This window comes from Macaca nemestrina, chromosome 1, assembly GCF_043159975.1.
Source record: "Macaca nemestrina isolate mMacNem1 chromosome 1, mMacNem.hap1, whole genome shotgun sequence".
NCBI classification, from domain to species: Eukaryota; Metazoa; Chordata; class Mammalia; order Primates; family Cercopithecidae; genus Macaca; species Macaca nemestrina.
In genome coordinates this window covers 68,009,788-68,081,876 of record NC_092125.1, presented here as the reverse complement: position 1 = coordinate 68,081,876, position 72,089 = coordinate 68,009,788, and the positions used below count along the sequence as shown (strand labels likewise).

The following is a 72,089-nucleotide window of genomic DNA, read 5'->3' as shown; positions in this document are numbered from 1 at the left end:
ATAATCCCAGCACTTCGGGAGGCCAAGGTGGGAGGGTCGCTTGAACCCAGGAGTTCGAGACCAACCTGACCAACATGGTGCAACCGGTTTCCATTTCTACTAAAAATACAAAAATTAGCTGGGCAGTAGTGGTGCATGCCCGTAATCCCAGCTACTTTGGAGGCTGAAGCAGGAGAATCGCTTGAGCCTAGGAGGTGGAGGTTGCAGTAAGCTGAGATCACACTACTGCACTTCAGCCTGGATGACAGAGTTAGACCCTGTCTCAAAAAACAAACAAACAAACAACAACAACAACAACAAACCTTGCTTGTAATCCATCAAGGAGGTCAGGTCTTAAGTGTAAGCTGCCAGATTCTCCTTGCTTGGGGCCCTACAGATAAACATCCTCCTTTCTTTTGCTGCAAAACCCCAGGGTGGTTGTTTAGCTTTACTGCACAGCATGAGCAGATCCATGTTAGGTTCAGTAAGTGAAGAGGGGAGCATCTTCCTTTGAGGCAGAAAGGGAAAAGTGAAGGATTAGTGATAAAGCACAGTGAGTCCAGGGAAGCTGAGAGAGTTCATACGACTCTCAGGAAAGAGGGGAATGTCAGGGGAGGAACATAAGGTTTCATCTTTCGGAGAGCACTTTGTTTTGAAACTGGCATTGTGGGGAATTTTAATGGTGAGCTGAATTCAGTACCAATTGTGATTTTTATCCAGCAAGAACTGTGACCTTAACAATTCCTTCTAGAGGCATCTGTTTTGAATAAAAAGTGGAAGAAGGAAAAGTGCATTGCTGTGGGACCAGAGGTGATCGCCGATGGCTTCTCTGCATACCTCATGAAAATGCCTCTTTGTTTCTCTTGATCTCTTTTCCCCCTTAAACTACTCTGTGAGAACTGAGATCTGTATTCAACATTCATTAATTCGATTCATAATTATAGAGTAACGAATATGTACATTATTCAAGGTGCTGGGGTTAAAGCAATGAGCAAATCACATTAGGGAACAAATTCTACTCTCATGGAACTTATATTCTATTTAGGGAAACAAACAATAGAGAGGTAAATAATAATAATTCTAGACATTGATTAGTACTATAGAGAAGGTAGGCTAGATGCAGTGGCTCACGCCTGTAGTCCCAGCACTTTAGGAGGCCGAGGGAGGTGGATTGCTTGAGCTCTGGAGTTCAAGACCAGCCTGGCCAATGTGGCGAAACCCCGTTTCTACTAAAAACACAAAAATTATCCAGGCATGGTGGCACATGCCTATAGTCCCAGCTACTCAGGAGACTGAGGCATGAAAATCACTTGAACCCAGGAAGCCGGAAGGGGAGGTTGCAGTGAGTTGAGATTGTGCCACTGCACTCCAGCCTGGGCGACAAAGTGGGACCTTGTCTCAAAAAAATCTTAAAAAAAAAAAAGCAAATCAGAGCAATGGAACAGATGTGGATGAGGCACCATTCAAGCCTGTGGTCAGGGAAGACTTTTCTGAGAAGACAACAACTGAGCTGAGATCAGAGACAAGAAGCTCCAGGGTGTAAAAACCCAAGGCAAGGTCCTTTTAGCTTTTGGGCAGAGGGAACAAGTGTAATGGTTCTGAAGTGGCAACAAACTTAGAGCATTAGCATTTGAGGAACGGCAAGAGAACCAGTGTGGCAGTAAGCAACGTGGGAGCAGGCAGGAGATGAGTTTGCAGATGCAGGAAGCAGGAAGATGTGGTAGCCAGAGTGCTGGCTGAGGCAGTGGAAGATAGCCTTCTCCTGCAAAGATTTCCCCTGTGACCCAAGGACACTCATCCTGGGTCTCAGCTTCTTGTTACAAGATGAGAGGCCTGGGGCAAGATGATAGGGACTCTAACCTGCCACAAGAAAGAGAAGTACTTAATGCTGCTTGTTTAAAAGATGAATCTTTAAGGCTTTTGCAGCCTATGTTCTATGCTTATCAGGGCTCTCTGCAACCTAGCCTCCAGGTTCCCTAACAGCATGCTTCTCTACCCCTGGGATTCTTTAGTTGGGCTGTTCTTTTCCCTGTTCCCAGAATACAACAGACCCATGGAAGGGTTGATATTGCAGTTTTGAGTCTGAAAGAAATCTGAAGGCAGAATTTCTTCTTCCTCAGGGGACCTCAGTCTTTTCTCTCTTTTTTTTTTTTTTTAATTTATTTTTTGAGACAGTGTCTCGCTCTGTCACCCAGGCTGGAGTGCAGTGGTGCAATCTTGGCTCATTGCAACCTCTGCCTCCTGGATTCAAGTGATTCTCCTGCCTCACCCTTCTGAGTAGCTGGGACGACAGACATGTGCCACCACACCCAGCTAATTTTTGTTTTTGTTTTTATTTAGTAGAGACAGGGTTTTGCCATGTTGGCCAGGCTGTTCTCAAACTCCTGACCTCAAGTGATCCACCCGCTTGGAGTCTTTTCTCTTAAAATCTTCAACTGATTGGATGAGGCCCACCCACATTATGGAGGGCAATCTGCTTAACTCAAACTTTACTGGGCTAAACGTTATCACATCTAAAAAATACCTTCACAGCAACATACAGACTAGTGTTTGACCAAACAACTGGGTACCATAGCCTAGCTGAAGTGACACATAAAATCAACCATCACAATGAATCTTCCTTCACTATACTCAGCACAAGTCCACTGTGTGCAGGAAGCACTTGATAAAGAGTTAACTAAAGGGCTCTAATTAGTGCTATACATCCATTCATTCAGCAAACACTATATTTAATGAGCACCTACTTTGAGTCAGGCTCTGTTCCAAGAGCTGGGCAAATGGTGGTTAACAAGATTGATAATGATTAAGTCTATTTTTTATTCATGTGCTTTGGCATCTTATAGATCCAGTGTGAACAGTTTTTGTTGTCTGTTTTGGTTATTTTGTTTTGTTGGCTGCTGTAGAAAAGTTATCATAAGCATAATCCCTTCATAGGTCTATTCATCAAAGCTCTCAGAGTAGAATTCCAAAAAAAAAAAAAAAAAAAAGGTTAGATAATTTGCTCAATTGCATTAAAGTACAGTTGACCCTCCATATCCATGAGTTCTGTATCCATGGATTCAATCAACCACAGCTAGAAAATTAGAAAATAATTTGGAAAAAGATATTGCATCTGTACTGAACATGTACGGACCTTTATTCTTTGCCATTATTCCCTAAAAACTACTACTTACATAGCATTTACATTGTATTAAGTATTATAAATAACCTGGAGTTGATTTAAAGTATACAGGAGAATGTGCATAGATTTTAAGCAAATACTAGACCATTTTTTACCAGGGACTTGAGCATCTGTGGCTTTTGCTATTTGCGGAGGTCCTGAAACCAATCGCCCATGAATACCAAGGGACAACTGTGTATGACAGATAGATAGAATTATGAAAATGGCCCCTCAAGATGCTTGTCCCTGGTTATTCAGTCAAACACTAATCTTCTTCATGCTGAGAAGGTATTTTGCAGATATAATTAAAGTCCCGAATCAGTTAACCTTGAGTTACAGAGATTATCTGGGTGGGCCTGACCCAGTAGATGAACCTTTTAAGAGCAGAGAGTTTTCTTTAGCTAGCTGCAGAAGAGGAGTCAGAGATTCAAAGCACAAAGGGGATTCTATGAACCATTTCTGGCTCGAAGAAGGAAGAGGTCATCTGCCAGGGAATGTGAGTGACCTTAGGGACCAAAGAGCAGTCCCCCACCAAAAGCCGGCAAGGAGATGGGACTTCAGTCCTACAACCACAGGAATAGAATTCTGTCAACAACCTGAATGACTTTGAAAGCAGATTCTTCTCAGATCCTCCAGGGAAGAGGCAGTAGGCAAATACCTTGATTTTGGCCCTGTTTGATCCTGTGTAGAGAATCCAGCAGAACCCACACTCTGACCTACAGAGCTGTGAGCTAAGAAATGGATGTTGCTCTAAGTTTGTGATAATGTATTATGCAGCCACGGAAAACTAACACAGAGTATACAGCTAAATAATGATAGGCTTCTTTTAAAATTTTTTTTTTAAAATAGCTGAGAAGGTAAAATTCTTTCCCATTTTGATAATCTTTGACACACATTTGCATAAAAAGAAGAATGCTTTCTTAATGTGGTCAGTGGTATTTACTCATGAAAATACTGCAAATCTGAGACACACCAGTCCTGTTTTGGGTAAAAAGAAGTCTCCTGCAAAGTATTAAGCCATTATGCTAAAATCAAAATAAATTAATGAGGATTCATAAGTTATATCCACTGTCATATGTTTACAATATTTAGTATCATCTTTATCATGTGATATGAGGATGAGTCATAATATGGTCAAACTCCTGGTGTTAAATACCCCAAGGACTAAAGAGCTTATGAAGGAAATGAATAATTTGTTAATGCTTTAGAAATGAAGGCTTCAGGCAAGCAGAGTCGTGCTTCCTGTTCTTAATAAATGTAGATGGATGTGTTTCATGATAATTTAATATTCCTGGAATAAACTCCCACTTTGCATCTGGCAAGTTTCTCCCTTTATGTTCATTAAATTTTCCTCTAGATCCACTCCTCTTCCCAAACCCCTCAGAGCCACAAGAATACACCCTGAAGGCAACATAGGCTCAAATGCTAACTTCTGAGTATTAAGAGGACAGAAGAGCAGGAGGGTTGTCAGTGATGGTCTGAATCAAAACACCCATTGTTCTAGACGAGGAAATGGAGGCCCAGGAATAGGCCTTATCCAAGTCACAGAACAACTGGCAGTGAGGCTGGAACTCCAACTTTATTTTTAAGATGTTAAGTAGAAATACAAGTAATCTCACCTAGATTGACTTTTGTCAGAATTAACTTGCTAACATGTATGAGTTATTTGTAACAAAATTAGACTGTAGAGTTTTTAGTTTTGAATTCTAGGCCCCCAAACAAATATTACTGAATGTATCTCCATCCTCCTACACTGGTAACTGTAAAATGAATAAATTTCTAGTGGCAGGCCATCTTTGAGTGTTGTTAGATATTTGTGTATATGGCTTTAAAAATCACTGAAAGGGCCTACGAGTTCACTGATCTGTGAAAACAAGGTTAGCCTTGATATAGAACAGACTAAGATGGAGAAAGCTCCTAACCCAGCAACAGAGCCAGCAGTTCTGGATGTAAAACCACCTTCTTTTCCTCTCTGGATTCTGACTGTTAGATAATACACATAAGCACCGCTAGCCAAAAAAAGACAAAAATATCAGCTTTATCAACAGTTTGGCAAGTGCCCAATTATCTCTACAATATGAGGATCTGTAGTACAACTTGGGATAGAGAAAAGCTGCTTGAAACTGGTGCCAAACTGGGGGCTTCTTACCTCTGCACTGGAATCTGGACCTTGGGACAGGCACGAGCCTCCAAGGTGAGGAATGTGTAGAGTGCAGAGACTCTGAGTTTGCAGGAAATCCAGTAAGGCAAACTGCCACAAGCTTTGTCACACACACTGTCACAAGCAAGATAGACCCAGTTCTCTCTATTGCATGGGCAAGGACGATGCAATGGGCTCTCTTCACCTAAAAGAAAGATGTGGAAACCTGGACCAGATGACCTGCTAGGCCTGGTTCCTGTTTTCGAAGCCAATAGCCCTGCTAACTATAAAAAGAAAAGAATTAATCTTTTTTTTTTTTCTACCTGGGGAGGAACCAGTAGAGAGTGGAGATTTGAATAGTTAGTGAAGTTACCTCCTGTATAGGAATAAGTGGGAATGTAAGAAGAGTAATATGATGTCTCCTTCCAAGTAAAAATGTTATCTTTTTAGACAGAATTGGAAACCAACTTTGTTTCAATATTTCCAAGAACTCTGAACCCAGGAGAATTATTGATAGAAACTTCTGGGAAGTTGATCGAGCAAATAATTGTTCCTCACCTTGAGCTGGCATGTAGGATGCCTCTCCCGCAGAACAGCAGACAGTATGGGATTTGAAAGAGGATTCCACCATTTACAGGTTATGTGGAAAAGACTAGCAAATACTATCCTCTGGGTCTCTTTCTTCACCCATAAAACGGAGACCAGCTAATCTACCTTGAAGAGTTGTTGAAAGGCTCATAGCACATAATAGACACCAGATAAATGGTATTCTTGACGTCTGATTTTTTTCCCATGAGTATGGATACTAAGAATGAAGCAGGAAAAGCATATTCAAGCTAACTGGAGAAGAAAAACTTTTGGCTAAAGAATACTGTGTTTCCCTTTGTCCAAATTTTAAAATAAAGACCCCTACTTGGTACTGTAGCTCTCTCTATTTTTGTGTACATGGATGTGTAACAGAGTAGCTGCTCTCATATTATTCGAATTGCTCTAATGCTAAATACTAAACATTACAAATATTCAGTATATACCAGGTCCTCTGGTAAATATACCATGTACATTATTTTGTTTCTACCCGGTACCGGGCACATAGTGAAAACTCAGTAAATTCTTGTTGATGACATAAATAAATGATTCATAATAACATTATAAAGTATGTATTGTTATCTCTTTTTTGCAAATGAGGAAATGAAGTTAGGTATGCGGACTATCTGGTCCAAAATCCACATAGCTATCAAGTTTTACAGCTAGGATTAGAAACCAGTTCTATATGATTTCAGAACACTGCATTACACTACAACACACACATGCACACACACACATACACATACACCTCAGGCTGCTCTTATGACCCAAGTCAGTAGGGACTCTCCTCATGCTGCTATCATATGCTAGTTTTTTTCTCTTATTATTACTGTTAATGGATACATATCTATGGGTACAGTGTGATATTTTGATACCTGTGTACAATGCGTAATGATCAAATCAGGATAATGAGTATACCTGTTACCTCGAGCATGTATCATTGCTTTGTGTTGGGAATAAAAATCTACTCTTCAATTTGAAAATATGTAGTAAATTGTTGTTAATGATAGTCACCCTACAGTATTATAGAACACTGTAACTTGTTCCTCCTCTCTAGGTGGGCCTATTCCTTTGTTTATTGAGTCTCTGTCCTGCATCGCTTTTTTTTTTTTTTTTTTTAAACAGAGTCTCGCTCTGTCACCCAGGCTGGAGTGCAGTGGCATGATCTCGGCTCACTGCAACCTCCACCTCTCTGGTTCAAGCAATTCTCCTGCCTCAGCCTCCCAAGTAGCTGGGATTACAGGTATGCACCACCACGCCTGGCTAGTTTCTTTGTATTTTCAGTAGAGATGGGATTTCACCATGTTGGCTAGGCTGGTCTTGAAGAGGTCATCTGCTTGAACCTCAGGCAATCTGCCCTTCTCGGCCTCCCAAAGTGCTGGGATTACAGGTGTGAGCCACCCGCCTGGCCCCTGCATCACTTTTATATCCATTAACCAATCTTTGGCTATCTCTCCCTCCTCCCTGTTTCTTTTTTAAACCATTATAAAGTTTAGTTAGATAAGTAATAGATAGGAATTCCGTGGAGGATAAAAAAGTATGACAGCTAATGTTATTTATATGGCTTATATATACTAGGTAAATGTTTATTGTACTAGGTCCCACAGAAGATATGAAAATCAGTCTGTACATATTGGGTCTTCAAGGAGCCCGTTGTTCAGTGGGAGATAAGAGATAAACACATAGATATTTATGATACAAGATGGAAAAACATAAATGCTATATAATAGACCCAGAGAAAGTGCTATGAGAGTCCAGAGATGAGAGAGACTGAATATAGTCAGCCCTCTACAGTCCATGGGTTCTGCATATGGGAATTCAATCAACCAAAGATCAAAATTATTTGAGAAAGACACCAATAAAAAATAATACAAATTTAAAATATATAGTATAACAACTATTTACATAGAATTTACATTGTATGAGGTATTATAAGTAATCTAGAGATAATTTAAAGTATGTGGGAGGATGTGCATAGGTTATATGCAAATACTACATTATTTTATATAAAAGATTTGGGCATCCATGGATTTTGGTATCTGTAGGGTCCTGGAACCAGTCTGCTGATGATAGCAAGGGACAACTGTACATGTCCAGGAAGAGGAGGTTAGGTTTCATGAAGGAAGTTAACAAGTGAAATAGGCCTTGAGGGATGGGGATAGACTGTGGGGATTTAGGAAGGGAATCCCAGGAAGATGAGGAAAACACAGGGTGTGTATAAGAAACTGCCTTTTTAGTTTGATAAGAGATGGGAAGTACAGGCCAGGCGCGAGGGCTCATGCCTGTAATCTCAGCTCTTTGGGAGGCTGAGTAGGGCAGATGACCTGAGGTCAGGAGTTTGAAACCAGCCTGGCCAACATGGTGAAACCCCATCTCTACCAAAAGTACAAAATTAGCTGGGTGTGGTAGTGCATGCCTGTAATCCCAGCTACTCGGGAGGCTGAGGCAGGAGAATCACTTGAACCCAGGAAGCAGAGGTTGCAGTGAGCCGAGATCATACCATTGCACTCCAGCCTGGACAACGAGAGCGAAACTCTGTCTAAAAAAAAAGAGAGAGAGATGGGTAGCACAATGGAGAATTAAGGTTAGGAAGCTAGGTTGGAGCCAGACAGTGGGAAGTAGGGAGAGAGGATGGCTTTTAATGGTAGGCAAAGAAGTTTAGATTTTATGCTGGGGAGCCAGTGAACAGTTTTTAAAAAAATTAGAGTAACTTGATCCCAGTGCTGTTTTAGGACATGAATCTGGATTGTCGTGGGGAGAACCCAGAGTCAGGAAGTCTAACTAGGAGGCTCCCACAGGACATTAGCTGTGCAGTGTTGAGGGCTGGCCATGGATTGGAGCAGTGGGAAGAGGAATGGAATAGTGGCGTCAAATGGATAGAAACACTGGGTGCTAGTAGGGACAGGACCTCTGTCCGGGAGGCAGTGCTGTGAGGGAGGAAGAGTGCCAGACCCTAGCCGTTAACTGACAGGCATGAGACAAGGAGGAGGGAAAAGGATGAGCAAGAGCACACTGTGATAGGTTAGCTCCATGCCAGCTCACACAGTCCATTAAGGCACGTGGTGTTATCTTCATTTTACAATCAAGGAAACTAGACTCAGAAGAATCTGCCCAAGGTCACACCTTAGACCGCCATGGACTTCAGTTTCCTTCCTTGTCTACAACCTGCTGAGTTCAGTTTTGAACATGTTGAGTGGGAGGTGCTGGGAGGACCTGCAGGTGTAGATGCACTCATGGGCGATCACACAAACTCACACACCTGTTTGTTCGTTCCTTTGTGTTTTGAGTGTCTGCCCCAGTTCATCTCTTTGCGCTCTGCATTCTCTCTCTCCCTTATCCCTCCCCTATTCCCTTCTCTCTTTTCTCCTTCTGATCTATTTCATCTTTTTCCTCTTTTTCTTTTTCCCAACTGAGTTAAAACATGCAGAAGCCCTTTTACACTGAAAAGCTATGAAAACATAAGAGACTATTATTAATATTCTCTTTTCTCTATATCAGTGGTTCTCAACTGGGGGCAATTTTGCCTCCCAGGGGACGTTTTGCAATGACTGAAGACATTTTTGGTTGTCACAGCTGGAAGGGGATAATACTGGCATCTAGTGGGTAGAGACCAGGAATGCTGCTATCATATAATGCACACAGTAACCACCCCCTCCCCAAGAAAAAGAATTATCCAGCCCCAAACATTGCTCTATACCTGAGGTCTGGCAGTGACCACTGCAGCACTGCTGAGTTTTACCAGGGGCTCTAAGTTTAAGGCAAGGAGGATAGGCTTGTTTAATTAGAAGTCAAACATGACTTCTGATTAAAGATTATAGATGGAAGCATTTAAGGAATCTGAAATTTTTGCAATGGGTGGTTTTTCATATGCAAATACAGCAGCACATATAAACTACTTACTATGTACCAGGCATTTAAAGAAAAATACTTTACATATACAACTCAGTTAATCCTCCCAACCATCCTTTCAGATAGGAACTAACAACTTCACATGGCAAGTAGGTGACCAAGCAAGAAAACTAATCCTGGAAGTCTAGCCCTCAAGCCACAGTCTTAAACACTTCATCCTGTTGCCCAATATAGCAACGATGACACCCCCAAAATGTCACCAGTATGGCCTATGCCTTTCCTGGTTTTTCCACAGAAGCCTGGATAATAAAACTCTATTCATACTTTCTCATTAAGGCTTGTTTTTCTTAATGCTACTCTTAATTTTTCAGTGACTAGTTGGGGTACTCTTCTATGACCATGAAATAGATATTTTTCTCTTTGCAAAATTAAATGTCTGGCCTCAGTAGCAAGATAACTGTTTTGTGCCTCAGTTTCCTCATCTGTAGAATGAAAATATTAATGACGTCATGAACTTTTAGGAGGGTTTAAACGAGTTAATACAGTGCTCTTCAACAGAGTCCGTAGACTTGCACCAGTTGGTGAAGGTTTGTTACTAGTCTACGGGGAGTTATGTATAGTAACTAAGAGTAAGGATTTAGAAACTTTTGTAGGATTTTGACAATTGGATGTCTCTTACATCTAATAGTTAAAAAAGCAAAAAATTGAGCTTGAATTTTGCATGTTTTAAATTTTTTTCACTTTTGTAGTAATTTATTTTTATTGAATTCCACAAAAGCATTTGTCCATGACACATTGGAAATTTAAAAAACAAATACTGGTTCATTATCACAGCACAAGAAGCATTAAGTTAACATATGTAAAACACTTGAAGCAGCTCCTGGCACTTAGTCAGTGCTTAATAAATGTTAGCTAATAACAATAATAACACTATATTCTAACAGAATGAGCTATCTGTCCCAAAGATGTATGTTCCTGAGATTTATCTTCTATGTCATTCTAAGTCCATCTTCAATTCTATTAAATCTCTTTCCTATAGTGTGAGCCATTAAAAGAAGTGCTACTCTACTCCTTACCCATTAATCATACATTATCAGACACTAAATATTTTAACAGCCAGTGTCTGCCATTGGTCTCAAGGGGAGTATAACCAGCATAACACATAGCGATTGTGGTTGTTCTTTTGCCACAGAAGGTGACCTAGTCTTACACAGTGCCCCGGCTGCTAAGGAATCAGTCTCCCTGACTCACCCTCACGCGGGGAGCCTGCTTACTCTCCCTAGCCTCACTGCCCCTCCTCCCAGGAGGAGGTCCAGAGTCCTTTTCTAAAGAAACTACGCTGTTTAACAGTCCAGGAATTCTTGGATCACCCAGGTTAGTCCTCAGTTTCCTTTAGTCAGGCATTGGAGGCTCATATTGCAAATAAAGCAAATTCCTGGGTAACAGAAATATTAGTTTCAAAATGGCTATATTTCTCCTGATATTATTGACTGCCTATAAGTGTTCATGTAGTGGATCAGTGAAAGGGGTGGGAGAAGCAAAAAGAACAACCCAATTCATGCAAGACGGTCTAGTGCATCAGAGCAGACTTCTCACTGACTTCCTTGGACTGCACATTATTCCCCCTCCCTCGAACTCCCTCTATGCAGCCAATTTTTCTTTCCTCCTTTAAACTAACAACATTAGACTCATAGCAGTTTCTCTTCTGAAACTTCAGCGGTTCTACAAGATCATAGGCAGGCAGGTCCTGAATCTAGCTGGCTTCATTGTTCCTTCAGATTAATGTTGCCACTATACCCTTTAACTTAAGAATCTCTTGAGAATGTCACAATGTCCTTTAGGATAACCAAAAGCACAAAGGATTGGAATCACAACGCAAAGGTCTAACGCGGCTTTTCTGAAGACTCACTTGGCTCATCAAGCCACTTACTAAACTAAAACTTCCTCTTGAACAGTATTATTTGGGTCCTTTCTCCAAGATATTTTCATCTTGACTGGGAGTTAGAGCTCCTTGGAGAGGCAGAACACGGGGCTCACACATTTCCTCTTTATTGGAGCTCCAAGGGAGGGCCTCTTACCTGCTTAACCATTCACATGATAATAAAATCTCTTTGCCCCAGAGGAACACGACTGGATTTGTTTTGTTAAAATCTCATTAAAGACTGCTTCAGCCTGTAATAATTTGTTAATAGATGGCAGTGCTATTTGGCTGCGATTGGGTTTTCTTTCATTTCTTCTCAGGCAGGTCTCATAATTGTTGTCTTATCTCCAAGGCATTTTGGTTGTCACTGAAGTGTAACAGATGCTATAGCCACTGCAAACCACTGGGTGAGCATCCCACAGTATCTGGGAGGAAAGAGATGCCTCATTAGTTTCCTTCCTTTCATTTTTTTCCCTTTTAAGCTCCTTCCTAGTCAGCTAAAAAAGCTGGCTCTTTTTCTTAAACCAGGCCAGATTCCCACATATTTTCCTGCTCAGTGATTTGAGTTAAACCTATCTGCCAAGGGCCTGTCTCTCTTTCTCTCTCTGGTTGCATTTTACACAAAACCACTAAAGCAAGCAGTTTAGATTTTTTTTTTTTTAAGTATTTTCTGAGTGTCCATCCACGTGGCAACAACTAAAACATTTTCAGAGGCATGTGACAGAGTCTGTCTGAGGATGGAGAGGTCTAAAATCTCATTGGTCACTCTGGGAATCACATGAAATCATGGAGATAGAAGTGTTTTATAAACTGTAGCCTACAGAGATGGAGGATCGCAAAGTGGTTTGGCGTACCCCGGGTTCTGGCTGAATTGTGGAAGACTCCAGTGTCCTCAAGCTTCAATAGAGGCAGGAAGTACTTTTACTCAACCCCATATCTACTAGGCTGTGAATTCCCTTTATAAAATATAAAACAGTGTGGGGGAGGGAGGAATGGGTTGTATGTCTTTGTTTTCCTACTGCACCTGTCAATCTGCCACCAATCAGAATGCCAGCCTGACTGCCGAATCCCATGGTCATCTCTCCAACAGTTTCAAGGGTAAAATCTCCTTCTGATTATTTGATAGAAAAGAAATGGAATTCTATAAATACCATTAATAATGATAACATCAATAGCTAACATTTACCAAACACCTTTTGCCAGGCCCCATTTCAATATTTCCATTTCTCTCAACCTTACGAGACAGGTATTATTATTTCCACTTTTAAAATTTGCTGCCAGCAATTTCATGTGAATACCAATGTTTCTATTTTTCAAATGAGGAAACTAAGGTTTAATTGATGAGGTAGAATTTGAACCTAAGAATTCTGACTCCAGAGGCTGCTTCTTTATCTATTTAAGCACTTTAAATGAGCTATGCTAAGCTGTATTCTGTTTATATTAGACATAGAGGGTCAGCCCACCTTCATTATGCCACACCACCATAATGGTCCTTAGATTGGGAAGGCAGTTGAATGGCCCTGAGTTTTTGGCCATCTGTTTCACAGTTATTGTTCTACCCCAAATCTAACTTCAGACCTACTTGCCAAGGAGAGTGACTCTCTTGAAAAAAATGACTTAGTGACATTGAGATCAGTGGGTAGCATGGAGGTAGGGAGTGTGGTTGGCCTAGATCATGGCAAGGGGGCAGTGGCGTGAGGCACGTGGGCAGCTTCACCAGAGATAAGGTCAGAGGGTTCAGCAGAGACATTTCGTGGGCTACCTCCTAGGACATTCAAAGAAGCTCAGATTATATGCCAAGGGCAAGGAGGAGTCCGCTGTCGGGTTTTAATCAGGAGGATAACAAAAATCATATCTGCCTTATGGGAGCCATTCTTTGGCAGGATTACAAAAGAATTATTAGGGACAGGCAAGCCCAGAGGGTAGCTTACTACCGAAGCAGAGCAAGAGACAAGGAGGGCCTACATTGGATTAGGGAAAGAGTACTGCATTGAGAAGAAGGAAGGGGTCAGGAACAGAGGTGTTAAAAAGACATGATTTTGTAAGTAGATATGAGGGTCTGGAGAGGAAAAAGTTGTCTGGGAAGGTTTCCAGGTGTAGGGTTTAATTGATTAGGTGGATGCTTGAAGTCAATATAAATAATTCAGGTGGAAGAGCAGACTGTAGGGGAAGTCATAATGAACTCTGTGGACGTGCTGAGTTGGAGAACACTAAAGTTAGACTGTTGACCCTGCAGCTGGATATGGAGGTTTCATGTTCAGAGAAACAGTCGAGACCAGAAACAGAGACTTGGAAGAATTCAGCCTAAAGATGACAAACAAAGTCATGTGATTGTCATGTGATTGTTCAGATGCAGCTTGAGAAGAAAAGAGGGCCAAGGACTGAGCAATAGTCAAGGGATAAGCTGGCATCTGTGGTGTGAGACAGTGACCAGAAGAAATGAGTAAAATGTTGGAACCTCTGTGTTCACCTTATGATTGTAACTTCTTTGAAACATGGCTGTTTCTTCCTGGTGGCAGGTGGTTAAAACAAAGAAAAGGGTACCCCTGTGTTTGTTTTCAGAGATAGCAAGGAAGAGCATAGCTGATGAGCCAGTAGTCTATTCAGAAGTCGGTCTTGAGGAAAAAAAGGCCCAAGAAGTTGAGTCGGTGTGAGGGACATCTGTGAAGGGCAGAGAACGCAACCTGATCTCCAGAGAGGCATCTGGGAACTAGCGAAAGTGGAGCCAGGGCCACGGGGGCTGGGTTGGGAGATATGCTTGCCTGACAGGAGCCCCCGGTGTTCTCTGACCTGGTGGTCTGAGCTGAAGGAATTGCCCTCCTGTCTTCCAAGGAACATGGACACTTTCACTAGATCACAAAATGCTGACGGCTGCAATTGCCAAGTTGGTGCCAAGGGTGTGCCTTCCATGGGAGACATGCTTGACAGACCCATGGAGGAGCACAGCATCATCCAACACCTCCACTGCTACGACTGCGTGAGGCCCTCTGTGTGGGAAAACAGGAGATGGGTTTGCCTCACCTCAGAATATTCACCTTCGTGTCTGCCTTTTCCTTCCCACCTGGAAGAAGGCGTACCACCAAGACATTTCCACTGTCCCTTTGGCTTCATGGAAGGCAGTTGTCTAGGCTGCATGGGATGTACCTTAGAAGGCATTCCACATTTGTAAACTCCCAAATGACAACGATTGGGACTCCTATTTATTAAGTTTTCCTTTGCAAGACTGTGAAATAGGCAAAATTTTAGGTCTCTGTTTCTGGTCTTGACTCTTTTTCTCTCTTTTCTTCCCTCCCTCCCTCCCTCCCTCCCTCCCTTCCTTCTTTCCTTCCATCTGTCTCACTATGTTGACCAGGCTGGCCATGAACTCCTGGGCTCAGGCAACTCTCTTGCCTCAGCCTTCTGAGTAGCAGAGACTACAGGCATGCCAAATCCACTTCTTCCTACCTTTTTGGAACTACTAGTCACCCCCTCTCTGCCTTGTCTATATTCTCTTTCCCCTCCACCAGATCCCAGAGCCCTCCAATTTTCACCTTCTCTCCCATCAAAACTCATTCATAAGAAAGAGTTTCAAATTACTAAGTCTGTGGGGGCTGGCACTGTACAATTCTAAGAGGCTTCATGTGTGGCGCTTCCTAGTGACATCTTTCACTGGGCAAAGGTAAATCTCAAGCCAAGGGATGAATCTGAGATGGTGGGAGTTTAGTCCTGGTTGAGCTGATGAGAGGTTTCTGAGGAGGACTAAGAGAATCTGCTCCCAGCCCCTGAAATCAAGTAGACAGCTGCTTCTCCTGATGACTTAGAAGCCTGTTCTTGTTCGCAGCGTAACCTCCTAGGCAATTAAAGTCAATCTCATGTTGCCATTAAAAAAAGCCAATTGACGTTATGTTGAAAGACAGCATGTGTCAGCCATTTCCCCTGGGTTGCCCTCTCTGTAGACCTCCAGCTTTTCTCCTCCACTAAGGTTAACTTTCCCACAGGGATTTTACATAAGGCAGAGTCATTTGTGCTCATTAAGCTTGTAGGATTTTTCTACTTCACAAGTAAATACTTTTGGTGAAATAGGTCCAGCTCTTAGGAATACAAATCCTTAGCTTGAGGTTGCTTGAGTGGAAATTTTTAACAAGCAGTTCCCTCAGCTACAGAGCCATGCGAAATGTGATTTTTCTTAATATGTGTGTGTTCCCACAGAAACTAATAAATGGACATTACTCTGGTATGGACACATCCTATTACTCAGCTTGATCCTAATATCACTGGCAAAAAACCTATTTGCTGCACTAGCAAACAGCTGAATTCATTATGTCCAGCTACATGAATAATACCCAGGCGGATTCTTGTTGACACAGACAAAACGCCAGTCTCTGAGGTGCGACAGGGCTGCCAGGCAGAGCAGCCGGTGCTGCCACGCTCCCTCCCTCTGCTCCCATGGTATTCCACTAATCAGAAGTCACCACTGGCTGCCGATAGGGCGATGTATGGCAGACTCATGACACCTCGTTATTTCTGAGACAAAGGGAAAAAAAGGACACTAGGAAGAAATAATCTGTTGGTGTAAGTGGGGAAAGGAGAAGATGTACAGCACAGGGGGAAGACTGTCGAGTTAACCACACCTGCCATCACTCAAGGAGCTGGAAAATAGGTCAGATTTTGCAACGAGTCTACGCGGTAATTATGGATTCTCAGGCTGAAGGGGCTCATTGAAGGACATTTTCTCTCCTCCCCGCCTTGGGGCAGAATCATCCCCACACCCACACAATACTGGATTGGAAGGTCTTCCCTGCAAACAGACTGCGTAGTCACTTGTCACTCACTCCGGATAGGAACAACCCTGTAGAACAAATCTGGAGAGGGTTCTGGATTTAAGGAGTGACAACTCTTGAGAAACAGAGCACCGGAAGCCTTCAGTGAGAGGCTCTGCCCTGTGGAGCATGCAGTGATTCTGCAGGAACACCAGGCGGTTCCCTGGGCAATCCCTTCTTAGCCTGAAGCTATCTCCATTTTCCTGACAATTCCCAGATTGCTCAGAAGGGAAGTAAAATCATCCCACCAGGCATATTCTGTACAATCAGAATATGCACACAATCTGATTGTACATTCCATTGTGCTCAAGAAATAGTTCATTGTTAGAATGTTCACTTTTTGGAAGTGTTATTACTCCAACTGGGTAATGTTCCCTACTGGTTCTCAGTGGTTATTTTCTTCCTTGTTGTCCTTGAGGTCCAGGCAGACAGTCCACTAGCTCTTCATTGAAAACCCTTCTCCATGAAGTTCCTTCTAAACCAGGTTGTAGAAAGTGTTCTTCAACCTGATGCAATTTCTCCCTCGTTTGCACTCCTTTAGCAGTTTGTATCCTTTGTATCCAACTGTCACTTTGTTCATCCATTCATTTATTCATCAAGTACCTCTTGAGCACCTACTACATGTATACCAGGCATAGTTCTAGGTAGTGAGGACACAATTATGAACAAGACAGATCATATCTTAACCTAATGGAGCTTACAGTCTAGTGAAGAAGACAGTAAAAAAGTTCCACCTCTTCCTGCTGAGAGTAGAGTCAAAAATTTTGACAGCTGGAGAAATTAAAATCATAATCCCTCCAAATTCTCTCACTCAGCCTTGGCTCACATTAAAACTATAGGTCACAGAGGTGTTTGGCAAGCCTTGGGTAAAAAGAATATCTATCTTTATTTTTTTTGTATTGATTTCATTTTATTTTTTATTTACTTGTTTGTTTATTTTTTATTTGTTGAGATGGAGTCTCACTCTGTGGCCCAAGCTGGAGTGCAATGGTGCGATCTCAGTTCACTGTAACCTCCACCTCCCAGGTTCAAGCAATCCTTTCACCTCAGCCTCCCGAGTTACTGGGATTACAGGCACCTGTCATCATGCCTGGCTAATTTTTATATTTTTATAGAGACAGGGTTTCACCATTTGGCCAGGCTGGTCTTGAACTCCTGAACTCAGATGATCCACCCGCCTTGGCCTCCCAAAGTGCTGGGATTATAGGTGTGAGCCACTGTGCACGGCCTGATTTCATTTTAAAACAAGAATCTCTATCTTAATGAACAGTGTTCTTATCCTCTTCCAATGGCTTTCCCTGAGGCTGCCAACCTCCAAAAATTGTTTTATAGTTCCAAATTTCCTACTTCTCCTTCCCCAATCAGAATCTTTATTCTTACAAGGCAAGCTGTTTAGGTATGAGAGGGAAAGCAATCTTATTAAATTAATTCACACTAATGTGTAAATGACTAACTAAGCCAGACTCCTCAAGAAGATTTTGACTTTTTGTAAGAGAATATTTACTAACCCTAAATAGTATCTAGATTTTCAGCCTTCACTATACATTGGGGGGAAAAGGCAATATAGGAAAGATTTCTACTAAATTATAAGCATGAGTTCCTTAAGAACAAAGACCATCTCATTTTGGGGGTACTGAGTTGCCTAGTCCAATCAATTGAGTACCTAATCAATATTTATTGAATTGAAAAGAATGTGGAAAGACAGAGCAGATAGGAGAAGGAAGAGTATAGGAAAGCAAGGGAAGTGAGGGGAAAGAAAACACAGGGAGGAAAAAGAGAAGAAAGGAAGGAGCAAGGAAGGAGACAGCAAGGAAATCTAGGAGAGGGAAAGAGAACTAAACACAACCCAAATTACGCTACAGTTCCTGGTTTCTTTTGCAGTGAGGGCCCTCAGAGAAACTGTAGCAAAAAAGAATTTATTTGCAGTTAAAAAAAAAAATTGTTTTAACTGCTGCTGTTTCATAGTGCCAACAAGAGAATGGAGCCAAGAGATGCTGAGCCCTAAGGAAAGATATTGATCAAAGCCATAAGTTTCTATTTTCTAGCACGATAGCAATGACTCATGACAGATGACTGGCCACTGTCAATGAGCCTCCCTGAGGGGCCCTTGTACCCAGCAGAATGGGTCCATTGGGTCCATGATCATCTAACAGTCACAGGAACTCAGGGACTAACCCTGTTAGGGTTATGAAAACAGATCTCTGTAGATTCAATATAATTAGAGAGTGCTTTCATCCATAGAAGTCCACAGTGGAATTTTCCACAGAAGCCAAACTAAAGTGGAAACTTGAGAAAGAAGTGGAGGTCAGAAGGCAAGAGCCAGGACCACCAGTTTTCTTTGGGGTCTCAGGAAATAAGGGAAAAAATCTTTTTGAGCTGCTAAAGAAGAAAAGTGAAGCAGCAGACTGGCTACAGGGAACCCAGGAGACCAAATGTTCTTCAGAAGCTAGAGAGAAACAGGCTCAGGGGCTCTGAGCAACAGAATCCTCAAACAAGATCAGCCCAAGAACCAAAGGGATTGGGACCATTTTTGCCAAGATATACATCAGGGAACATAATCTGTGCACTACGTGATTGGCCTGCTCTAGACAGAAATATCAGAAATGGTCCTGCTTAGTTCACAGCCAATAAGATCACATGCATTTAAGTGCTTGCTTCCATCTGTACCAACAGTGAAATCACGGTGCCTGGATTTAGAGCCAAACGGAGTCTTGACCCTCCCACTCAGGGTTTTATGACCTTGGTTAAGCTACTTAATCACTGTAATCCTCCATTTCCTCATCTGTAAAGTGGGGGAAAACACTTTTGCTACCATTTAATAAGTATTTCTTATTGCCAGACACTATGCACTCTACAAATATTACCTTCTTTACTCTTTACCACCATTCCAAGAGGCAGGTGTTATGACTGTCCTGACAGATGAGGAAAACGAGGCTTAGATTACCATGCATGCTCAAGGTGTCACAGCTGGTAAGCATTAGGACTGGAACTGACACTTGGTCTAACTTCAGGGTCCACAGCCTCAGACTGTGCAACACTGCCTATCCAGCTGCCCTAAAACCACGGAGTCGAATGCAGATGGGAATTTTCCATGCTTTGGTTCAAATACAGCTGAAGAAGCACCCTCTTCCTCTATCACAGCAGTATCTACAAAAGGGAAGTCCTCCCCTGTTTATTTTTCAGCAAACAAAAGACACAGGGTCTTTTTCTGTGTATTTGTTTTATCTTGTTGGCATCCTAAACCTACAGACTAGAAAACATCATTCTCAGCCCCCCAGGTCTCCAGTGAGCAGAACTATTATAAGGAACTGCCATTTGTCAGCTTTCCTCGGTACCCTCGACAGGGCAAGGGCATTGCCAAAATATGGTCCCTATTTCTGTGGGCTGTCAGCGGCTGCAACCTTGGAATTCAACCTCTCCAGCTTATTAACACAACAAATTACCCACCACGAGAACTGCGGAGTGCATTCGCTTGGAAAATGGTCTCTTTTTTATGAAGTGATTTAATTAGGAGCAATTTTCCCATCAGCTCGCTTGTCAGAGCATGGCTGAGGCAGCCATTGAGATGAGCGTTTGGCCTGTGCCTTCCTGCTCCCTCCTTTCTGATGCCACCTTTTGGAGAAGGAGGAAAGTGAAACCACTTTAGGAAAACACAGTTCAAGCTGGGAAAGGAGACAGATCAGGCCTGAAGGCTGTTTTGTAAGGTCTTCAGAGAGTCCACTGTTTCAGGATGTGATTTGCCCATTTGTAGCAAGATTCTCCCTATGGAGATTTTTAAAGACTTGAGCATCTTGTGCGTCTCCCTTCCGCTCCTTGCCTTTATCCTGGATCTCCTGCAGGCGTGGTGGTTAAGAAAACAAAATGAATGTCAAAGCATTCCTTGCTGGAAGTGTGTGACTCTGAGAGATGTTTGGGAAGGAGGACTAGGGCGTGGTTGAATCCAGTTGAGTCCGTGGTATCCACAGGCTGCAAAGTTTCTAAAATTGCATTAGAAATCTGATTTTTTTTTTTTTTTAATGAGATAGGTCTGGCTTTGTCACCCAGGCTGGAGCACTGTGTCGTGATCACAGCTCTCTGCAGCTTTGACTTCCCAGGCTCAAGTGATCCCCTCGCCTCAGCCCGTCCCAAGTAGCTGGGACTACAGGTACGTGCCACCATGCTCAACAAATTTTTGTGTTTTGGATAGAGACAGGGTAACACCATGCTGCCCAGGCTGGTCTTGAACACCTGAGCTCAAGCAATCCGCCCACCTCCCAAGTGCTGGGATCATTGGTATGAGCCACTGTGCCCAGACTGATTTTTTTTTAAGCCAAATTTCCATCCTGGACCATTTGATTTTGACCTTTTGTTGCATTCCTATAATATTTTCAGCTCTCAGATATATAGTATTTGACATGTATGAATGCCTGTCATTCTGTGTCATGCATGTGAGCCTTCTACCATACCTCCCAGATTTGGGAATAAGCAGGTAAGAGTCCCCTGATGCCAATGGAAATTTTGTGTGTGAGTGCAATTTTTCTTAATTTTTCTAGAAAAAGGGAGTAACGTTGAAGTTTAGGATCAGTGACTAAATGTTTTGCAAAAAGGTACATCAGTGTTGAGAAGATCGGAGAGTTCAATGAGTCTAGTGTGGAAAGAGTTCAGGGAAACGGTGAGTTTTTGAACACAGTTTGAAAATACTTGACAGATTTGTGGCTCCCTTTATGCATATTTAATCTTTTTTCCCTAAGAAAACCAAATAGTCACAAATTCTTTCCACTCACTCACAAAAAGAGACAATAGAAATCTAATCTTTCCAAGGGAAATATTTTTTCACTGTTGTATGAAAGCATCATTTGGTATATGGTTAGGATGGCATATTAGCAATTCTGTGATCCACAGCAGTATTTACAAATGCTAGCTGAGACGTCGTAGTGAGTTTGTGGACTGTGACCAGCACTTTTTAAAAGGAAATAATCAAATAGAAAAGGACAGAATAAAAACCACCAGTTTTATCATTATAGGTGTAATCTTGCACACACACTGTGTACCAGCATCAAAGGTAGTTCTTACCAGTGGTTCATGGAGCTTTAAATGTGGCATCAGAAGATAGGTTCTAGTTTTGGTTCTTCCATTAACTAACTATGTGACCTTGGGCCAAGTACTTAATTTCTCTTCTTTAAGCTTCTCTTTCACCATCTGTGCAATGAAGGCTGAGCTAACTATTTAAGCTTCTATTAGGCTATGAAATATAAGAAATATAAATCTATTCCTGCAAAACTGTACTACATCCCAGAGTCAACTAAGTATGAGTTGAGGGTGTTTTGAATTACCTGCACTGTTGCTTCTCCAGTGATATCTGGGTGGCTACTCAAGATTCAACAGAGATAAGCCCTTTGATCCATCTAGCCATATTGTCAAAGGACTTTATTGCAGTCTTTATGAAAAGGATATTTCAAGTCATAATGAATTTCAGAAATAAGTACGTCAAAGACAAAATCATGGCACAATAACTTGCTGTGGTCCATGCATCTCTCTCTACCACCAGCCCCTCGTCTCCCTGAAAAAGGAAATACAACAAGAAATACAACGCTTTGTGCAGCTGGGGATCGTGTCTTGTGAGAGTGAAAGCATGGCTCTCTCTGATGTTTCTCTTTCAAATGGAATGTCATGTGCCGCCTTCCAGAACAAAAAGTTCTCTTCACATGTTCTGTATCATAACTACACCTTACTTCTTTGCAACTGAACAAAGGTCTGACTTTTACCACAGATGGCCACTCTTTTGGTCTCAAGTGCAATCTGGCACAGCCTTGCTCTGTGGACCAGTCCTATTCTAAGTCAAGACTTCCCTGAAAACTCACACCCTCAATTTTCACAGGAATGCATTTCAGATGGTCCACCAATTTTCTGCATATGCTACATACATTATATTGCAATGTCCTTGAACTTGGTCTACTCTAGCATCTGAAATTTGGATGTAGTAAAGTTTAAGTACGTCTTGATAATGGATAATAGCATGATTTTAGCAATTACTGTAATACTTTATAATTATGCCTTTATGTGTATGTCTCTTTCATTACATTGTGAACACTTTGAGGTCTAGGATTTAGTCATGTATATTGTCAAATTCCTCAGTGAGAGCATCACCTGACCTGTTATTCTAACCTCTAAATAAAGTCTGTTGAGATTTGATTTATCACTAAAGGAGAGAAGAAAAGATGTTATCCAAAACAACAAAAAAACAGTTGGAGTTATTATATTGGGGATCTTACATTTAAATGAATTGTATGTGTAGTATCAAAAAAATCCAATTCTCACCTAAAGGAATTATGGTTATTTAAAAAGATGCTGAAGATCATCTACACCTAGGGTTGGCAAAATATGGCCTGTGGGTCAAACCCAGCCCACTGCCTGTTTTTGTAAATAAAGTTTTATTGGAACACGGCCACATTTTGTCTTTGGCTGCTTTTGTACTGCAACTGCAGAATTGGGTAGTTGTGACAGAAACTGTATTACCCATAAAGCCTATGCATTTACCATCTGGCCTTTTACTCAGAAAGTTTGCTGACCCCCAGTTTAGAGTACTACTCTCATTTGACATAAAAGGAAATTGAAGCTAGGGGGAGGAAATGACTTTCTTAGACTCATTAACGGTACAACTGAGACTGTACTCTAGGTCTCAGATTCCATTTTCTCTTTTTGAATGTTCCTGTTTCTTTCCTGGAATAACAAACTTTTGTGTTGAAGATTTGATTCAGAGGGAGCTAGGAAACTGTCCCCATGTTTCTCTGCTTAGCTAAGGAAATATCTGTGAACTTCCTTTCAGAGCTGGTGGGTGATGTTCTATTGTCCCATCTATGCCCATTTTAAAGAGTGACAGTGTCTCAACTTGAACCTCAACTTTATTTACTTTGGATCCAGACACCCCCCTGAGCATATTTGGAGAATCATGGCCAAATGGGCCAGGGGGCCCTCTAAAAGGACTTTCTCATAAGTCCCCTGGGAGAGTTCACCTGGAGGAGCAAAGGGTAGAGTTGCACAAATCTGGGTCCATGTGAGAGGAGCAGAGAAATCCAGATGGTGCTAAGGGCACCTGCCTGAGTCCTAGGCAGAAAGGGCTACCAGAAGGAAAGAATTAAGTGAGCCATTCCATAGACTCTGGCAGGGGCATGGAGGGCATCAGACAGCACAGGGCACTTGTGGCCCTGGTTCCAGTGGCTTTGGCATCATGAGTGGTGGTGTCTGTGCTCTGGTGGTGTCCAGGTAGCTGCACAAGAGTATGCGATCTCTGGAATGAAACTCAGCACAGGAATTCAGGGCAGAACTAAAGAGGAATGACGGTTACTGGCATTACACACCAGAGGACTGTGCTATGTACCCATGTGGAGTGCTCCTTGGGGTGCCCCAGAACCAGCAGGGGAGAAAAGGCAGGAGCTGGGAGGGTTCATAGCAGCAAATGGGGCCAAACCAGATACTCTCTTTTTAAAAAAAATCCTGGATACAAAAAATTGGGGCACGCCCAAGATGGCCGAATAGGAACAGCTCCAGCCTCCAGCTCCCAGCATGAGCGACACTGAAGATGGGTGATTTCTGCATTTTCAACTGAGGTACCATGTTCATCTCACTGGGGTGTGTCGGACAGTTGGCGCTGGTCCGCGAGTGCAGCCCGACCAGCAAGAGCTGAAGCAGGGCGAGGCATTGCCTCACCTGGGAAGTGCAAAGGGGAAGGGAATTCCTTTTCCTAGCCAAAGGAAAGTGAGACACACAACACCTGGAAAATCGGGTAACTCCCACCCTAATACTGCACTTTACTAAGGGTCTTAGCAAACGGCACACCAGGAGATTATATCCCACACCTGGCCCAGAGGGTCCCACACCCACGAAGCATCCCTCATTGCTAGCACAGCAGTCTGAGATCTAACTGCAAGGTGGCAGCGAGGCTGGGGGAGGGGTGCCCGCCATTGCTGAGGCTTAAGTAGGTAAACAAAGCTGCTGGGAAGCTCGAATTGGGTGGAGCCCACCACAGCTCAAGGAGGCCGGCCTGCCTCTGTAGACTCCTCCTCTGGGGACAGGGCATAGCTGAACAAAAAGCAGCAGAAACCTTGGCAGAGGTAAATGCCCCTGTCTGACAGCTTTGAAGAGAGCAGTGGATCTCCCAGCATGGAGGTTGAGATCTGAGAACGGACAGACTGCCTGCTCAAGTGTGTCCCTGACCCCTGAGTAACCTAAGTGGGAGACATCCCCCACTAGGTGCAGACCAACCCGTCACACCTCACACGGCGGGGTACACCCCTGAGACAAAGCTTCCAGAGCAAGAATCAGACAGCAACACTCGCTGTTCAGCAATATTCTATCTTCTGCAGCCTCTGCTGCTGATACCCAGGCAAACAGGGTCTGGAGTGGACCTCAAGCAAACTCCAACAGACCTACAGCTGAGGGTCCTGACTGTTAGAAGGAAAACTAACAAACAGAAAGGACACCCACACCAAAACCCCATCAGTACGTCACCATCATCAAAGACCAAAGGCAGATACAACCACAAAGATGGGGAAAAAGCAGTGCAGAAAAGCTGGAAATTCAAAAACTCAGAGCACATCTCCCCCTCCAAAGGAACGCAGCTCATCGCCAGCAATGGAACAAAGCTGGATGGAGAATGACTTTGACGAGTTGAGAGAAGAAGGCTTCAGTCGATCAAACATCTCAGAGCTAAAGGAGGAGCTACGTAACCAGCGCAAAGAAACTAAAACCCTTGAAAAAAGAATGGATGAATGGATAACTAGAATAATCAATGCAGAGAAGACCTTAAAAGAACTGATAGAGATGAAAACCATAACACGAGAACTACGTGACAAATGCACAAGCTTCAGTAACCGACTCGATCAACTGGAAGAAAGAGTATCAGCGATTGAAGATCAAATGAATGAAATGAAGCAAGAAGAGAAGTGTAGAGAAAGCTACCAATGACTTTCTTCACAGAATTGGAAAAAACTGCTTTAAAGTTCATATGGAACCAAAAAAGAGCCCGCATTGCCAAGACAATCCTAAGTCAAAAGAACAAAGCTGGAGGCATCACGCTACCAGACTTCAAACTATACTACAAGGCTACAGTAACCAAAACAGCATGATACTGGTACCAAAACAGAGATATAGACCAACGAAACAGAACAGAGCCCTCAGAAATAATACCACACATCTATAGCCATGTGATCTTTGACAAACCTGACAAAAACAAGAAATGGGGAAAGGATTCCCTATTTAATATATGGTGCTGGGAAAATTGGTTAGCCATAAGTAGAAAGCTGAAACTGGATCCTTTCCTTACTCCTTATATGAAAATTAATTCGAGATGGATTAAAGACTTAACTGTTAGACCCAAAACCACAAAAACCCTGGAAGAAAACCTAGGTAATACCATTCAGGACATAGGCATGGGCAAGGACTTCATGTCTAAAACACCAAAAGCAATGGCAACAAAAGCCAAAATTGACAAATGGGATCTAATTAAACTAAAGAGCTTCTGCACAGCAAAATAAACTACCATCAGAGTGAACAGGCAACCTACAGAATGGGAGAAAATTTTTGCAATCTACTCATCGGACAAAGGGCTAATATCCAGAACCTATAAGGAACTCAATCAAATTTACAAGAAAAAAACAAACAACCCCATCAAAAAGTGGGCAAAGGATATGAACAGACACGTCTCAAAAGAAGACATTCATACAGCCAACAGACACATGAAAAAATGCTCATCATCACTTGCCATCAGAGAAATGCAAATCAAAACCACAATGAGATACCATCTCACACCAGTTAGAATGGCAATAATTAAAAAATCAGGAAACAACAGGTGCTGGAGAGGATGTGGAGAAATAGGAACACTTACACTGTTGGTGGGACTGTAAACTAGTTCAACCATTGTGGAAAACAGTGTGGTGATTCGTCAAGGATCTAGACCTAGAAATACCATTTGACCCAGCCATCCCATTACTGGGTATATACCCAAAGGATTATAAGTCATGCTGCTATAAAGATGCATGCACACGTATGTTTACTGCGGCACTATTCACAATAGCAAAGACTTGGAATTAACCCAAATGTCCATCAATGACAGACTGGATTAAGAAAATGCGGCATACATACACCATGGAATACTATGCAGCCATAAAAAAGGATGAGTTCATGTCCTTTGTAGGGACATGGATGCAGCTGGAAACCATCATTCTCAACAAACTATCGCAAGAACAGAAAACCAAATACCGCATGTTCTCACTCATAGGTGGGAATTGAACAATGAGATCACTTGGACACAGGAAGGGGATCATCACACACCAGGTCTTATTGTGGGGAGGGGGTAGGGAGGAGGGATAGCATTAGGAGATACACCTAACGTAAATGACGAGTTAATGGGTGCAGCACACCAACATGGCACATGTATACATATGTAACAAACCTGCAGGTTGTGCACATGTACCCTAGAACTTAAAGTATATTAAAAAAAAAAAATCCTGGGCTAGTACTGCAGGTGACAGTAACAGTTACAAGTGTTAATCCTCTCATTTGCCTCTGCCAGTTTTAGAATGTCATAGAGGTGAATTTGAGTTCTTCCAAGCCATATCCCCTGAGGTGGACAGTAAAGCCTGCAAATCTCCATTGCTGAGTTTATTAATCCTGGTTCAACAGGGCGGGGAGATCCTCCAAGTCATTCAACAAGCAATTCCCTTACTGTCAGATACCACTTGTCTATAGATACAGCCTATGCAGTTGATGCTATTGGCACAGCCACCTAAACTTGAGTGGGATCCAGGGAAATGACTCCTGGCCTGTGAAGGAAAAAGCAAAAGAAAACAAACACCTGTTTAACAACGATTTAATTCCCTTCCTAATAGGAAAGACTGGCTTATAAATCTAGGACTTAAACTGTCAGACAAGGAGAGGTAAGTCTGTTCACCTCAGGTAGGTGGTTATTTCCATCTTCCACCTAAAGAATGTGGATGGAAATGTCAGGGGAGGAAAAGAAGCCAGGGTTTGCAGGTTGGATTAGATCACTCTGAAAACCATTTTCTGGGTTAATGGGTGATCATGCATTGTGGTTTTATTTATAGGCAAGTGGTATCTTACCAAGAGTGACGCTAGGCACATTGCATACCCTGCCTACTTTTCCTTCCCTGACTTTTCCATCTAAACTCGCAGAGGCCTTTGAGAGGATTAACACTTGTAACTGCTACTGTCACCTGGTATACCAGCCCAGGATTTTTTTTTTAAGACAGAGAGAGCGAGAGCGAGAGAGCCGAGAGCATTCTTCTGGTTCCAATTACTCATGATTAGGGGCCAGACTCTGTAAAATCAGATGCTAACTTGAGAAGATTGCTATATTGCAAATGACTCTTGTTCAGTAGAAAGGCAAATGAATTCTGTCAAATAGAAAACACAACCCCAAAGGGTCTGATCTTACTGCTATGTAGGACATTAAGCAGTTTTGCCTAGCTTTGCAGACCCACACCTACATCCTTACTTTCAATGATCATAGAAAACAGCCTCTTGCATTCTCCTTTGATTTGGATTTGTCTTCCTACTGGTTCCCTCACTAATGAGTTAGATCAATCTTCGACTATATCTGTATGAGAATCATGTTTTTAAAATTGAATAGCAACCCCCTTCTCCAAACTTCTCCGTGGGCTTCTCTGTTTATAATTATCCATCTTATTCTCTATGCATCATAATGAATTGGACTCATCTGGCTTTCATTTCTTAGCTGGCAGATTAGACAAAGTCTCTTTGTTTTACTTTTTTTAAAAAAAGAAAGTTCCTTTCATGTCTACTTTAAGCCTATTCCCTTCAGCAAGTCGCTTAGTGATCTTTTGGGCCCAGCATTGTGCTGGTTACTCCATAAATCATAGAAGAAAGGTCTTAGCCCCTGTCCTTGAATATCTTACAGACCAAATGGAGAGATGCATCATGTCATCTTTCTGTAATTTTTTAATAATAGTCATCTGTTTTGAGACATTGCCATGGCATGTGCAGAGCAGTTAACTACCTTGAGCGCTAAGGCTAATCTGATTTTATTCCAGGATCTAGAAAAAAAAAAGTAGCAAGAAGGATGGCTGTAGCTGTAACAAGTTTCAGCCTCTGTTGGCTCCCACCCAAACTAATCGGCCTGGGAGATTGATTTCCCCTCCAGCCAGCATCTTGTTCAGCATTTCTGCTCATCATGCTTCTGGCATTGCTTCCTCAGAGGACTGTCCATCATTCCTAAACGATCTCTGGTCCTCTTGATAAATCAGCAGACAGATGCTGGGGATGCAGAATGGAAATTCAAAAATATACCTGATTTGCAGACTCATTCCCTCCTTCTTGTTACCCTGGCTTCTCTCACCAGAGAGAACCATCAGGCAGTCTGGCAGTGAATTGGGAAGGGTGTGTGTGTGTGGTGTTGAGGGTGGGAGTGGGAGTAAAAGGGAGAAGATTCCTGGGATGAGTTTGAGGGGAGAAAGCTTCTAAGCAGGGGTTCTCTAAACTCTCTGAATTCCTATAGGCCCATCTTTGAGGGATATTTTGGAGAATGATGTTGATTTTACTGCCTTTTCAAGGTCAGAAACAAAGGCCAGTGTGTTCAGTGTTTATACAAAGATAGAAGGAGGAAAGAGTAGGCTTTGGTGCCCACATGTTCATTTGGATACAAGGCTAAGAACTTGGGAGTGGGAGTGGACTGGGGAGGGGATGGCCATACTTGTGCTAAAGTACTTTATAAATGAAACCCAGCTGAGGGTCTCCCAGGCCCTTCAGATCCAGATAAGGTTTCTTTGAACTGTCTGGACTGTAGAAAAGCTACAGCCCTCTCCCGTATTTCTGTGAATTATTAAGGGATCTATATGATCTTATTAGCTCTGGCTCCAACTTTCTGCCCCAGCTGAGTTCTTGGTCCCTGCCCTATTGCTTGTGGCTGTTCCTTTATTTTCACTCTGGCTTTAACCCAAACATTAAAGAACTTGGCCCTCTTTCCTTGCTTTCCACAAAATAACCATTCACACATGGAAATGAAGGAGATTTCTATGCAGCAACATAAGCTATTTTAAATGGCACAGCAGATATTCCTCTTCTTAAAAGTCCTTTGGCCGCCCTGCCTTCTTGCTCTGCCATCCCCCAGATCTTCTTGTTCTTTTGTGCAAAGGCAGTGTGTTCTAACAGGAGCATGAAGGTTGCCTGCTAGAGTTCCTATCCTAGTCTAACCCTCACTCGCTGTATACCTTAGGTAAGCCACTTCACCTCTCCATGCCTCATTCTTCTCATCTGTAAAATGGATTTAATTGTCCACCTATCTCATAAAGTAGTTGTGAGAATAAAAGGAGATAGATATTGCCAATAAGCTAATTGAAAGATGCTTGCCACCATTAGTTAACAGGGAAACAGAAATCAAAATCATAGTGAGATACCACCACCACGAAGATGGCCAGAATAAAAAATTCAGATAATAACAAGTGTTGGTGAGAATGTGAAGAAATCAGAACCCTTATATGTGGTTGATGGAAATGTAAAATGGTGCAGCTGCTTTGAAAAGCAGCTTGGCAAGTTCTCAAATAGTTCAACACAGAGTTACTATAGAACTCAGCGATTCCACTCTTAGTTGTATACCAAAGAGAAATGAAAACAATGTCCACAAAAACGTGTGCCTGAATGTTTAGAGCAGCATTATTCATTATAGCCAAAAGGTGGAAACAACCCAATGTCCATCAACTGACAAATGGATAAATAAAATGTGTTAAATTCATACAGTGGAATATTGTTCAACTACAAAAAAGACCAAAGTGCTGACATAAGCTGTAACAACATGGAAGAATCCTGAAAACATTGTGCTATGTAAAAGAAGTAACAGACCACATACTATATCACAGTCATAACAGACCACATACTGTATCATTCTATTCATGTGAAAAAGAAAGAGAGAAATCTACAGAAAGTAGATGAGCGGTTGCTCAGGACTGAGGGGTGGGGTGTGGGGAAGAGGAGGGTAGTAGCTAAGGGACAGGGGGTTTCCTTTTGAGGTGATGAAAATGTTCTAAAATTAACTGTGGTATTGTTTGTATATATCTGCAAATACTCTGAAAGCCATTGATTGTACCCTTTACATGGGTACATTGTATGATATGTGAATTATATCTCAACAAACTGCTTTTTTAAAAGAGGAAATGTATATTTATATTGATATTGATATTGATAACAGTACCTAGCACATAGAAAAGCTCAGGGACCTGAGAGGAAACAGATGGCACATTGACATGAGTTATTAAGGAGAGATTATGAAGTATCTATTCACAGAGGTGTGGGCAGGGTCAGGGGAAACTAGCAGGAGATGCTGGAGTGTCCCAGGGCAAGGGGAGGAATCTGGAGGCTGGGCGGTAGTAGAGCAGGTGACCCAGCAGGAGCTGTGGCTTTCATAGAGACAGCAGCCACCACCCACCTGCAGCCCAGCAGGGAGAGCCAGGGGAACCAAGGCCTCCACATGATCAGACATCATTTGGTGGGGCTCCTCTTGGCTGGACCTATCTGAGAGTTTGAAGAGCCATTGAGGAGCCCACAGATGTCTCCTGGGGCGGAAGCTGTTATTATTATGTGCACCAGCTTAGCCTTCACTTGATTTGTCACATCTTAACAGCTCCACCTTAGGGCCAATCTTCTAGGTTCATGCTTTTCCCACCAAATGGTCCAATAAGGTAGGTTCTTAACTAAGAGGTTTGCTTACTAAGAGGTTTGGGTACTTTTCTATCAGGGGAACCCGCCCCCAGTATTTCAATGTAGGTTCTTTCTATTTTCCCTAAGTGCCAGCCAGTCTGAGAAATAAAGAGAAAGAGTACAAAGAGAGGAATTTTACAGCTGGGACACCAGGGGTGACATCACGTATCAGTAGGTCTGTGATGCCCACCTGAGCTGCAAAACCAGCAGGTTTTTATTAAGGACTTCAAAAGGGGAGGGGGTGTACGAACAGGGAGTAGGTCACAAAGATCACATGCTTCAAAGGGTAAAAAGGAGAACAAAGATCACACGCTTCTGAGGCCAATAAAGATCACAAGGCAAAGGGCAAAGCAAAGATCAAAAGGCAAAAGCAAAATCAAAAACTCCTGAGAAGGGTCTATGTTCAGTTGTGCACGTATTGTCTTAATAAGCATCTTAAACAACAGAAAACAGGGTTCAAGAGCAGAGAACTGGTCTGACCACAAACTTACCAGGGAGCAGTTTTCTCCCCACCCTAACAAGCCTGAGGGTACTGCAGGGGACCAGGGTGTACTTCAGTCCTTATCTCAACTGCATGAAACAGACACTCCCAGAGCGGCCATTTATAGACCTCTCCCCAGGAATGCATTCCTTCCCCGGGGTAATAATTATTAATATTCCTTGCTGGGAAAAGAATTCAGGGTTATCTTCCCTACTTGCACGTCCATTTATAAGCTCTCTGCAAGAAGAAAAATATGGCTCTATTCTGCCCAACCCCGCAGGCAGTCAGACCTTATGGTTGTCTTCCCTCATTCCAGACAATTGCTGTTATTCTGTTCATTTTCAAGGTGCACTGATTTCATATGGTTCAAACACACATGTTCTACAATCAATTTGTACAGTTAACGCATTAGTGGTCCTGAGGTGATGTACATCCTCAGCTTACAAAGATAACAGGATTAAGAGATTAAAGACAGGCATAAAAAATAATTATATAAATGTATTAATTTTGGGAACTGATAAATGTCCATATTAAAATGAAATCTTCACAATTTATGTTCCTCTGCCATGGCTGCAGTCGGTCCCTCCATTCGGGGTCCCTGACTTCCCGCAACACTTTTCTGTAGCAAAATATTTGCAGGCTTCTGCAAAGACACCTTACAGACTTTATCCTAGACTGGCTAGAGAAAGAAAACTAAAACATCAGAATGCTTTCTCCAGGCTATACACAGAGGGTGGGAATGGGTGAAAGGGAACAAACAGGGCTGAAGTGTGGGGTACCATCCTTTTGCAGGCCATGTGGAGGAAGTACAAAGAGTGTAGGCAGATAAGAAACAGATTTTCAGCTTCCCCTTCTAGTAACCACACCTCCACAGGCTTGTATTTATTCCTCCCTGATGTAATTTCTTCCAGGAAGTGTGGCCTCCTTTCTCAGTGGCCTTTTTTTGACAGATTGGTGAATCTATATTTGCATTAAAGTCTGGGCAGAAAGGGGACCTGAATACATATTATGGGCTGGATTGTGTTTCCCCAAAATCCCTATCTTGAGGTCCTAATCCCCAGTAGTTCACAATGTGACTATATTTGGAGACTGGGTCTTTAAAAAGGTAATTAAGTTGGGCCAGGCACGGTGGCTTATGCCTGTAATCTCAGCATTTTGGGAGACCAAGACAGGCAGATCACCTGAGGTCAGGAGTTCAAGACCAGCCTGGGCAACATGGTGAAATCCCCATCTCTACTAAAAATACAAAAATTAGCCAGGCATGGTGGCAGACACCTGTAATCCCAGCTACTCAGGAGACTGAGGCAAGAGAATCCCTTGATCCCAGGAAGAGGGGCTTGCAGTGAGCCGAGATCACACCATTGCACTCCAGCCTGAGCAACAGAGTGAGATTCAGTCTCAAAAAAAGAAAAAAATATATTTTATAAAAAAGGTAATTAAGGTAAAAGGAGGTCATTAGGGTGGGCCCTAATCCAATCTGATATGCATCCTTGTAAGAAGAGAAGGAGACAGACAGACAGACAGAGGGAAGACCATGTGAAGACACAAGGAAGCCTCAGAAGAAACCACCCCAGCTAACACCTTGATCTTTGGCTTTTAGCCTCCAGAATTAAAAATCGATTTTGGTTATTTACTTATTTATTGTTTTTTTGAGACGGGGGCTCACTCTATCAACCAGGCTGGAGTACAGCCTCCATCTCCCAGGCTCACTGCAGCTTCGATCTCCCAGGCTCAAGCAATCCTCCTGCCTCAGCCTCCCACATACCTGGGACTACAGGCATGTGCCACCATGCCCAACTAATTTTATAAAATTATTTTTTTGGAGAGACAGGATCTCACTATGTTGTCCAGGCTGGTCTCAAATTCCTAGGCTCAAGTGATCCTCCTGCCTCAGCCTCCCAAAGTGCTGGGATTACAGGCATGAGCCACCATGCCCAGCCGAATTTTGGTTTTTGAAGCCACTCAATCTGTGGTACCTTGTTATGGCAACCCCAGCAAACTACCACACTACTCCTTGCAGGATGTCAGTTGCCCACCTTTCTCCTGCAACTTGTGACTTTACAAGGTTGAGAGCAAAGTCCCTTGAATGAAGGGTTTTGCTTCCCAGCTCTGCCCTACTGTTTACTCATAAGAAGAGCATTTGGGATGCTTTGCTAATGTTTTGTTCCAAGTATATAATCTGTTTCATAAAACTTAGGAGTATAAGCAGTATTACCTTTTCTTTGTTTCTTTCTCTCTCTCTTTCTTTCTCTTTCTCCCTTCCTTCCTTCCTTCCTTCCTTCCTTCCTTCCTTCCTTCCTTCCTTCCTTCCTTCCTTCCTTCCTTCCTTCCTTCTTCTTCTTTCTTTCTTTCTTTCTTTCTTTCTTTCTTTCTTTCTTTCTTTCTTTCTCTCTTTCTTTCTTTTCTTTCTCTTTCTTTCATTCTCTTTCTTTCTCTCTTTCTTAATTTTCTTTTTTTTGATGGAGTTTCACCCTTTGTTGCCCAGGCTGGAGTGTAGTGGCACGATCTCGGCTCACTGCAATTTCCACCTCCTGGGTCCAAGCGATTCTCTTGTCTCAGCCTCCTGAGTAACTGGGATTACAGGCACTCGCCAACATGCCCGGCTAATTTTTGTATTTTTAGTAGAGATGGGGTTTCACCATGTTGGCCAGGCTGGTCTCGAACTCATGATGTCAGGTGATCCACTCACCTTGATCTCCCAAAGTGCTGGGATTACAGGCATGAGTCACCATGCCTGGCCTCATTTATATCTTTAAAACAGATGTAATCTGCTCTAAACCTCATCCCTCCTAATTGACCAGAAAGTCAATTTAGTCATAGTTGGGGCTCCACCTTTCAGATTTGTGCAAAAATCCTGGAGGTCTTATAGAGGCTACAGCATTTAGGGAAGGCCTTCTGACCTGGCCTTCAGTTACTCTGGTCTCTTTTTGTTACAGTAGGTAACAAAAGGTAGGTAGCTCTTGTCTGCTAGTCAGACATGAGCAGGGCAGGATAGGCACCCCTCCACCCCCACTCCCACCACCCACACACACACCAGGAATGTTAGGCAACTATTAGGTGATGGTCAGGTGACTGTTAAATAGCTCATTAAAATAATAATTGGTTTTAGCTAGAGCCAGGGGAAGGCGGTCTCCCAATAAACAGAAACACCTGAAACTGGTGATCAGCAGCTTCCTGATCCCAGGAGCCGGGTGAGTGGGCTCAAGTATGCACATTACAAGGCAAAATGGCAAAGCTTAACTGGTATATGACCTTTAGAGACATTTGACTGGCAAGGGAAGAATGTCTCAAGTGAACATGGTTACAATTCCAGTAAACACACTGTGCGCGCTCCCTGCCCCAGTGCCAGCAGGCCACTGTGCATGTGGACAGCTCACTCCAAGGGAAGAATCAGGGGATTAGGGACGCAAAGCCCCAGAAGTACGCCAGCGTCTAAAACCCCAAGTCAAAAGGTCAAAACTGCACACTTGATCTCTCAAGTCGCCCTCTTGTTCCTCTTCCAAGTGTACTTTCCTTCCTTTCATTCCTGCTCTAAAGCTTTTTAATAAACTTTCACTCCTGCCCTAAAGCTTGCCTTGGTCTCCTTTTCTGCTTGATGCCCCTCAGTCGAATTCTTTCCTCTGAGGAGGAAAGAATTGAGGTTGCTGCGGATCACTATGGATTCACCGCCATCAACGTGTTTACTCGTTTATTTTCCAAACTTCTGTGAGTGCTTCAAGGGAGCAATGTCATGGCTTTTGTACCATGCTTGGACAGGAAGGTCTTGTCAATATCCTTCCCTCCTGTTCTAGGAGAACCCTCAAAACTCTTTTCCTTTGGCTGCTTCTGTCTCCCCCTCCTCTACCCTAGCTTCAATGTCCTCTACTTACATGACACGCCAGCGAAGTTCTCTTGGCCTGGAAAATGCTGTTCACCTCTCTCCCAAAGCTCCCCCAGGCAAGGAACACAAGACCTGGTTAACTTTTTGGTGGCAATTTGCAGATACATTTACAGCAATAAAAATGGAGCCAAAATTAGTATCTTCACATGTCACCCTGCTTTGTTTTGATGAGTATAGGGAAGCCACTACACCTCTAAGCCAGACTGCTATCGTGGAACAGCTGGAATTCTGTCACAGATGGGACAAGAAGAACTCAGCTGGCATTTCCTCTGAGTTCAGGTTCCTGTGGGGAACAAACGCAGCTCTACAAATGATGGCTGCTGGCTTGGATTCCTTTCTGTGCCCAAGACTCTCAAGCAGCTTTTCTCGACCCGGGAGTTCAGTCAGTACCGCCAGATTTAGCTTTCTCCTCAGGTTTCATAACAGACAGAACAAAACCGGGATATCTCCCTGCCCACCCACAGGGGCTGGGAAGAACTCTGTGACAGGTGTTCCACAGCCATTCTCCTCCCATCGACACCTCCTCACCCAGCTGTGGCTGGAGTTGGAAAGGGAAACAAATCAAAAACTTGAATTCCAGGGTGCAGGGCAGCCACTGTCTGAGAAATGATTAGGACCCCAGGGAGGAGGAGTGCTCAGACTCTGAGTATCTCATTAAAAACGATGAGTCTGCTACTGTGGTGCTGGAGCTGGGGTGATGTGGGTGGCCGACGGCTCACTGCAGGCAGTGAGGGGCAGGTGACCATATTCAGACTCTACATGTCTTTCATGTGCAAAATGCCTTCATTTAAGTGGCTCCCAGAAATCCAGCCTTTTGCAGGAAGGCTTTTTAAGCCTTTTGGGAAAAAAACAAACAAAAGAACTAGTATCCCTCCTGCTAGAAAATGTAGATTTTCCCTCCTATCAGCCTTCATCCCTGCCTCTATGACAGACAGGCACACACACTACACACAGTCATGAGCACATGGGTGTGTGCACACACAAACACACACACACATCCCAGGGGAATCGTTCATTTTGTTTGGAAGTTTGTTCCTTTGTCCCCATCTAGAGGGACCGGGATGCCTGTCCCCTTTCTCCCCACTCTCGGATTTGCCACTCGCAAACCAAGGTATCAGGTAGTTGTTTGGGGTTACAGTGTCTGTTTTCCTCCTCAGTATATTCAAGGAGCTTTGCTTGAGGGTGGGACAAAGGTGTGCAGAATGGAACAATGAGCAAGATATGAGCGAATGTCCTCAGCCTTGCAGGTGGATTTAGACAACCAGTGGGAATGTCTAGAGGAGGGCACGATTAAAGTTCATAGTGAGCTGTGATGATTTCACAGAGATTATCATTTGAAGGGGGCCTTGAGAGAGGAGTAAGTTCAGCAGAGGAGGAGGAGTGATTGGGCATTCTGTGCAAAGGAAACAGGATGGTCAAAGATCTCTATTATCTGACCCTGTTTTACTCTCTTCCAACATTTAGCACCATCTGAAATTATACTTTTATCTAGCCTCTAATTCTTTTCTGTCTAAATCATGCACTCTAACTCTATGAGTGCAGGAAATATGTGTCCCTCATTCATTGCTGTGTCCTAAGTGCCTAAAATAATTCCTGGCACATCGTGGGTGCTCAGTACATTCACAGAATGGATACATCAACGCTCAGACCAAGGAAAAGGGAGAGAAGGAGACTCTTTTTCTTTTTTAATGTATGTGGTTTCATTTCATCCTTACAATACCACTCAAGAAAGACATAATCATCTCTACCTTACAAATAAGGAAACTGAGGTAAGCAAAGGTAAGTAACTTACCAAAGGTCACACTCCCAGTAAAAGGCAAAGCTGGGATTAAAAGCCTAGTTTATCAGTTTGTAAAGTGTAGATTATGCCATGAAGTCTAATGAAGGTCTGAACTAAGCAAAGCTGTGGGAAGGAAGTTAGAGAAGTGAGCTCATGTTTGAGGCAGTGGGTTGATAAAACTGACAAAACTCGGGCACAGATGGAAAGGTAGAAATCCCTTTGCAGACTCATCACCATCTGAGTGACTGGTCCTGACCTCCCTCTCCACTGGATTCAATCACATGGGGATTTAGAAAAAACATGTGGCATTGGCCACTAGCCAGTTGTTTAACTTTGGGAGACCTGCCCAATTTCTCTGAGCATGTTTTTCCCCTGCTATATGGTGATAAGCAATCAGCTGGCTTTTGAGGGTTGTTGTGAGATGACTGATGTACATAAAGCACCCAGGACAGTGCCTGGCCCACAGTAGGTGTTCCATAAATATTAATTCACTTATCTTTCCCCACGGTTTCATGATGTCTTTTGGCTTGGGAAGTATTGTTCCCAAGAGGAGGACCAAAGGGCAAGTGTGAGGACATCCACCCTGGCCTAGGTACAGGAGTGGATAGTCTCAAGAAGGAAGGAAGTGACAACCTAGGGGAGCAGTGGATGGAAAAGAAGTTAGGAAGGTACCCAGTAGAGAAAATCTCCCTCTCTCTGAGAGAAACTCTAACCCCTCTAGAAAAAGGTTAGACAAGAAACCACACTTCTAAAGGGATTATGGTCAATCTCTTCTCTGCAGAAAGGTGTAGCCAGAGTGTGGTTGGTTATGGGGAGCCAGGGGGCTGTTGGGCTTGGGCCTCATATATGTAAATTTGGTTGTGAATTGGGTTATGAATAACCAAATGAGGCTACTCATAGTTATTATAATTTAGGGTTTGTTAAGTTAGTTTTTAAGAAATTATTTGTGAGGTTAAATATGCAATAGCACGTATTGGAGATTTTCCATTTCTTAAAAGGTAATGTTCACTACTCCATAAAATTATTTCCTGAAATAAATACACTATTGTGAAATCATTTTAATAAGGTGTTAACTTATAAACAAATTCTACCACAGTTTTTTGTAACTCTTTGAATTTCTCAACTTCCTATGTATTGAAGTTGTTAAAAAAAAAAAAAAAAAAAAAAAAAAGGCCTAGGTCTCTGTCTTCTCCAGCTCTGAGAGCTGCCAGGCACAAGCAGCACAACCCAAGGCCGGCACCCGAGGGGGATGTGCAGCTCTCCTTACTTGTTTACAGCGCCACCTGGTGTTCATAACGCATAAGTGTTCCTCACCCCTAAGAGTTGGAATTTGCCAAGTAAAAAAGATCCCTACAGCTGTTTTTCTGAACTATTCTCTCTCAAAATCTCTTTTCTTTCACTTGAAGAGTATGAGGCATGTACGTAAGAATAATCCAAAATAAGAATTAATTCTCTAAAACTTTAGTAAGCTTTGTAACGTGGAAAAGAAGGTCTAGTCCTGTTCTAAGTGCCCTGCATGGATTAAGTAACTTAGTTATTATAACTCTGAAGACAGGTGTTATGATGACCATCCCCATTTTACAGATAGCAACTGAGGTACAGAGAGTTTAAGGAATTTGCCAAAAGTTATGCAGCTAGAAAATAGGAAAGATTTGAACCTAGGCAGCTTGACTTCAGTGCTCACACATTCTTATGCTGCTTCTCTGTGCATGAGTGTGTTTCAAGAAACAAAAATTTTAATTTTTATTTGAACTGATATTAAGAATTTAGTCTCTCTGGGTAAAGCTCAATGGACCAAGGATAAACGGGGCAGCAAAGGAGTGAAAAATATGCATTAAAAAATCCAGACATATGAGACGTTATGCTTTTCAGGTGCTTGAATTCTCCTTCAGAATGTCACTTGGTGGCGGCCAGTCATGGTGGCTCATGCCTGTAATCCCAACATTTTGGGAGGCCGAGGCGGGCGGATCACGAGGTCAGGAGATCGAGACCATCCTGGCTAACACAGTGAAACCCCATCTCTACAAAAAATACAAAAAAAAAGAAAAAAACAATTAGCTGGGCACGTTGGCAGGCGCCTGTAGTCTCAGCTACTCAGGAGGCTGAAGCAGGAGAATGGCATGAGCCTGGGAGGTGGGGCTTGCAGTAAGCCGAGATCGCGCCACTGCACTCCAACCTGGGCAACAGAGCGAGACTCTGTCTCAAAAAAAAAAAAAAAAAAAAAAAAAAGAATGTCACTTGGTGGCATCCAGAAGGATGGCACACAAACATCTCAATTAATGTTTATAACAACCCTCCCCAAGAAAATATTATCATCTCCCTTCGCCCTTTTTTTTTTTTTTTTTGAGACACAGTCTCCCTCTGTTGCTCAGGCTGGAGTGCAGTGGCACGGTCTCGGCTCACTGCAAATTTTGCCTCCTGGGTTCAAGAGATTCTTGTGCCTCAACCACCCGAGAAGCTGGGATTACAGGCACCTGCCACCATGCCCAGCTAATTTCAGTATTTTTAGTAGAGATGGGTTTTTGCCATGTTGGCCAGGCTGGTCTTGAACTCCTGATCTCAAGGAATCCACCCACCTCGGCCTCCTGATGTCCTGGGATTACAGGTTTGAGCCATCCCTTAGTCCTTCTTTTAAGAATTCAACAATTAAGAAGATTGCTCCCTTAAAAAGGATAATAATAGCTACTATTTATTGAGTGCTTTTTTGTTTTGTTTTTAGAAAAGTAATTATCTAGTGAACAACAATGTAGGTTTTCAGGGTCGTGCTACCTGTGTTCAAATGCTGGCGGTCCTGCTAAGAAAGTTATTTCCTACCTCTAAGTGTCAGATTCCTTCTCTATAGAATGGGGAAAAATAAGGATGCTTACTTCAAATGGGTGGGGAGATTAACTGATTTAATACATGCAAAGAGCTTGGAAGAGTTGCTGGCACTTAAGTACTCCAAAAAATGTTACCTTTAAAACCACTTTTTAATGCAAATATATATATACACACACACACACAAATATATATACACACACATATATATATACACACACACACACACATTGTTGGCTATTATTATCATTCACGCAGAAAAGAATCTGTGAGGAAACATAAGACATTAATAATGATCACCAAATAGATGTAGTTTTGATTTTTGTTTTTCACCATTTTACTTGTCTTTGCTGAATGGACATGGGTTGCTTTTTTAATAAATAAGACTAAAAGAATAACCTTTTAGGAAAAAAAAATAGTAAGAGTTGAAGGAAGTAAGGATGATTGGCCTGGAGAAGTCTCATAGAAGACATGGTAGATGTCTTCAAATAGTTGAGGCTTAACAAGTGGAAAAAAAACAAACAAACCAGATTTGTACTGTACAACTTCAGAAACAGGACTGATGGATAAAAGTTTCACAGTGTCTCTAACAATCAGAGATGATTAGAAAAGCCACAGTGAGCACCCCCCATCCTTGAAGGAATTCAAGCAGAAGCTGGAGGCCACCTCTCAGGGATGACGTATAGGTAATTAACAGATCGTGGCAGATTGGATCACAAGACCTGTAAGTTACTACTGAATTGGGGATTCTGACTCATTTCCTATCTGACCTAATTTAGCTTTGACATACACTAGAAGAGATGAAAAACAGGTGGTCATCAGCCTTCAGAGAGCTGAAGTCTGTTCTCTTGCTAAGTATTTTCCTGCAACGATCACTGTTTGCACAAATCCTATGAGAAGACACTTGTGTTCCCTCATTCTGTGGATCCAGTGTGGAATGGACACATCAGAATTGCTAGCAGAGACTCCTGAGTGCCCACTCCTGACTGCCACCAAATGGCCAGCATCAACCCTGAAGTACAGTCCCCATGTTGGTGCCCACCAAGAGCAGACGAAAGAATAGGCAGTGTCTTTGGAGGTCAGGAGTCTGTGGTGCCATTTTTGTCTTCTGTGTCAGTCAGGAATGGCTAATAGAGGCCTGGCCTAGTGGCTTAAACAAATTAGGCGTTTATGTGTTCACATAAGAGTGGCGCCCAGGAATACCATGCAGGACTGGTATGGTAGCTCTACAACGTCCTTGGAGAACCAGGCTCCTTCTTTCTCCACCACTATCCTATGTACAGAGCTTACAGCCTCAGGAGCTTTGGCCATCACTTCTGCGTTCCAGGCAGGAAAAAGGGAAGAGCAAAAGGTAAAAGCGGTACTCCTCTGAGTTTCAAAGAACTCCCCTAGAATTCCTGCTCAGTAGTTAGTGCTTCTGTCTCATGGGCCACATCTTACTGCAAGGGGTGGGGGATGGGGGACGGAAAATGATGCAGTGTTTTTACTAGGTGCTTTGTTATCTCATTAAAATCCAGCGTTCTGGAACTAGGGAAGCAGGTGGACATAGGGCAAACAATAGCAGTCTCTTCCCTCCTCGCGCAGTCCCTCTGTAAGGAGAGTGGGGATTACTCCCTGCTTTATAAAGATGAGAAAACTGAGAAGTGGTCGTGAGGACTTGCTTAGAGCCACAGAATGTCAGTGATGATGTTGGTCCCAACACCCAGCTTTGAAAAATGAGAGAACACAAAGACAGAAACCCACGAACATCTGTGGGCAAACACCAGCTGTGAGCCCAGGGGCGCCTCTCCCTGCGGAAGCAAGCTGGCAGATGAGAGGGGCTGCAGAGGTCAGTGAGGACGAGGGGTGCAGGGCACTGGGGCAGATGTCTCAGTGATGGCACTCCGTGCTCTGTGTCATTCCCTAGGTTGGCAAAAGGTAGACAGCTTTGGCCTTGGCTCAGCTGGGAGAACAGATGGGCAGGAATTCAGCACAATTCCCAAATCAGCCAAGCGGCAGACTGCCTTTCCTTCTCTATGTCAGCTGAGGCTACAGTTTCCACCTGGTCACAGCCAGCTGCAGAGGCCCAAGACTGAAGTCCATGACAGCTCGGCCAGGAGCACCTAGGAATGTGCCATCCCACACCTGACTGTGAGGGGCCATCAGGAGAACAAGCAAGGACAGGTGTTTTTCCCAGCAGAGAGGGGACATCTGCATTGAGCTGCCCAGCAGGAAAAAGATTCGATTTCTCTGTGCAAAGCAAACAGCTCCTTATGGCAGTCACATTTCTGTCCTGACTCCTTTTGAGCATAGGGCTGTAACTACTGAGAAAACCAGTTTGCTTGAAAAAGGCCCGGAGCTCTGTTCTTTCTCATCCCCTTACCTACCATAGGAATAACAGCAACATGACCAGAGGTGTAAGGGGAGCCCAGGACCTACCCTGAAATACATGTAATGCAAGCGGAGGCAACTCCTCCCCACATCTGAGGAGGGGAAGGTCCTCATAGAAGGGAAACAGACACAAAGCAAACTTGAGTAGACAGGAATAAGTGTTTAGCTTTAGACACAGGACACAAAATGTAGTTTTGCTGCCATTCTGGTGAGAGCATGCGGTATAGGAGGAAGACGGCTGAACATCATGGGGTTCGCTTGGGAGGAAATGGCCAGGCCCAGAGGGAAAGAAGCGTTCCCTCTTTCACCTTCCAATGCTTACATCAATTTTGGATTATATGTGTATTTACTCGCCATTCATTGACTCTGTAATTAAAAGTTGACTGAAATCTGTTTAGAATTCTATGTAGCCAGGCTTTCAGAAAAGCTTTTAAAAATAAGTGTGGAGTAGAAATTTGGTACTGAAGATCACCACCATGCTCCTTTGAGAGAAAACATGGGAAAGGGACTGGAAGGAGAGGATGGCTAGAGGGAGGGCGGGCTAGCTGTGGTGGCCCCACCCTCCTCAGAGGCCATGCTCTGAAAAGAGCCACTTCTGAGCATTCCACTGACATTCCTTTTCCATCAAGCTTCTGGCACCTCAGAGCCACCTGCAGTTGGACGATGAGGCTCTTCAGACAACTATAAAGAACTTCCAACTCTTGCTCCCTCACCCCAGGTCTTCTGTAATCTTGAGACCCTAGATCTACTCATGTGGCCTTGGGAAGGCTGGGCAGAAGGTGGCCAACAGGGTCTGGCCCCACCTGCCTTTCCCTTTCCTCCTTCAGCAGCCTAGCTCCTGGCCCTCACGAGGGCACCATTAGGGCTGAGAGCCTTCATGAGCCCCCCTTGGTCCTCTGGGGTATGAGGAGTCAGCAGGGACACATTCCCCATCTCCGCCAGGACCATCTGCACTCAATTATAAGCCCTTTGGAAGCAAGCAGAGGGCTGTTTAGCTGCTGCTGGTTCTCTATGATTAGCTTGTTCTTGTTTTTTGAACATTGCACATGGTGCAGCCAGCTGTGAGAAGCATCCAGGATTCAAAGCTTTTTCTCTCTCAAAAAGAAAAGTGCTAAGCTGGTTGTTTTAACTATGGGGAAAGAAAAAACATTTAAAAGTGTTACTTTCTGGGTAAGTTCCTTTCCCTACCTTTCAATTCCACTCTTCCTAGGACTGGGACCACTCCTTTGTCTATATTCCACAGACCCTATATAGGCACTTGCTTCCTGCAAATGAGCCTTGTTAACATCCAGATAGTGTGTAATTCCAGCTCATGTATCTGTATTTCAGTAGCCTCTCCTCTCCCTTATTACGTGTGAGAGAGACCAGATGTTAAGGCATCCTTTTAATAAAACCATTCCAGAGTCTCCACTCTTTGCAATGCACTAAGGAGCCAGGGCCAACTGCAGAGGCTTACCTTCTTTCCAGGTGCTGAGCCAGGAACAAAGCAGCACTACTTTGTTCACACTTGAAATCCTCAGTGCTCTCTGCAGGCAAGAAGCAGTTGGCTGGGTTTGGCTCTACGCCAGCAGGAAAATCACTAGGGGTGCTTAATAAAATGGTTATTTGTGGGGCTACATCATGGATTTGAAATCCAAGCTCACATGTGAGTGGAGAGCCAGAGAAGCTGGAGATTTGGGAGTCTTGTGAATAGTGATAATGGAAACCATGAGAACTACAATTCACAGGCAAAAGAATATAGCAGTAGAAAAAGATGCAGGTAATCGGCCAGACATGGTGGCTCAGGCCTGTAACCCCAGCACTTCGGGAGGCTGAGGTGGGCGGATCACTTGAGGTCAAGAGTTTGAGACTAGCCTGGCCAGCATGGCAAAACCCCATCTCTACTAAAAATACACAAAATTAGCTGGGCATGGTGGCATGTGCCTGTAGTCCCAGCTACTCGGGAGGCTGAGGCATGAGAATTGCTTGAACTCAGGAGGCACAGATTGCAGTAAGCCTAGATCATGCCACTGTACTCCAGCCTGGGCAACAGAACGAGACTTGATCTAAAAAAAAAAAAAAAAAAAAAAAAAAAGAAAGATCCAGGTAATCCCAGTCCCTTTGTCTCACATTTCTGAACGAGGTAAATAAACTCATTTCTTTTCTCACAATATACAGGATCTATGATAAACAGCAGTACAATTATGCCAATAGCCACAGGACATGCCTACAGATATAAAGTTATTTGTAGCATGGGTTTGGTTGGCTTTTATCTACCAACTAAATTTTCTGAAATTTAGAAAACCATCTAAATATGGAATAAATGGTTTTATTTACCATGCTGGAGAAAAAGACAGAAGTAAAAATGTCTATTTCAATGTTTAGCAGAAATACTACTTCAAAAGTGATTTTACTTTTTTTTTTGATAAGCAGTTTTAAATGTGCCCAAGGATAAAAAGTCTGTACCAATCACGGGTTATTATGTTGAGGATAATGGGAGCCACTGTCTGAGAAAGGAGTTATCAATATGGAAAGAAAATGAGAAGCAACCCTGTGCTGTTGGACTAGAATTGGAGGTACTGGTGTGATTTCATGGTTTTCAATATATGGATATGAAAGTAAATTTAGATACTAATGTGAAGCAAATTTAGATAACATGTGTACATATGTATGTGCATATGTGTACACAATTCCCAAGTTCTGACCACGGAGCCTGGGATGAGTGGCACCACAACAGTAAGCACTCCAATCTAACCTTTTAAACTAATTTCCTACTAAAAGCAAGCAGGGCTGGAGTAGAGAAACCTGCAATGTCTCATTGTCAAAAAATACAGCGGTGCCCAAGTAGAGGGGGGACATGTCAAAAGTACACAGGGGCTAACTTGAAGGTGCTCCTACTGGCCATTTTTGAGACCAGTTACGCGTCTAAAGAAATAATGATGTAACAAACTGTAACCCATGAATAAAAGAAGAAACTACAAGTCCATACTAGGATGAGTTGAATATCTCTTATCTGAAACGCTTGGGACCAGATGTGTTTCGAATATTTTTGGATTTTGGAATGTTCACATGATCCTTATTGGTGGGGCATTCCTAGTCACAAACAATACTCTTAATTGTTTACAGGAAATACATACTAAAGTATTTAAAGGTGATAGGCCCATTGGGTTGGCAACTTACTCTCAAATGGTTCAGGTTCTGTACTTGTAATTTTTCTGTTTGAGAATGTTTCAAAATAAAAATGTTGTTAAAAATGTAATTTTCTTTTTATTTGCATCTGTTATGACTCAAAAAATGACCAGCTATTATGAAGACCCTACTGTTGAAGATGGATATTTTAACATGGAGTTTCAACAAAATTACTTCTTGAGACAGAGCAGATATGTTTTTTAAATAACGTGATTTTAAGCATATATTTGAACAAAACTAAAACATTTACTATTATGAACATAAAAAAAGATCAGTGAATCAATGTACTCTTCTAGGCTGAATTAAGGTGGATTATCTAAGGTTTCAAAAAAGTTTGGCTGGGGGAAAGTAAGTTTTACAAAACCCATGCCATCCAAAATTAAGATGACATGTAGCAGCAGGAAGTATTCCAATGTCTCATAACCAGTTCTCACAAGCAATGATGTGTATTCTTACTTTAAGAAAGTGTCAAACAAATAGAAAAATCTGGAAGAATTTACTAAGTGTAATAAATTAGAGGTAAATTGTAATAAAAGAATTTATGTCTCATAAAAATATTCACAAGTGGAAGTTTTCTTCTACCAACTTCTCAGAGTCCTTCTAGCCCCCTCTTCACTTCTGAAAAATGTGATTTACCAAAATCTGGTTTACATTTAACTTTTCAGGGACACATAACCTGAAAAGAAAGAAATGTCAGATAATACTGACATTGACTCATGCACTTTCTTTGTATCAATCCTTCTTCTGTAAGTAATCAGAATTGGGTCCAAGTGGCATAGAATCAAACATTGTGTATCATGCCAAATACCACTTCCTGTCCAACAAAATTTCATTTTTCTCCAGTAATGAAGAGGTGGACATTCTTCTTGGATTGTAGCATCTGTGCTGCCCGCTCCACACCAACCACGGCAGCTAACCTCTGGGCATCATACTTGGAGTAGAGAACAGTGCAGGTCCACGTGGCCTCTTCTCCTCTGTTGGTGGCTCTCAGCATATTACAGATTTCACTGTAAAAGTGTGGATATGTCGGCAGTTCATAGAAAATCAGGTTCCTGATGCCTTTTATTGTATACCTGTTAGAATTGGAAAGAGAGAGCTATGTCAACTTGAGAAATAAGTTCTAGAAAAACTACCTAGGAGTTGTACAGAGGCATAGTTCATGCTTGTTGCTTCCTGCTAATGGAGAAAAACAGTGGCACAAATAACAGAACAAAAGTTATTCTGAGGTGGCAGCACTTACTTTTATGACAAAGTCATTTTATGACTTTTATTCAAAGTCCTAATATTTGGCTTAAGAAAATGATAAAATAAATACACATTTCTTGATCCTACTCTGGGTAGTCTGAGGTATCATGGGGAAGAATAGATCAGGATTTAAAAATCTGTCACAGAAAACTTAAAAAGCAGGCACTTAAAATGGAACATTAGCCTTATTATAATCAGGCAAAAAAGAATGGAGACCAGTCAGACCCAGTACATAAAATAAGCTGTACAAATTGTAAATACACTCCTGTAAGTCTTTTCTTGCCACTCTGGAGACATGTTAACTCCATGGCAGATGTCAAAACCCTGCGCAAGGACCCACTAAGCATCCTGAGAAAGCAATTAGTTTCAACAGCGTATGCATTGCCACCTCTTTCCCGGCTGCACAGTGCTGCCCTGTGGTGGGGGGTGGTGTAGACCCAAGGGACTGACTCACAGTATGGTTCAGTCAGGCTGAGGTCAACCGTTCCCTATGGGATTCCGTAACAAAAGATTTTATATGTTGACAAGCTTCTCATTTTTCCTGTTAAGTTTCTCTTATACACTGAAGACGTTAGACTCCCTTGGGGATTGTATTTCGTTCACAGAAGATAAGTTTTCCTTGTCTTTCTCCCTCATGGCTCATCCTGATCTCTCTGGAGACCTTCCTTTCCCAAACCATGACTGTGATCTATTATGTGGTTCACTTTTCAACATCCTTTCCGTAAAGAAGGAATTCTAATGGCTAATAAACTTGAATAAACTGTTCTACCTCACTAGTTCTCAAAATAAAAACAACACTGAGTTCTACTTCTGCTTAGAATGTATAAAACTCAAGAGAATATTGCTCCTATACTAATAAGAAAAAGTCAGATAATCTATTATACAAAAATGTTCCTTTTCTTGAGCCCAGAGAGCTACCATCATGAGGCAATCAGGTAACCTGAATTAGGTGGTGAGCTGGTGTATGTTTAATAATTGGTCCTCAGTGGGAGAAAGGGAGGGTGCTAATTTGAAGGATTTGTCAGTTTCAAGCTACCAATGTCACGCTGCTGACACAGAGACGTGCAACCAGGTCTCAAGAGCCAGTGTGAGCCAGCTTCAGCCCACCATGGACTAAGTTCCAAAGAGTATAGCCCTTCTGAGGAAAAACAGGGTACAGGAACTACTGCACCTTAGGAGGAGCACAGGAGAAAGACGGCCTCTGCCAAAAAAGTGGGTAGTAAGAAAATAGATACGCTTTTAACAAATTCTTAAAGGGCAAGAATAGGCTTGCCTGACTTCAGAACCCCAAGGATCCCTGGATGCTCCTTTAGTTCACATCCACTCAAGAGCTCATTCCAGAGGCCTGCACTGGGAGCCCTGGATGAAGCAGAAGACCCGAGGGAGATCCCACTGGTGGTAGGGACATGAAAGCCCACCTACTTCCCAGGCCCATTACCGTGAAACCCATGGCAAACACCTGAAGCAGATGGGAAAGAGGGAAGGAACCACCCTGTCCCCTACCCCTAGCTGCAAGCAGGGACAGGCAAGCCACTTCACGGCGGGAGGCGGCTGAGGAGAAGCAAAAGTTGTCTGCCCTTAATGGAAGGACAGTAAACCCCTACCCTTCCATTTTCCCCTACACAAGACTTGCACCCAGTAAAAAGCATTCTGCTCTAGGGGAAGGGGTAAGAAACCTGTTCAGCCCAAGTTCCTGCACTGATACAAACAGAGTTCTGCCACGACTGGGGAAGAAGCTGTATACGCTTCACCACAAAGATCTCTCACAGATAAAAGGTAGAGTCTGGCTGCCACGGAGGTGGCGGGGCAGGAACCCTAAGAAAGCCTCACCCCCAAAGCGTGGAATAAAAAGGGTGGCCAAAAATTGAGCTGGACCAGGAGAACCCCCTCCTCCCGACTTGATGCCTTGCAAGGAGAAACAAGCAAGAGGCCTCCTGTGAGGAGGGGTCCGAGTGTGGAGTGAGACCCTCCTCTGGACTCAGTGTCGAGGTCTTGGTGACAGCTGAGCGATCAGGACACTGAGAAAAACCCGCCAGCGCCCGAGAGCCTATACCAAGCCCACTGTTTGCTGGAGGTATTTGAAGTCTGTGGTGTTGGGAAGGTATCTATAAAAATCAAATCCTGACTAGATTGACAGCACCCACACCATTGGCCTACGGAAGGGGTGTGGCCAGACATAAGGATTATTTACCTCAGCCTCTACCTTCCATTGAAAGTTACAGAAGACATAAAAAAGCAAGAAAAAGACATCTAAACAATGAGGTATCATTTTGACTATCACATCAGTAGCAATAATTCAGTCTATGGGGTTTCGGAGAAATAGGTCAATGGAGCATAAATTACTTTGTCTATGAATTCGGGAGAAGATATGGAAAAGATGTGAAGGAGCAAATAAGTGGCAATGCATGACACATTTTTAACTATGTACAGCCTCTGTGCTAACAAGTTTTCCTTTAAAAATCTATCCCAAGAAAATAACTAGGTAAGTAGTTCATCAAAATATATGCATATGGATGTTTTGCGTATTACTATATACAACAGCAGAAAACAGAAAAAAAAAAAACACTATATGCCACTAAAAGGAAGCTAGCTTAACTAACCAATGTAATACTACGTAGCCATTAAATACAATGTGATGTTTACCTCACACATTACTTTTTAATTACATACGCACACTGACTAAGTGATTTTAGTGATTTGACATCACCAAGAATGAGACAAAGTGACATTACGTGCCTCCTGATGAGATGAGGTAGAAAGTAAGTAATATTCCCTAAGTAGGATTCTTATCAAAAGATATTTATTCTAAATCAGTCGTCCCCAAACTGCTGCACATTGAAATCATCTGGCTGGTTTGTTTTTGTTTTTTTTAATTAATACTTAGGTTTTGTCCCCATCCCAGATACTGCGATTTAATTGGTACTGGGATGCCACCTGGGCATTTGGATTTTTAAAAGCTTCTATTCTAACGTACAGCAAAGTTTGGGAACCACTGATCTAAATAATAAGGGAACAATTAGGTAAATCTAGACTGTGAGACATACTACAGGAAACCAGATTGGACTCTTCAAAAAGATGTCAATGTGATGAAAAAGTAAAAAGGCAAGAGAGTTATTCTGGATGAGGGTTTCTCAGTGTTAACACTGCTGACATTCTGAGACAGTTAATTCTTTGTTGTTGGGGGCTGTCCTGTGAACGAAGGTGTTTAGCAGCATCACTGGTCTCAACCCACTAGAACCACTAGAATAATCCTCCAGTTGTGATAACCAAAAATGTCTCCAGATATTGCCAAATGTCCCTGAGGGAGCAAAATTGTCCCACAATTGAGAACTAAACTAGATTAAAGAAACAAAAGCAATAAGTTAACCAAATGCTATGTATGATCCTTAATGAATCCTTTTTGGCCGGAAGGGAAAGGGCTATAATGGTCATTTCAGTGACAACTAGGAAAATCTGAATATAGACTAGATATCGGATGATATTGTTGTAGTAACATCAGGTAGCATGATAGTGGTGCTATGGTTAGATAAAAGAATGTTTTTAGGAGCTACATGCTAAAATATTTAGGGGTAAAGTGTCACTGAAGATTCATGCTACTTTACTTTCAAGTGGTTCAGGAAGAAAAAATAAGAGATGTGAGTGGGGATAGAGAGAAGATGGGTATGTGCAAATGTGATAAAATGAGAACAGCTGGTGGAATCTGGGGTAAAAGGGTTTATAAATAAACAGATGTTTATTGTTAATCTCTTAACAATTTTCTTTCACAATGAAATCTTTTCAAATAAAAACCTGGGGGAAGAGAGGATGTGGTAGAGCTATATATAGTAACTTAAAAATATACACAAAAAATCCACGATATACAAATATACAGGCCAAAATGTTAACATCTTTGAATTTTTTTCAGTAAGCACATAAAACATCTCAGACAAAGGAAAAAAAATCCCTAAAAGAAAAAAAGATCCCCATTTAAGTTTTTTTTTTTTTAAAAAAAAAACACCTGTGTGTGCATGCGTGCAGGTGCATACATGCACGCACACATTTTTCATATAAAAAAGATGGAAAAAAATACCAAAAAGAGTATTTATATCACGGCAGTGAGATTTTTAACCTAAAATTTCCAAGTTCTCTACAATAACTGTGTAATACCCTCACAATCAGGAAAAGCAAAACAATAAAACCGTTAAGAGTTATATTAAACACACACACACACACACACACACACACGAAAATCTGTCTCAGTCCCAATGCAACCACAATAGAGACTAAGTATCTCCTGGCAACAGAGAACATGGCCAGGGCCTTTTCCAAGGGGCAGTTAGTGCCAAGTCTCCATAGCCTGAGCACCCCTTCCCCTGCCTTCCTCCTCCCTTACATATGCTTTGTCTTCAGTGACTCCTACAAACACAGCCTAATCACCCTGACAGGACCTTCCAGATGTCTATTTCACCAGCCACTGTTAAAGACAAATGAGGCAACCACAACGAACTTGAAAGGCTGGCTCCTTCCTACGGTCCATAAAGACCAAGTCTACTACTTCTAGAAAAGGGATTCTCATGTAGGGGAAGGGAGTACTCAGAAACTCCCAGCAGCCTTTCCAAACTCCACAAATCCCACCTCCAGTTTCTGACTTGCCTCCTGGTTGAGATACTCCCTACCGTGGAAACCCACTGATAACACACTGGAAAAGAGCTGTGACCCATCGTTGGGAGGGCTATCACGACTAAATGTTCATCTAATTCTAAGATTCTGCTAGTTTAATCTTCCCCAAATAAAACAAATCTTCAGGTTAAAAAATTTTTGCTAACTCAAAAATGAATTCGAATCTTCCTAACACTGCCAGCTGTCATAGAGAATATAAAAACAGAGTCAGATACTACAATATGAAATACATGTACATTTTCTGGCCGGGCACAGTGGCTCATGCCTATAACCCCAACACTTCGGGAGGCTGACGTGGACAGATCACATGAAGCCAGGAGTTCAAGACCAGCCTGGCCAACATAGCGAAACCTTGTCTACTAAAAATACAAAAATCAGCCAGGCGTGGTGATGCACTTCTGTAATCCCAGCTACTCGGGAGGCTGAGTCACGAGAATTGCTTGAACCCAGGAGGCAGAGGCTGCAGTGAGCCAAGATCACGCCACTGCGCTCCAGCCTGAACAACAGAGTGAGACTGTCTAAAAAAACAAACAACAAACAAACGCACAACCCAGCCCCCCTCCAAAAAGCGTACCTTTTCCAAGGTCAAATTAAAAAAAAACAAATCACAGAGACACTGTACACGAAAACAGCCATCATCACCTTGGTGATCTCTCAAGCAAAAAATTCCATAGTTGGAAACTGAGATAATTAGCTGTTACAGAACTCTAAAGCACATTATTTCCATTCACCTTCTGCAAAAGAAACACCAATTAACCTGGCCCAGGGCATAAAGCAAATGGCATATGCTGAGATTTGTCCTTACCGTGACTTTGAGGGCAACACAGCTTGGTAAATAAACAGACAGTATAATACAGGGGACTGTCCTGCTTACAAAGGGCGCCATGCCCTGTCCTTGAAAAGCTGCTGAGATATTTAAGAGCAGTCCTCATCCCAGCTTAATTCACAGTTGCTATAGACAATCACACTGGGAAGTTTTCCAATCCATCCACTTCACTTAAAGGGCTTGCTTTCATTTGTCAAGACGATGGAAAGCTAAGAGCTTTTAAGACCTGATGAGTGCAACTCCCCCAGACACTTTCCAACATGAATGGAAACGACAACTTACTGGAACAGAGCAAATAATGAGGCCAACAAGCAAGCATTCATTAACACTCTTTGGCCAAGCAGCCTTCTCTGGGTAGCCAAGAATGGAGCCTGGGAAACACAAATTTAATCAATCCTCAACTCTCTAAGAGGTCATGCCATGCCAGCTTTGCTATGCCTAGGCAAGCTGCTGGGACTCCTCCCTCCCCATCCTGGTAACAAGAACATTATTTGGGGAGCACCATCCTAATTGTTTTAGCATAAATTAAAAGGTAATGCGATGCCAAAGTGCGTCATCTAATGTGCTCCAAAGCTTGGGAGATTTCTGGCATATCTGTTTGGGATTCTCTGAGAAAATGCACCCATTGTGAGTTAATGAAACAGTAAAGTCAGAACTTAAATCCACTGGACATTACTGTGAAATCAGGATGAGGTAACAGAATATAATTTACATATCTCTGCAGGCAAGGGTTAAGAAAAGCCTCTTCCATACTATGTACCTATGAAAATAGAAAATAAAAATCTAAAAATAAAATAAAAAAGCCTTTTCTATTTATCAACAGAGAGAGACTCAGCAAAACAATAAAATACATGAGCTGTAGGGCCAAAAGGGCCACCACTATCCTAATTAGAGGGTTTTTTTTTCTTTTTCTTTTTCTTTTTTTTTGAGATGGAGTTTCGCTCTTGTTGCCCAAGCAGGAGTGCAATGGCATCATCTCAGCTAACTGCAACCTCTGTCTCCCAGGTTCAAGCGATTCTCCTGCCTCAGCCTCCCAAGTAGCTGGGATTACAGGCACACGCCACCACGCTCAACTAATTTTTTGCATTTTTAATAGAAATGGGGTTTCACCACGTTAGCCGGGATGGTCTTGAACTCCTGACCACAGGTGATCCGCCTGCCTCGGCCTCCCAAAGTGCTGGGATTACAGGCGTGAGCCACCGCACCTGGCCTGAGTTTTTAAAAAAATAACAAAAAGGCCAATCAACTTATTTTGTCAAAGTCACCTAGTAGGAAAGCTAAGCAAACACTGAAACCCTTCAACATTCAACTTGAAGCCCTTACCCTTCTACCTCCTGCAAATGTCAAGGAGCTCATGGTCCTAGTTCTCCTTGGTAGGGAGTATCTGTGCATACCTCAGGAGCACTGCAAGTGTCTGGAAACTGACGTTGTACTCAGCCTCCATCTCCCCAGGAAACACAGCTCTCAATGCTTGTCTGTGCATTGGGGGAAGACAGAGGGAAAAAGTCTAGACAGGGAAAACTCAAGTGAACACAGGAAAGGTCCCTCCCCTTCCCTGTATTCATCGGAGCTGTCCTGTAATGTCCTTCCTGCAGTGTACAACCACAGCTTCACTCCAGGGTTATACACAGGGTATGCTTTGGTTTCTACGTCCTTCTTCAGCAATGCCCATTTTGGGAAAAAACCAACTAACCAACTAAGAAGAGTCTGTCCAGGCTAAAAACTCTCGCTACTTTGTAAGAGTGGGAGAGTGAGGGATGATCTCACAACACCACGAAGCCTGCCATGCATTCAGAGCAGGCCATGATTTGTCCTGCACGTCCCCTGCAGAGAGGAGGCTTGAAACCAGGCACCACTTTACCTTTTGTAGAAATGGAAGCGCTCTGTGAAAAGCAGAAACTGTTTCTCTCCTTGAAGGAAGAAGTGTCTGGCCCTGGAGACACCAGACTTCTGCGTGTACTCGCAGATGTGGGTAAAATTCAGTTCCTCCTTCTTGAAGTAATTTCGAAGACGCACGAAGTCAAAGTAGGAGGGGATATAGATGAGCGTGTGAGACATGACTGCATCACGATACTGCGGCAGAATCTTGTTCACAAAAAAGTTAAACCTGATTTGGAATGGCAAAGGGCAAAGTTAATGTCTAGAGCGAAGCTTATGGTGTCTCTTAACTGTGTGACCCTGGGCAAATCACAATCTCGTGTTAAAAGATTACCTCCCCAGAGGCCAATAGGATTTCCCTCCTCTCAAACAGATTATGTAAGGATAAAACTTGATAAGCACACTAAAAAAGTAAGTGTCAATACTATTCATTGTAAAAAACAGATGTAATACCATTATATCCCAGAGAATTATTCTAGGAGGTACACACCACACTATTCAGTCAGTAGTCAGTCAGTCAGTCAACAAATAATCACTGAACATCTACCATATACTAAGCCCGACTAAGCTTCCTTGGGGTCCCCTAACTAAACACAATGAAGAAAAAGGGGGAAATTTTCTATACAATTGGAAAAATAGTTCTTTCCCTGAGGTGCTTACAATTAACTGGCTGACATGAGACACCTTGTAGCATAAAGCTGTATAATTTTAAAATGGCACCGTCAAGAGTGAAAGAGTCCTGATTTATAGCAATAACCCCACTACTAGTCAGGAGACCTAGGCCAAGTCACTATTTCTCTCTGGGCTTCAGTTTCCTCCTCTGACAAATGACATAATTAAATTAAATTATCTCATCTGATTTGGTAAACAGTAATCAATAAAAGCAAAATGGAATCCAATTCTAGGTTTGGACACCCAAGTCAAATCTCTCTATGTTGTCCCCAGGGGCCTGCTGGGAGCAGTGGGTTACCTGGCATCAATCACTGAAGCTAGGTTTTCAGATTCCATCCTCTGGAAGACATGTGGGAGCTGCACCAGGACATGACTGATAGAGCCTGTCATTGGGACATTCCTCACAGCCACCTGCCAGTAGTCAACGAGAGCGTTAGGTAGACAGCCATCCCCTTCTTGACCAGATGCTATCCCCTCCTTCTACTTTAGGACCCAAACAATAAACAGTGCTCATGAAGACACTGAGGAAACAAGATAAGAACCCACCTGGCCTTGCATGTTGACACAGTACTTGTTGAACACTGAGTTGATCTGGGCATCCTGAAGGGCCCCAAATAGCAGTGTCTGGCGATAGTACTTGGACCAATTATTGAGGCTCCACATCCGCACTCGAGAAAAGTCTACCCCATGTGAGTCCAGGGGTAGCAGGTTCATGTGATTCATCAAATGCTTTGAGTGGAAATAATGATACCATTAGTGTTGATTGAGCATTTACATGTTGGACATTGCTAAACATTTTCCAAGTCTATCAACTCAGTTAAGCCCATGGAGCATGTACTATCATCTCCTAAATTATAATAAGAAAACTGAGGCTCACATGGGTGAGCGACTTGCCCATGGCCAGCCAAACATGCCCAATGAGGAGATAAGCTAAAACTGGCCACCTCCTGGAATTTTAACAAAGGATCAAAATGGTACCTACAGGAATATTCCTTTAAAATGAACCTCTGAAATGCCACACTGGTCTCTCTATGGGTCCCTAAGTCCCAGGCTTGGACAAGAAGGGAAATGACATGGAAAACAGAGTTGCTGTCCCTCAATGACCTAGTTCTCAAAACATTGGGAATAGTCGCAGTGTCACCATACCTGCCTTCTCCTCAAATCGAAGAATATAACTCAACTATGCCAAAATGCCTTTTCCATTTTAATTATATTTTCACCTTGTAATATATATTGAAGGATAATGAGTACAATAAATGTATTTCCTACTTTAGAAGTAAGTCCTACCCTTCATTTGTCCCAAACTTCCTGCAAGCTTCAAGACATGGGGTTGTAGAAGGGGTGAGTTCCCATATGCCTTAGAAAAATAAACCTATAGTTCCTCAATAAGGATTGTTCCAAAGCAATTTTTCAATCCTAAAACTGATTAACACTGCAGAGTGTATGGAGAAGGAGAAAAAAATAACAGTACAAATTACATCAGGAAATAAAGACATCCTATATTTCTCTACAAAACAAAATCCCACCTTCAAAAGTCTGCAGCGGGGTTTCCCCATCTTCACTAAAGGCCAAACAAAGGAGCATAAGAAAAAACCACATGTGGGATTATGTTAGGTAAAGATGTTCCCAATGAGGACTCATCCATCCATCAACCCGTCCCATCCACCCATCCACCCACCCTAAAGTTAGCAGAAAGAAATTTTAAAGGAAAGAAATCTTTTCTGGAGATTTGAAAATAACTGACAGGAATTATAATCTCTAGATAGTTTAATTATGGACAATCTGTGGGGAGAAAAGGGGACAAAAGACTTTTTCAAATTAGAAAATGTGGAATGTGTCCTTGCTTCCAAACAGAGTTCTAATCTGGACTTAAATAATTCTTTAGGACTTAAACCACTGGGTGTCTTATCCCTCTAAACATGAATACTGTTCCACTGAATGTGAATGGCCAGCATTACCAGGACATGCTCCCAGTTCTGCATCAGGTAAATGTCAGCTTGATCAATGATGAGAAGCTCAATAGAAGACAGAAAGTCAAAATCTCTCTTCTTCTCTCCTTCTCCACCAATGATGGTCCTCAAGCCCAGGGGGGAAGCAATGAGGATATCCGAGGAGTAAAACGGGGCATAGAGTCGGATGCTTCTCTGAAGTATTGCCACTCCTACACAAAACAGCCAAGTACACACCAATTCATTAGTCACTACCAAGCCATTACCTTCCACCCTCTCAAAGCAGTCCACCACTTCTATTGCTTCCACATCTCTTATGTTCCTCTTAGCATGTAACTGTGCTCAACTGCTTTAATTATTAAAACATAAGAACAAGAGAAATCTTTCCCTTGCATCTATAGTCCCTTCTAGCTTCTACCTTCTCTTCCTTTCCATCACCATCAAACTGCTCCAGAGAATTGTCTCTACTTTCAAATCTCTCCTTCACTTCTCACTCCACTGCAATCTGGCCTCTGATTCCTCAGGACTCCAGAGAAATGACTCTTGCTAAGGTCCTCACAGTCCTCAGTCACCAACAGGATGAACACTTTTGAGAGCTTCTTATGAGGAATGTACAAATGGCACAGAATGTACAAACAGTTGCCTTGCAATGTTCTTTTCCTTGCTAATCATTTCCATGACTTCAACGCTCACTTTTGCTTCTATCACTGACCTGGCCCTTGTCTATCCTTCCAGATCCAAAGAACTCTTCTTCCACAAACTGGTGGATTCACTTGTCAGCTCTGTTCTCATGCTGCATAAAGCTTTGGGTAAACTGACTCACTGATCGTGGCTTTAACGTCACCTTCACACAAATGTGTATTTCCAGCCCTTATCTTTTTCCTGAGCTCCAGAACAATATACTAACTGCTTGCTGGACAGTCATATATGTTCCAAACAAAACATGGGCTCTCATCTCCTATGCTTTACATTCCACCATACCGAAGCCTGTGTGAATCACAGGTCATTCCAAGCTTAGTCACCCTGAGGCCTCTGCAACAGGCAGTTTCCTGTCTGAAATGTTTTCTTCCACTCAGTTACCTCCCTTTGAAACTGGCTAAATCCTGCATAGGTTTCCACCTAATACGGATGACACCTCCACCACAACATCTTCCCTAACCACCCTGCCCCCATTTTGGGTAAGGGGTTTGCTTTAAATGCTCCAAGAACAACCACTGCACATGTATCCTGCACTGCCTGCTCCCTGTTGTAGGCTGGATTTCCTTAGCAATAGGAACTATAACTTTTATTTCTATATTTATTCGTATATTCTCAAGAGTGCCTGGCACACTGTAAATACTCAATAAGTATTTGTGAATGACCATATGCGACTAATGAACATTTTCTCAAGAACTGTACTCTAGAAAGGTATAACCAACCAAAGTCAATAGGAGCTGAATGAGAGACAAGCAAAAACGTGAAAATGTGGGTGGAAGTCATGTGTGGAGATTATTCAGGGTAGGCATTATGTAGCAGACAGGAGAAAGTCCACCTTTATGTAGAGACAGTCAGTTTATTCAGCCTCCCCAGAATGACCCCATCAGCCCCATCACTTCCAACATCCTACAGCACCCCTTGTAGCATCTATCTGCTACCAGCTATGGGTGCGCTTACACACTTCTGTTATACACTTGTTATAAATTTCTGTTATTAATGTATATGTGCCTTTCATATGTGGCCTCAGAGATCCTCCCCACTCCACTGGCCTAATATCCACCCCATTAGCCAAGAAAAGACTCTCCCAAGGCAAACAACATGTCTCAAAGGCACACTGGTTCTGTTAAGAGGCGCAGCGAGTGATCCACTGGGAAAGTGTCTAATTCCAGCTTCTGGTCTCCAGCTATGCAGACCTTCACACTTTAGGTCTCAAAGTAGATAAGGAAGAATTACCAATCCTGAAGTGGTCATCAATATTGCCCACAAACACGGCTTCATAATCCTCAGGCCTCTTCAAGTTGGGTGGTCTCTCCTCGGGATCGGATCCATATTCTCCCTGAAACCTCTTTTTGTTGCTCACAATGATTTTCTTCTTGCTGTCACCCTCGAGGAGGCTGATGAAGAGCTGCACCACCCGCAAAGCAGCTTCCCGGAATGGCACCACTATCAGTACCTGTGCAGAGAGCAACAGCAGCCTTAGTAGGGGCAAGAGGAAGGAACCAGATCTTGAGGTGAACCTGCTGAGGAAGTGGAGCTAAAAAGCTCCATGTAGAGCAGTGGCTCCCAGCCCAGGAAACATACTTATGTTACCCCCTTTGCACAGGGCCTGGCTCAACACCAGAAACTGAGCACGTTTCATAACCCCAGCACCATGACCTGCGGACTTTAGACCCGTGAATCCATGCGTCTCTGCTTGAGACATTTCTCAAGCAGAATTTGGAAATATCTTTTACAATAAGCCAATACCTCTAACAGATACGTCTACTAGTAAAAACTCAAGGACATAAACACATGAGCTCTTTGAGGGAAAGAAGTGTTACTCCATTTCTGTGTCTCCCACAGCATTTAGTGCAATATTTTTATCCTTAAGACACAGTGAATAAATACATGCCAAATAAATAAATGGAACAAGTAGAGAAGAAATAAAGCAGGTAAGAAAAAGGATTAACACATCATTACATTTTCAGTGCATTCTCTAGTACAGTCTTTCAGAAATGACAATAAAGCATTTCTAAAAAAAAAAAATGACCACAATTAATGGGAAAAACAGGACTCAGCTTTCTAAGCATATTCAAAAATATTTAAAGTTACTGTTGAGAATAAAAACCAAAGATGCTTAATAAATGATTAATTTCTAATTTCCTATTGTAAACAACATAATGGACATAACCCCAGTTAAACCACATAATTCACCAAATTATAATATGTTTCATAGATAATCTGCCTCTTATTCTTCTATGTAATTCTAAAAGGAAACAAATAACCTTATAACCCTGATGTTCAAGCCCCAAGGAGTGCAGTGGACTTAGCTTGATACAGTACAGAAATGGTGGACCAGGATTTAAGAGGACCGGGTTATTGTTCCAGCGGTGACACTAAGTAAGCATCAGGGCTTTGGTTTCCCCCGCTATTAAACAAGGGAGTTTGACTAAAAAATCTCCAAAAGCCACATTAGTATCAAAATTCTAGGATTCTATTAAACTCAATGAGAAAATTATAAAAAGATGAGGCTCTTCAATACAGAGAGATGCAGTTCAGGGCAGGGGGACAAGTCCTGGTTCTATAACATCATGAATAATGTAGACATAATTGAAAGCCATTTCCTGTTAAGGCCTCAAATCCACTAGAGCTTAGACTTATGAATATAAACTCATCACTTTAAGCAGCAAAAACTTTACAGTGGCAAATATAAATTTTTGTTTTCAAAGGTTGACATATGTATGTGGCTTAATGAAGAGAATCCATGGTTCTTGTCTCATCTCTGCTACTCTTTCCCTGGTTCTCTTTAGCAAGGCCCTCTACGAACTTCTACAAATTTGGGGCTGTCCACACCTGTAATACGGAGGGATTGGATAAAAGGCTCATTAAGGTCCCATCCAGCTCTGACAACCACAAAGAAGAGATTTATAATGGAGTTTTATTTATATACTCTGGGTTTATCTTTAAGGAAAGTGTCACGAAGTGCCTCCTTCTCACAAGTTTCCAGCTACATCCACTGTCAGAAACAGCCCACTAAACTGCTGCAGTGATGCTCTGACACTACCTGGCCTACTTACTATGCTCACATTTGGGCTCATTCATGATGCCAATTATTAAAACACCCAAGTTCCTGCTAAGTGTCAGGCACCTCTATGGCAGTGCCTTGCAGCCTCCTTCTCGAGAGCAAAGCCTTCCTGCTGCACTCACCTTGGGCCTTGTTAACCCTTGGTCTCTAAAGTCATCATCATCACCCACTCCAAACTTCTGGCTTCGGTGTCTGCTATTGTTGCCAAGCACCTGGGCATTGGCTTTGAGGACGTGATTTATCACATGCAGGCAATACACATGGCGGATCTCTTCCCCGTTCTTCAGGGCAGTGCTTTCTGGGTAGAACAGGTCCCGGTAAGAATTCATAATTAAGAAGAGTTCTTTCTGGAGGGGGGTGAATGGGCTGCTTGATTTTTGGGGACCAGATAGGAACGGGCTGTTGGTCTTAGTCCAGGTGGATTCCAGAGGCTTCTGGAGATGAAGTGACTTTAAGTCAATATCCTTTGGGGGTTTAAATGTTTCCAACTTCTGAAACTTAGAGGAAAAGACAAGCTGGCCCAGGATAGGCCACTAGGGGAGAAACAGATCAAGGGCTAAATTAGAAATGAATAACAGTAAATTACATTCACATAATAATATATTTAGCAAATGTTTTCATTATTTATAGATCATCCTCATTTAATCCTCACAACAGCCCTGCAAGGTAGTTACCATGATACTCACGTTATAGTTTAGGAAACGCTGAGGTTTATACAGAGGTTGTATGATACAGACAAAGTTTACACAGAAGAAAAGAAGCTGAGGGCTAGACCCCAAGGTTTCTGACTTCAAATCTGAGCTCTTCACCCTATCAGTGTCCCACACTGTTCTATGGAATATATTCTGGGAAGAGTCAACATTCATTCTAGAAACAAAGGGGTCCCATAGTCAAATACCCTTGATAAACATCACAAAACTTAATTCCTCTGAGGGAGATTCACAATGTCCATTAGATACTAAAGGTGTTGACAAATTCCATGACAAGAAATCTGTCCATTTTGTTTAAATCCTAAGAAATACTATTTTCTATTTTGTGGGATACAAGTTTAAGAATTTTTGCATTATAGCTAAATTGCTGATCTAAAAATAGGACAATCTCAGCAATAAAAAGAAATAAATTACTGACAGCTGAAATAACTTGGATGAATCTCCAGGGAATTATGCTGAGTGGAAAAAAAAACCAATCTCAAAAGGTTACATGCTGTATGAGTCATTTAACATTTTTTAAATGACAAAATTATAGAAATGGAGACCAGATTAGCAGTTATCAGGGCTTAGAAATGGGGGTGGGGTAGGGCGTAGAGGGAGGTAGATGTGGTTATAAAAGGGCAGCAAGGATCCATATTTTGCGGGAAATGTTCTACATCTTGATGGCAGGGGTAGATACAGGAACCTACGCATGATACAATTGTATATAACTAAATACAGGCACAGGCATACGCAGTTGAACAGTAGTAAAACCAGATCTGAGTAAGACTGGTAGATTGTATCAATGTCAGTTTCCTGGCTGTGACATTATACTACCATTCTACAAGATTTCACTATTGAGGAAAATTGGGCCAAGGGTACAAGATGTCTTTGTATGATTTCTTACAATGGCATGTATATCTATAATTATTTCCTCAATAAAAATTTCAATTAAAAAAGGATGACCAACTCTGATGAATGGTATCAATGGTGGGAACAAAGAAGTAAAAACTGCCCAGTGTCTGGGTAATTTATTTGTGGACCTACCTCCAATAATTTCAAACAAATCAACAATAGTAGTACCTAGTGTTTTAATGAACACCGTTTTGCTGAACACTATGTATTAGTAAACTATTCTATTTTGAAATAGGTATTATGATCCCCCTCTAGCAGACTAGAATAGTGAATAGCAAAAAAGCACATTAACTTGCCTTTGGTCAAAATGCGACAGCTCCTTGAAGATGTTGGTCTCCAAATCCACTCTTACCCATCATTATATATTATCTGGCACCCACACTCCAGCTTCTTGGTGCTTTTTCTGGCTACACCTGTGCCCCACTAGGCTCTTCTAGCCTTCCTATGCCCTGCTTCCCTAGCAAGTCATCTACCACAGGTGTATATCATACATTGTGGGAGGCTACTAAAACCCAAGACCACTGTTTTATTTACAGTTTTCTCTATTTCTGACCAGGATGACCAAGCAACACTTACTTTAAGCTCGTGGGTGGTTTTGGGATTTGTGGCAACAGCCTGAATTTCTTTTTCTTTCAGTTCTTTGTTCACATGTTGAAGAAATGGATCTAATTCAGAAATAAAAAATGTCAGCACACTATGCAACTATACAGGGGTTTTCTGGTCTTCCCCTGTGAAAGACATGTTGATCTTCATTGTGTTAACTCATCCTTTTCTCCATTGCCTTTCCCCATCCTCTAGCCAAGTCCAGAGCTTAAAAATTTCTGAAAGGTTCATCTTCCTAAAACATTTCTCTAACTATATTACTTCCCAGCTTGAAAACCTTTGAAGAAACTTCTCAGCCCAAAATTCAGAGCACTTTAGGATATACCTCCAACCTGCATCTTCAGTGTCATTTCTGGACTATATGGCCCTCAAATTCTTCTGCCTCTGTGCATTTCCTTCTTTCAACCAAAAGTTCCAGCCTCTCCCTCACTGAGGCTGGATTTGAATAATATCCAAATGTTATCAATTTAATGTTACCCACTGAATCACAATAAATACTTCCCAGGCTTACTGTGTTAGGCACAACGTTGGCTCCCTTTGTTCCCTACAGAGTCATCACTTTCTCTAGTCTCCTGCCCTGCCCAGCCCACCCATTCCAACACATATATATATATATACATGTCTTATCTAGCAGATTCCAAGGTCTCTAAGAACCTTGTCTGATTGATCTTGCATTGGGACACATAGAAATGATCAATACTCCACAGAATTGAACAAATGATCCACATGATAGCATCTGCACTCCAAGTAATCTTTAGTATTCTGAGCTAGCCACCCAACCTTCTCTCCCAGTCCCACTCACAAGAAACAGAACAAAGTTAAATGACCCATTCAAGCATCCAAACAGTAAAATTTCAAACGAAAAGCATCTTGTATTAAATATCTAAGAGTGAACAACAGGACATAAGAATTCTAGATGCTAATATATCTGTATGGGCAAAACCACCACAGAAATTATGGGACAGTCAAGCTTCCTAATGTTTCCTCCAAAGTTTCTAAGTTTTAATCGTTCAGCAGGGAGTTTGTATTAAAATCTCCAAATTCTACCTGTCACTTCTCCTGCAAAATAACCAACAGAACTAAATGAGTCAAATAAGGATTAAAATTTCTGTTTCATTAAAGGTAAAGCTGGGTTGAAGAATGGCAATGAGATCAACGAAGGCAATCAGGATACAGAACAAGACCAACCTGACTTGCCCACCTAGACACTGGCTGAGAAACTGGACTTGAGACAGCAGGAACCCATCAAACCCTGACATAGGCACGTCTTGTCCACATGACTGCCATTCGGTCACAGGAGTGGTCAAGAGTCTGTGAGAGGCAGGAGACACAGGGTAGGGCTTTTTGGCTTTTGAGGGTCTCCCTGTAATAAAGACCACTCAGATTAGCCACCCCTGGGTCTTGCAAATCTGAAAAATTACTGCTCCAAAACAGAACAGCAAGTGAGGGGTAGAGGAAGTATTTTTCCTCTTTTTCTTTCTCTTTCCCTGCTTGGGGAGAAAATCAGAAATCTTCCCCTGACCCCAATAATGAAAATGTGAGGCCTGGGAAGCTGACCTTCCCTACCATCATTCTTAAGTTGTTTGTTCTCCTAAACATCCCCTCCAACCCCTAAACACTGAGTAACCCTTGAGAAACACAAAATATCTTTTAGAAGTATTTTTCCCAGCTCTAGATATAGCCACCAAACTGTTTTTATTGCTGTTTGTTCCAATAATAGATTCAATGTGTATTAGTACACAAATTCCATACTAAGCACCTGGTGAATTCAAGTAACACACACTGCGCTATGACCTTGAGATGCTTTCAAAGAAGAGTTGTCTCCACTTTCCTCTTCCAGAAAATTGGTTTCCAGACTGAACAGTGACTCGTGTTTTGCGTCTGTGAACTCTTCGGGGGATGCTTGTGATGTGCCCGGTGGCCTTTCCCCATCTTCTTTTCCCTCAGGGTCAGCAGATAAAGGTACATCTGCAGTTTTGAGAAACATTTTATCAAATTATTTACTCACAAATTATACTTCTGTTGACAAAATTTATTTCCTTAGGCTATACCAACAATAATGTTCATTGATACTATTTATATTTAGGTAAATTCAGGTAGAAAACATCGATTTCAAAATTAAGCCTAATCATCAATGCATGATGTGGGATGGTGGGTTTTATGTCTCAGTTTGGCTGGGACACAGTGCCCAGATATCTCGCCAAACATTATTTTGGATGTTTCTGCGAGGATGTTTTTGGATGAGCATTTTATTTTTTATTTATATATTGAGACAGGGTCTGGCTCTGTCACCTGGGCTGGAGTGCAGTGGCATCATCTTGGCTCACTGCAACCTCCAACTCCTGGACTCAAGTGATCGTCCCACCTCAGCCTCCCAAGTAGCTGGAACTACAGGCCCGCACCACCATTCCTGGCTAATTTTTGTATTTTTCTGTAGAGATGGGGTTTCGCTATGTTGGCCAGGCTTGTCTCGAACTCCTAAGCTCAATCGATCTGCCTGCCTCAGCCTCCCAAAGTGCTGGGATTACAGGCGTGAGCCAGATCTCTTTCTCATATACACACATATCCTATTGGTTCTGTTTCTCTGCAGAATTCTGATTAATATACCCAGTTCTAGTTCTAGGAACTTATTCTAAAATAATAACTAGACATAGTGCACTAAGATGTACATGAGAGGATGTTCAAGGCAGTGCTGATTATGATAAATAACTGGGGGAAAAAAGGTCTATCAATGGGGTACAATCATATTTTTACAATGGAATACTATGTAATTAAGAAGCTAATGTGAATCCACAGTTACAGATATAGGAAGTTACAGAAATGTATAAGGCCATTATACAGATACACATAAATTTGTATACATACTCACATATATAATCATAAAAATAGTCTGAAAGGTTATATACAATGCTAAAGGTGTTTATCTCTGGGTAGCAGGGATAGTGGGTAACTATGCTACCCTCTTAAATGTTTACAGTAAATATATATTATTTTTATAATGATAAAAAATATTTTCAATTTTAAAAATCCAAAAAAGCAAAGAAAAATAGAAACAAAACAAATTCCTAAGTGTAAGTCAATGAATTTTTATCTCAGTAAAAACTGATCAGTTAAAATACCTGGAATGATATATAACACCAGAAGGTATAGAAAAAAATAAGTCTGTAAGAAAAATAGGCATGAAAATAATAAGATGTAAAAAGTCACCCAGATATATTCAGACAATGGAATGCTATTCCAGCAACTAAAAGTAATAAGCAACTAATACATGCACAATACAGATAAATTAGAAAAACATGAGAAGCAAAAATAGCTAGACATAAAAGGAGTCATACTGTATGATTCAATTTATATGAATTTCTAGAACAGGCAAAACTAATCTACAGTGACAGAAGGCAGGTCAGTGGCTACCTGATGCCATGGGTGGGGAACTGATTGCAAAAGGACAAGAAAAATTTCTGGAGGTAATGGAAATGTTCTGTATCTTGATTTGGATATATACCTTTATCAAAACCCATCAGACTGCATATTTAAATTGGATACATTTTACTGTATGTAAATGATACCTCAATGAAGGTGATTTTGAAGTTGAAGAAAAAAGTCACCTTGAAGTCTGAGTGAGACAGAGTCCCTGAAGCCTTCCCTAGTTTACGCTGGCAGTGTTCAACCACTCTGCGTCTCTTCAACACCTTACATCTAGCTGTTCCATGCAATCGCAAATCTACTGTTTGAAAATTTTTATATGTTTTTATGTCTATCTTCCATCAAACTTGGCCTCCCTAAGGGAAGAACAGTAACCTCTTCAATAAATTCAGACAGTCACAAAGAGAGAACTGTGTTCTCCTTCCTCTGTATTAGGAGGTCTTTCACTAGTACTGGTGTAGTCCCTGAAATGACAAGCAAAAATGTTATTTCTGCATAGCTGTGCTAAGAAGGTTCTGTGTTTCCATCAGATTCTCAAAGATATAATCAAACCTAACAAGGTTAAATCCCTGGTTTGGATTCACATCCTTTCATCCAACTCACACAGTTTACAAGGTACCATGTCCGTGAGGTGAACTGTCTATAGTTCTGGCAAAGATGATGAGCCTATATTAAAGACACTTACTCTCTGGACTTTCAGTAGCCTCTGCAACCATCTCTTCTTCCACACTGACATCGCTACCACCACCTTCATCGTTCATTTCTGCATCATCTACAATACTGTCTTCCTCTTCCTCCTCTTCATCCTCCTCTTCTTCCTCAGAAACATTTTTTAATGTAGCAAGTAGTTTGTGGTAGCCAGAAACTTGTTCTGGCTCACTCTCTGATTCACTTTCAGAATCTGAAGAATCTGAACTCTCTGACTAAAAAGAAAAGGAGAATTTTAAGAACAAAAACTGTATTGCTCTCATTGTTACCCTAAAACTATCATCAAGCCAACATCTATTCAATGAAGCCCAAATTCAAATTTACTTAAAATTGCTAATCTAGCTATGATTCTAGAAGCTCTTCATATTCTCCAAACTGCTACTGCTCACTTTTAAAACATAAAACTTCAGGTTATGAGATTAATTTATGTCCCAGGCATCAGGCCACAGGTTTAACAGAACAACAGGACAATTACAAAACAACAAAAGAAAACAGGTTTTTCTTCTTTTTTAGTTTATTTTAATATGATAGGCCCTTTGTTCATTTTGCACTGTATTTGTGATTCCTTTATGCTAACCAAAAAAGATATTCCCTCCTAGGATTCACTAAGAACCCTCTGGTAAGCCTCTGTAACAGGGCCTAATAGGCTAGTCTACTGGGACAATTTCAAACTGTAGCTTCTGTATTAGACATCACAATGGCATTTTTATAGACATCTTCATTTAAAATTAAGTAATGTTGCCAAAATAATAGTTTGCATCTGAAATCAAAAGAAACAGAAATGTAATCAAGCTTTATTATTAGATATAATCTTAGTGGCAACAACCCAAAACCAACTATTAAAAAGAAGGTATAAAGCATTACCAGTTGACAAATCTGTGGTTTTGCTTCCTTTCTGGAAACCCTAAAAAGAAACAGGCAATGTTACACTCTAACTACTAGTATGTAGAAATTAGGAAAAGGTCAAATGAGACATTAAATGAAAAAGGCAGAATATAACATTATAAATACATTTTAGATATAGTCATGCAAAAATTACACATGCACTTGGGCAGGGCTTCCAAGAATATGGTTAATAACTGACAAATGAAAAGTTTAACGAGGTCACATGACAAACACTAGAGTTACACATGGCTCTCATCCAAAAGAAGGATACAACTTGGCTAAATAAAAGATCTCGGGGTTCATCTTTTTCTAGCAAATTTCTTAATTAGAATGTCCCTCTAAGCTGGGAGTGGTGGCTCATATCTGGAATCCCAGCACTTTAGGAGGCCAAGGTGGGAGAATCACTTGAGCCCAGGAGTTTGAGACCAACTTGGGTAACATACTGAGACCTCATCTTTACAAAAAATAAGAAAAATTAGCCCGGTGTTGTGCTGTGCACCTTTAGTCTCAGCTACCAGGAAGGCTGAGGCAGGAGGACTGCTTGAGCCCAGGAGGTGGTGGCTGCAGTGAGCCAGGATTGCAGCACTGGATTCCAGCCTAGGCAACGAAGTGAGACCCTGTCTCGGAAAAAAAAAGGAAAAAAAATAAAAAAAGAATGTCCCTAACTGATAATAAAGCAGCCCGAAGTAGTGGGATGAGCACTGAGATCATAACTGCACCTACACATTTCTAGAGAAACCACAACTACTAATACACTTATTTCCTTATTGTAATTGCATAGATCAATGATGTCCCAACAAATTCTTTAAAAACACAGAAAACATATAATGTGACCGTAACAATTTATTGTATATTTTCAAATGGATAGAAGAGCCGATTTTCAATGTTCCCAAAGCAAAGAAATGATGTTTGAGATGATGAATATGCTAATTACCTGGATTTGATTATTACACATTGGGTACATGTATTGGTATCAAAATATCACACTGTATCCCACAAATATGTACAATCATTTTATGTAAGTTAAAAATAATTATAAAAACAGGCCAAGCGCGGTGGTTCATGCCTGTAATCCCAGCACTTTGGGAGGCCGAGGCGGGCAGATGACCTGAGGTCAATAGTTCGAGACCACCCTGGCCAACATGGTGAAACCCCGTCCGTACTGAAAATACAAAAAATTGATCGGGTGTGGTGGCAGGCGCCTGTAATCCCAGCTACACGGGAAGCTGAGGCAGGAGAATCGCTTAAGCCTGGGAGACGGAGGTTGCAGTGAGCTGAGATCGCGCCACTGCACGCCATCCTGGGCGACAAAGCGAGACTCCATCTAAAAAAAAAAAATATATATATATATATATATATATATATCTCCACAAAAAATTCCTAGAAGATCTCTGACCACACAAAAATCCGGCCCCATAGCCGGGCGCGGTGGCTCACGCCCGTAATCCCAGCACTTTGGGAAGCCGAGGTGGGTGGATCACCTGAGGTCAGGAGTTCAAGACCAGCCTGGCCAACAAGGTGAAACCCCATCCCTACTAAAAATACAAAAAACATTAGCCGGGCGTGGTGGCCGGCGCGTGTAATCCCAGCTACACGGGAGGCTGAGGCAGAAAAATCGCTTGAGCCCGGGAGGCAGAAGTTGCGTGAGCCAAGATCGCGCCACTGCACTCCAGCCTGGGCGACAGAGCGAAACACTGTCAAAAAAAAAAAAAAAAAAAAAAAAAAAAAAAAAAAAAAAAAAAAAAAATTCCGCCCCCAAACAACGGGCGTGTCTCTTAGCATGAAATTACGGGCTCAACAAAAAGGCCCGTGAAGCACTCCATCTCCCGGCGGGATGGCGCCAGAATCTCCCCGGCCGAGCACGGCGGGAGCCAGGGAAGCGTGGGAAAAGGCCGGAGCAGCACTATCCGGGAGGCCAGAGGACCAAACCCGAGGATACGACCCTGGCGACTGGGGAACCCTGTCACGCCCCTTCAGACCTGTCATAGAAGGGATGTTCCTCGCCGAAATCTCGAAGATGTTTCTTCTGCTTTTTAGTTAGGGTGTTGAGTAGCTGGCTCTGGCTCCGGCTCCCGCGTTTGCCCATAGCGACAATGTCAAGTTTGCCCACTTGGAAGAGTCGCGTTTTTCACCAGGAAGCTGTCCAGTCAACACTAGCACGTGGGCTCCCTGGTGGCGCTTTACGGCGAAAGCAAGGTGCCATAAAGCAGATCCGCTTTACGTCGCGCTCGTGCGACAGGCTTAGAACATCCGGTTCCCGATTCTGCCCCCTACCGCAGCACTTTGAAAGTACGGGCGTTGGTTCCCAAATGTTCTCAGAGCCCCAGAACGTGGGCAGCTGGGCTTCCCGCGTTGCTTGGGTCGGAGGCATGAGCTTTGTGCTTGTGTTTTGGTTATGGAAATCAGTCTGTGTAAATGTGTAGTACCGGCGATAGCCGAATGCAGTGACTTTACAGTATACTGCAATAAAAATATCAACCCACATTTAAAGATGCATGAACATCTCACTTCATCACCACAACAGTGTACAGATAGGTCTTGTTAATAAGCCTGGTGTTGCAGATGAGGAAACTGATGCTTAGACAAGATAACACGCTAACGGCCGGGCGCGGTGGCTCAAGCCTGTTATCTCAGCACTTTGGGAGGCTGAGGCGAGTGGATCACCTGAGGTCAGGAGTTGGAGACCAGCATGTCCAAACATGGTGAAACCCCGTTTCTACTAAATGTACAAAAATTAGCCGGGTGTGGTAGCGGGTGCATGTAATCCCAGCTACTCAGGAGGCGAGGCAGGAGAATTGCTTGAACCCGAGGCGGAGGTTGCAATGAACCGAGATCACGCCACTGCACTCCAGCCTACTCCAGCCTGGGCGACAAGAGCGAGACTCCTTCTCAAAAAATAAATAAATAAAATAAATAATAACACGCTAGCGAGAGAAGAACCTTATATTGATACAACCACATGCTTTTACCCATTAGTATCAATCATGGGGCCCACAAGTGTGTGATTCCCACACTCACCCCACTCTCGCGTTTTCTGCAAGTATTGGAAGAGTCCCTGGAAACAAATCTGTTCCAGCATTCCTCATTTAACAGCGGCAGAAACACAGCTAGAGAGGTAAAGCGACTTTGCTGAAATCACCCCAATCAATGCTAGAAAAGGCTGTGAAACCCAATCCAGTGTCTCATAACTGAACTCGGACAAAAGGGGATGGAAAAGCCTTTGAAGGTAAAGGAACCATCTTACATTTTGATCATGCTGGTAGTTACGCCTTGTATACAATAAGAAAAGTTAAACTGTACAGTTAAAGTGAGTGAATTTTAATGTATGTAAATAACACCTAAATAAACAGGAAAAAGCAAAAATATAGAAGTAGACTCAGTATTCTAGGGATCTGCAAAGTGTGCAGGGCTGCTTGAGACCACAGGATAAAGATGGTGCGACCCTTTTCCTAATAGTAACTTATGATACCATGTTCTATAGAAACGGAGTGCTTAAATCATAAGCCGCAGAATTCACTTGAATATTTAAGGTAAAACAGGAGCATCCAACAGCTCTGCTATTGGAGTGCTACTGTGGAAAATTTGGATTTTCCCTGATACTATGTCACACCATAGAAGTTGTAATAAAACTATTAGAATGTGATTCTTGTCAGTTCTAGTGACCATCTACTATTCTTAATTAGATTCGGAGAGGCTGGGGTGCGGAAGGGAGGGCAGGGCCAGAGAATATGAGGAACACATGTAAACAGAGTGGGTGGTGCCCAGCAGCTGGGACAGCCAAGGAACCCATAAATAGCCATTTGTCTTCTATCTAATTTCCAGATAAAAGGTACAGTCACTTAGGTCAACAAAAGCCTGTTTACAAGATGTCGTCACATATTTTAAGGTGCTGACCACAGTATAACTTGGCTGTAACAATAAAGAGCCATCCTTTTTCCCCCTCCCAATATATCCCAAGTGCCCCAGTTTCCCTCCCCAGAGGCAGCCACTTTCTTGGTGTTCTTCCAGAGATCTTCTATGAAAGCTATATTCTCCAGCAGTTGAAGTGACTCTTAATCTCCTGGTTTCCACACCCTTGTGGTCTTGTGTACAGGTCTAGACGGTTCTCAGGTTCAGGCAAAAATTTACCCTGGCCCCACCCAAGCAGTCTCATCATTGGATCACTGGGTAATGCAAAAGGAAGCCCTTTTTGTCCTACAAATATTTATATTACCCTTTGACAACATAAAAAGGGATCCTTTG

At 42.3% G+C, this 72,089-nt stretch overlaps 1 protein-coding gene across 1 annotated transcript; it reads right to left on the bottom strand.

The window, feature by feature from the left end:
- Positions 1-45,690: 45,690 nt before the first annotated feature.
- Positions 45,691-70,035, bottom strand: UTP25 (UTP25 small subunit processome component). The gene is made up of 12 exons (XM_011747003.3): positions 69,827-70,035; positions 67,827-67,866; positions 66,940-67,177; positions 64,626-64,799; positions 62,805-62,893; positions 60,747-61,157; positions 58,794-59,013; positions 56,874-57,076; positions 55,462-55,644; positions 55,214-55,326; positions 54,227-54,472; positions 45,691-46,708 (listed from the first exon to the last, which is right to left on the bottom strand). The coding sequence occupies exons 1-12, from the start codon at positions 69,931-69,933 to the stop codon at positions 46,465-46,467; spliced, it is 2,268 nt and encodes a 755-aa protein (XP_011745305.2). The 5' UTR covers positions 69,934-70,035; the 3' UTR covers positions 45,691-46,464.
- Positions 70,036-72,089: the final 2,054 nt, after the last annotated feature.

Bases quoted from the DNA above. Each gene is read 5' to 3' on its own strand.
- UTP25 (XM_011747003.3), bottom strand. From the start codon at position 69,933: ATGGGCAAACGCGGGAGCCGGAGCCAGAGCCAGCTACTCAACACCCTA. The intron at 59,014-60,746 runs GTGAGTGCAGCA...CTCTCTGCACAG, and splicing joins AAGGGTTAACAAGGCCCAAG to GTACTGATAGTGGTGCCATT. The intron at 46,709-54,226 runs GTAAAGTGGTGC...CAATTCTAACAG, and splicing joins CGCTTCCATTTCTACAAAAG to GTATACAATAAAAGGCATCA.